This window comes from Manacus vitellinus, unplaced genomic scaffold (genome assembly GCF_001715985.3).
Source record: "Manacus vitellinus isolate BGI_N305 unplaced genomic scaffold, ASM171598v3 scaffold_10_pilon, whole genome shotgun sequence".
Classification (NCBI taxonomy): Eukaryota; Metazoa; Chordata; class Aves; order Passeriformes; family Pipridae; genus Manacus; species Manacus vitellinus.
Genome location: NW_021938838.1, coordinates 7,837,114 through 7,905,697, shown reverse-complemented (window position 1 = coordinate 7,905,697; position 68,584 = coordinate 7,837,114). Strand labels below are relative to the sequence as shown.

The 68,584-nt window shown below is 52.2% G+C and overlaps 2 protein-coding genes across 2 annotated transcripts in view; both read right to left on the bottom strand.

The window, feature by feature from the left end:
• ZFPM1 (zinc finger protein, FOG family member 1) overlaps positions 1–5,584 on the bottom strand; it is a 42,200-nt gene extending 36,616 nt beyond the window's left edge. The window contains exon 1 of the mRNA XM_029965524.1: positions 5,332–5,584. Coding sequence (XP_029821384.1) covers positions 5,332–5,584 — 253 coding nt within the window. The remainder of the gene's footprint in view (positions 1–5,331) is intronic.
• Positions 5,585–7,919: 2,335 nt separating this feature from the next.
• Positions 7,920–20,585, bottom strand: ZNF469 (zinc finger protein 469). The gene is made up of 2 exons (XM_018086765.2): positions 13,525–20,585; positions 7,920–13,245 (listed from the first exon to the last, which is right to left on the bottom strand). Exons 1-2 carry the CDS (start codon positions 20,583–20,585, stop codon positions 7,920–7,922), a joined length of 12,387 nt encoding a protein of 4,128 aa, XP_017942254.2.
• Positions 20,586–68,584: the final 47,999 nt, after the last annotated feature.

The window sequence follows — 68,584 nt, the reverse complement described above, 5'->3', positions numbered from 1 at the left end:
CGGGTCACTCCCGGCGTCCCTAAAGCCTCCCGCGTGTCCTAAGCCCCACTTTGGAGTGTCCACACCCCCCTGTGAAGCCACACCCTTCTGCTTTAGGGCTCTTGCCCCTCCCCTTTCTGTTCTACATCCCCCTCCTTGACGTCCCCAGCCCTTCCTGTGCATTCCCAGCCCTAATTTGGGGTCTCCGTGCCCTCCACATGAGGCCTCACCGGCCTGTTTTGGGGCTCTGGCCCCTCCCCTTTGAGTTTTACATACCCTTCCTTGGGGTCCCCAGCTCCCCCTCTGGGGTCCTCCGCCCTCCTCTGGGTTCCCCAATACTCCTTTGAGGTCTCTAACCCACTCTTTTGAGGCTCTAGACTGCCCTTGGTGTCTCCAAGCCTCTCCTTTCAGATCTTCAGCCCTCCTTTGGGGTCCTCTACCCACTTCTTTGAGACTCCAGACCCCCCCTTGGAGTCCCTAAGCCCCTCTTTTGGGATTCTTAACTCCACCTTTTGGGTCCCCAACCTATTCCTTTGAGACTTCAGTCCCTTCTTGGAGTCCTCACCCCCTCTTTAGGGTTCCTAAGCCCTTCCTTTTAGACCCTAACCCCTCCTTTGGTGTCCCCAAATCCCCCTTTGGGGTCCCAATCACCCTTTGCACCCTTTTGCCCCTCTGGAAGCTCCTAAACTCCCTCAGGGCCACCAATCCCCTTTTCTGGAACCTCAGTTCCCTGCATTGGGGTCCCAACTCACTCTTTAAGGATCCTCAAAGCCTCCTTTGGGGTCTTTGTATGGGGTTCCCAGGGCCTCTCTTTAGAATCCCAACCCCTTATAATCCCTCTCATTTCTAGATGAGTGGCCCAAAAACTCCTACTTGTGACTTCACTGTGACCCTGTCTTGGGGTGGGGGAACGCCCCAGGACACACTGGGGATGGTGTGGGGGTGCTGGGATCCCCCTTGGCATCATCCCAGCCATGTGGGCCATGAGGATAAAGCAATTTTGGGCTCAATGTGGGCTAAACAGGAGCTGGTTATATTTTGGATCTATGATGAGGATATTTTCTTGTGAAAAACAACCATATCTGCCAAACCCAGCCCTTGTCTGCGGCCAATTTTGGCTCGGGGGGGGGTGTGGGTGAGTGTAGTGTTTCCAGTGGTGAAGGCTGGTGGTCCCCAATTAATCCTGTAATTTTTGGATCAATGGAGGCAGAAGGGGCTGGTGGACTGTGGGGACAACGGCACAGCTTGGTTGTATCCCTTCTCCATCTCTCCCTGGACATGGGATGTGCTTTTCTTTTCCCTTTTCTTTTTCTTTTTTTGAAGGGTTTTTAATTAACTTCCTGTTTCAATGGTGGGATAATGAGTTTTAAGCAGCACATGATTCCAGTAAAGAGGTCAAACCGGCAATGGGGATGTCAAAAGAAATTAAGTTAGGAATTAAGAAGAGATCCAGGGGAGTAAAAAAAGCCCAGTGAGGGAGGGAGATGCTGCCGAGGACAAGGCTCTGCTCCCCCCGCTTTGGCTGACCACCCCCCAAAACGATCCTGACGGCGCCTTTCACCTCGTTTGGCCTCGAATCGCCGCCTTCCTGGAGACCATCACACCCCCAGGCAGGCAGCTCTGCTTCCAGAGCCTTTCCTTTCCCGCCACGGATTTGCCAGGTCCGGCCCGAGTGGGCTCTGCTTTGCATCAGCTGTGATGGGTCTGATTCCTGCAGGGGCTGGAGACGGGGGGCCAAATTCTGCTCCGATGCTCTTGGGGGTCTCCAAGCTCAGCCCAGTGCGGCTGTGGGTGTTTTGGGGCTGTGGGCACTGCAGATCCACCCGGTTCCTCCGGCACATCCATGGCACCGCTCCTGTGGTATTTACCTGCCATGTTTGCTTATGCCAAGATAATTAGACAACCATTTAATTAAACACAACATCGTTAATTGCATGGATTTGAGGGGCTGGGGGTGAGTGAACACCAATAAGGTGCCCGAATTTCCGCTCCCCGGGAGGGAGCAGGGGGATGGTGGCAATTCCTGGCTCTTTGTGCTGGGAGAAGCAGTGGCAGCATCCCTTGAGAAAATGAGGGGACACTGTCACCCCCATGGGGGGGCTGCATCCCACCCTAAAATGATGCCCAAAAAGCTTTGATGGAGCCAGTGGGTGCTGGAAACAGGGGTACGTCCCTTCCCTGGGGAGGAGAGCTCAGCTCCAGAGAGGAAACAGGTTGCAGTCCTTCCCCTGGAACATTCCTTGCCAGTGTCCTTTTAATTAGCTTTTTGGCACCATCCCAAAGCCTCTTAGATCCCCCCCAGGCCTGAGAATTTGCAGTTACATCAACCAACCTCCAAGGGCCGGATCCCCATTGTGGCGATATCCCTGAATCCCACATCCTCCTGCCCCATCACCTGGGGGGACCCATGGGTGCTCCTGCAGGGGAACAAGCGTCCTGGTGCCGGTGACAGTGGCATGGCTGGGTGTCTCCCTGCTCCCTTCCCGATCCCGTTGTGTTTGCAGAGAGATTGTTATAGGGGAACCGAATAAATAGCGTGTTTTCCCGAGGAGTGAATTACACGCCTGCAGAGCAGAGATAATGTGGGAGCAGCCGTTTCCCCCATTGTGAGCGAGGTGACATCTTTTTATGGAGCTGTGTACATTTGTATTAGTGCCAATTAATCTGGGCTGATATTATTAGAGACGCGGGGAGAGGAGGTGGCGGCACAGGAATGTAAATGGGAAGAGCCAAGGCGCTGCCTCAGCCGTATTTCAGGGGTGAGGGGTGGGTGGCAGTGATGTTGGGAGCTGTGCTGAACACCCTGAGGGGTCTGGGTGTCCCAGTTGTTGGCACTGCCCACTGGCACAGCTCTGCCTGGGTGCAGAAACAGCTTTTCCCAGGTCAAAATGTCCTATTTTATGTTTTTTTGTCCCAAGAGAGAGGGCTGGCACCACAGTGCCCCACCTGTGGAAGGGCCCTGCCACCTGCTGGCAGGAGAACCTGGCCCTGGGTGCCACTTGTCACCTGCCTGAGGCTCAGACCCAGGCAGTTGCCAACAGCTCAGGGTCCTCTGTGGCCTAGGCATGGCTTGGGCATGGCTTGGACATGGACATGACATGGCTTGCACATGGCATGGGCACGGCTTGGACATGGCTTGAGCAAAGCCTCAGCATGGCTCAGGCATGTCCCTCCATGACTTGGGCATGGCTTGGGCATGGCTTTGGCACTCCTTGGCACTCCTTGGGCGTGTCCCGTCACTGCTTGGGCATGGCTTGGGCATGCCCTGTGCAAAGATGCTGGTGCAGAGTTCAGGGCTCCCAGGAGCTGGGGTGGCAGTATGGAGGGTTTTGGGGTTAAAACAAATCAGAATCATGGAATTGATTAGGTTGGAAAAGTCCACTAAGATCATCGAGTCAACCATTAGCAACACTGCCAAGGCCACCACTACACCATGCACCCCAGTGCCACATCTGCGTGGCTTTTAAATCCTTCCGGGGATGGTGACTCCTGTGCCAGGGCTGGACAACTCTTTCCACGAAGAAATTTTCCCTAATAACCAGCCTAAACCTCCCCTGGCACAAACAATGGTGGATGCCACTGAAACCAGGTGGGAATGTGCGGATGAGCAGCCCCCACCCCCAAATTCAAAGCTGGAATGTGTCAGTACTTATTTCCCCTTCCCTCTTACTGACCTCCTGCTTTAGGGACAGTGCTCTAACTCCAAAAGGAGCGATCCCCCCACCCCTGGGGATTGGGCAGTGAAACTGGGCTTCAGGATGGCATCCCTATAGGGGGTGCATCACTGCTGTGCTCCTATTCCCACTCTTCACAGACCCCAGGGCTCTGGGTTTTCCTGCCTGAAGGCAATTCAGGGATTCAGGACCCCCTGGGTGAGTGTGGACCCATCACAGATGTATGGCCAGAGGGAGGTGGGAGCTGGGGTTTAAATTCCTGCTGTGCAAGGAACGGCCAGATTTGACTCAAAAGCCAGAAAAAAAATTCTAAGTCTTCAGCCCCTGCTTGCAGTGTGACAACCATGGTGGATCCCGTTATCCTCCAGGCTTTATGGAGAGGCTTAAAGCACCTCTGGCTCAGAAACTTGGATGTGGGGCTGAGAAGAAAGGCTGGCTGGATTTGGGGGGGCTTGAAGAGCAAACAGCTTGAGGAAAATCTAGCGTGGTGGCAAGAAGCCAAAAAATCCCTCTGTAAAATTCCAGGCACTGTCTGTGTGACCCACCCTGTAACCCCTCTGGGGCTGTCTGTGGAGTCATCCTCATCCATGAGGGTCTGGATTTGGGCTGAGGATGGTGCACCCCAGTGGGGTGCAGGGCTGGGATTCCCGGGTGTGCTGGGTCCCATGGGTGCCCCCCTGTGCCGCTGGCACCCGCTGAGCAGGGAGTTAATCTGCAGCCAGGAGAAGCTGCCTGGCTTTGCATCCTCGCTGGAATTACGTTGACAGGGGCCTGCAATCTTCCAAGTGACAAGCGCTGCCGGATAATGCAGAACTCAGCAAACCTGGGGGCTTTAGGGAGCTGAGAGGAGCTGATGGACTGGGGGGGTCACCTGCTCAGCGGGAGGGGGATGTAGGTGAGAGCAGAGGGAGATGATGGGGAAAGAAAAAACTACTCACATTTAGGGGGGAAAGGGATTAATTAATTATTTCATCCCCCGGAGCCGCGGGGACGATCCAAGCATCTCCCTGGGGAGTGGCATTCTGGAGGGAGTGGCACACAGGGCAAGCCTCACTCGTGTCCTAGGCTTCAGTAAGGTGGGTGCTGCTTTGGGATGATATCCCTGCATCCATCCCAAGGCCCTGAGGAAATGTTCCATCCCTGCAGCAATCCCATGGCTCCTAGGGGATTCATTTCCAGGTGGCCAGGTGATGAATCTGGAGGTGTGGGAGAGCTGTGGTAACAACCAGGCATGAAATACTCCTCCTCCATCCTGTAGGTTTGCTGCCCTGGTGAAATATTGTAGAGGGAAAACATAAAAGTCCCATTCCCAGCTCCATAATATTTCCTGCCAAAACAAAGTAAAATGTGCTGCCTTAAATTTTCCGCAAAATTCTTTTGAGGTTATTTTTTTCCCTAAATTAAGCCATACTAATTATTTTCAGCCACTTTATCTCCACTCTGCAACACACCAGGAGGGTGCAGGCGGCAAGCATTTTAAGCCTCCATAAACAAAAGAGTAGTTTGGAAAATAATTCTATCAATTAATCAAATTAATCCTGCAGTTTTAGTTACAAGCCCCGAGTGGCGAAGATCCCAGCCGGCGGTTCCGAGCTATCTCTCATTGACAGCGTCTCAATGTTGTGATTGCAACAGTAATTAAAGAATATAATACACCCGGCTTTGTGTCAGCTCCTACCCCCAGACCTCGGCGCTGCGCCGGCAGAGGTCAGCTTGAGGACAAAGTGGGGATGAACAAACTGGGCAGTCATCATCACCATCATTACCAACACCATCACCAGCACTGTTACCATCACCATCATCACCATCACCACCAGCATCATCATTATCACGATCATCAACACCATCACCATCATCACCATCACTGTCAGCATCATCACCATCATCAACACCATCACCAACATCATCATCACCAACACTGTCACTATCATCACATCACCATCACAAATGGGTGATGATCAAACTCAGTCATCACCATCCCATCACCATCATCATCACCATCACCATCACCATTATCATCACCACAAACTGGGGATGAGCAAACTGGGTTGTCATTATCACCATCATCACCATCACAAACATCACCACCATCACCACCACAAATTGGTGATGACCAAACTGGGCTGTTACCATCACATCACCAGCACCGTCACCATCACTAACACCAGAACCATCATCATCATCACCATCAATATCACCAACGCCATCACCATCACAAATGGGCGATGACCAAACTGTGCCATCACCATCACCAGCTGGTGATGACCAAACTGGACCATCACCATCGCCTTGGGCTTTCCCCCCCCCAGGACAAGACACTCATATCATGAGCAGGACTTGGGCAAGGTGTGGTGTGAAGAGGAGCATCTTCACCATAGAGAAGCTCCACTGCTTTGCAACAAATTCAGAAGTGATGGCAGTGGCAACAACATCCTCCCCAGCCACTTTACAGAGGATACTTTCCAGGGAGGAACATCCACCAAACATCACACAGACAGGGAATTTCTGTGAAAATATTGGAATATATTTGAAAAGATTAATCAGGTATGACTTTACAGTACCACCCCATATTTTCATCTCATACTTTATTTTAACAATATTAAAGAGGCACTTTAAAAGCACACAGACAACATCATAAAACAGGGTTTCCTGCTCTTTCTCTGCTTCTCTGGACAAAATATCAAAATAAAAACTTTTGACAGAACACATTGCACCCAAGGTAAATTACCTACAATAGTTTTTTATACAATACAAAGAATTGTAAAGATACATATTAACAGAATAAAGCCTCTTTTTTTTTCCTTTTAAATCTAAAACAAAACAAAAAAATCATTGCAGGACAGACGCAAAGTACTCTGACTGTTCATATCACATCAGTGCATTACTTCACCTCCTTGACTTGGGTGTATTTCAATAATATCTTTCCATGTCCTCGTTTGCACCTGAGATTTCTTTCCAGATTCAAAAGTTCGGTTGTAGAACGTGCTCATTTAGCGTAACGGAACCATTTCAACACTATGGAGTACCAGCATACAGGGATTCTTTTTTTCTCTAATATTTTTGCCTAAAGTAGAATTTTTGGTTCCCTAAAGCTGATTTTCTTCCCCTAAGTTGGATTTTTTTTCCCCTAAAGTTGAATTTCTTTTCCCTAAATTGATTTTTTTCCCCCTAAACTGAATTTTTTTTTTCCCTCGAGTTGGAATTTTTTTTTTAAAAAGTCTCTTTTCCTGCTTTGTTTTTTTGACAGGTAACGGCTATTTCCTAAAGTTTCCCTTTTATTTTTCAATCAAGGAAGTCTGTATTCACATTACAAATGAAGAATAGCACCAGTAACTGCATAGTAAAAGCGGATACCTATAGAGCCACTAACTCAATACAGTAAGATACTTTAGAAGTGATACCGTTGAGGGCACTCGGACAGTACCGGTTTGGTGCGGTAAATTGGCACAGTTTTCTCGTTGCACAAAAAACCCCCCACAAACAAAAAGAAAACACAAACACACACAACCCCCCCCCAAACCCCTAAAAAATCAGAGTTTGTCACAAGTGTCAAGGTGCAGTTTGCTCATGGTGACGGTTCTTCTCCGGTCACATCGTCTACAGTGGTCAAAGAGTGGCAGCATCCTCTGAAAGGCTCTGACAGCCCCGGAGCCCCAGAGCTGATTCGTTATTCTCTTGACGATGTAGAAACAAAATCCTTAGGGATGGCTGTCAAAATATAGGACACTTGGTTCTTAATTTAATTTTTTAATTGTATCATCTCTTAGGCCAGCTCCCAATTAAATGAATTGTACGGGATTATTTGTGCAAAATCTTCAAAAAAAAAAATATAAAATTTGCTTTCTACAGTGTACTGCACCTTCTGAATAAGACGTCTACGGAATGAAGTTCATCTCTTCAAGTACTTTGTACAAAGATAACACAGACATAGACTCAAAAGGGTCTGAGATTTGCAAGTATCCTTATAACCTCAGCACTTCTGCAATAAAGCAATTGCTCTCGACGATTCAGTCTGCCCAAAGCGATTACAATTTCAGTTCATGAAAATCATCAGCAACATCAAAGTTCTAGCATTTGCATGATAAATCAGGTGAATTAAAGTAGATTAGTAGACACAAAGCAAACTATTTCACAGAGGCTGCAGTGCAAGTTCATTTAAGCTAGACAGAGAAATCATGCTACACAAACGAATTTAATGCTTTGATAATTTTTCCCTTGCAAACCCCATGAAAGCAGCTGAGGATCACCATAAGTCACTTCCATAAATTATTCTGAAGTATCTCTTCTTAAAGGAATTTTGAAGCTAGTTAATTTTTGCCCAAAGAGTTGGCTGAGCAGGTTGTTCTGGGACTCGGCGGTGCGGTAGCTGGCGGCGCCGGCCGGCTTGGCCCCGCGGGCAGCGCGCGGGCTGTGCAAGGTGCCGCGTGGGGACGGCGTCGGCCCCTTGGCCAACACTTGGTGGAGGCTCTTGCCCAGAATGGCCTTCCTGCGTTTCACGTCCCCGTTGGCGTGACGGAGCTCCCCTTTCTTCTGGTTGTAAGTGTCCAGGACCATCTTCTTCAGCTGGGGGCCCGTTTTGGGTTTGGATACCAGTTTGTTGCAGTGCGTCTCCCTCCTCCCCGGGGAGAGGGTGGAGGCCTCAGCGTTGCTCCAGCTGGCGCGTTTGAGCTCGACGGTGCTCTCGCTCCTCACCGGGCACGGTGTCCGGGCTTTTTTCTTCTTCCCATCTCCCTCCATGTTCTCCCGGGAGCCAGAGCTGCTCCGGTGGCTCAAGGATTTGTGTTCTTTCCTCCTCTTGGGGTGAAGCTTGCCAGTGGCTTTGTTTGGCTCCACATGGCTGTGCTTTGTGGCGTTGGTGGCCATTTCACCTCTGGGCTGATGGCTGGTGGATTTACCTGGGTTACCACCTTGGTCTTTGGCGTTAGTGATACCATCCTTAGCCTCAGGCATGGATTTATCCCTTCCGGAGATGGGTTGCTGACCCTCCTCGGTGCTACCGTTGGGGCTGCCCACACCCAGAACAGCCTCATTGCCAGGCTGGCTACCTGTGGTCTTCTTTGGTGGGGCTGAATCTTTGGTGGACCTGTTGAGTGTGGGTGATGCTGACTTGTCCTTCAGGGGCAGGGGGTGGTGGGGAGCTTCTGGAGACATGGCCTCAGATGCACCTTCCCAAGCAGAGACATCGCTGGAACTGAGGTTGCTCCATCTGAGGGTCTCCTTGGCTGTTGGAGACTCTGCCTGAGGGGAAGGAAGCTCTGGGACCTTCTTGGAGAGCTGGAGAAATGGGATCTCATCCATGGCATTGGTGCCTGTACTGGGATTTTCCATGACATACGCTCTATATTCATCTTTGTTGCCTGTTCTTTTATGTGCATCAGCGCAGCCACGTTTCTCGGTCAGGTGTGGAGGAGAGAGTTTTTGGTCTGTGGCCTGGTTACAAGCCAGCCCAGCAAGGTCCATGGTAAACTCGGGTGAGTCCAAGAAAGGAAGTGGTTTCCCATCAAATGCTCCTTTCTCCAGCTCCTCGATAGCCAGGCCAGCAATGTGGCTGAGCTCCGGGCTGCCTGCGGCAGCTTGAGGCAGAGATGGGGAGAGGCAGGGGGGTGGTGGTAGGGTGTCAAATGGGGACTTCTCCATCTCTGCCAGGAGGTCGGAGAAGTCACCCACCAAGTCTTCTGTTTTCACGGAGGTTTGGGGTGCTCCTGGATCACCAGGTGCTGTTGGGAAGGAGTCAGTGGGATTCTGCAGACTGGGGCTTGCAGCTTCTACCAGCTGAAGGTCACTCGTGTGGTGCAGGTGGACCGGTGACCTGCATGGGAGTGAGCTGCTGTGGTGAGTAACCTTCCTCTTCTTGCTTGGAGGCATGGCCTCCTGGAGACATCCGTCCTCTTTCTCCTTCTCCCTGCCCTCCCTGGAGGCAGTGCCAGGCCTCATGACCCCTCTGAACTTGAAAGTCTTGTTGCTTCCTGCCAGGTGCTTCTCCATGTGCCGGTCGTACTGCTCCTTCTTGGAGAAGGTGTAGTTGCACATGCTGCAGATGAAGGACTTCTTGATAACGTGCATGACATCGGCACAGAGCTCACAGGTGTACAGGGTGGTGTGCTTGATCTCCTGTTCCTCCACTACACCATGCTCCTGGCTCAGGTGGTTTCGGAGCTCTTTGGTTTCCTGGTAGAACATGGGACACCTGTGGCACAAGTAAATCTTCTGCAAACTGTGCACAACCAAGTGCCGCTGGAGCTTGAAGGGCTTGGGAAACTGTTTGCCACAGTGATGGCAGTCCCTGGAAGGATCTTTGCAGTCTGGGTGCATGGGGACAGACTTTGGAGTGCCTTCGCTTTTTGCCATGTGCTCTGGAGAGGGGCTGGCAGATGCTTTAGAGGAGCTGGGAGCAGGTGGCTTCACCTTGACGTTGCTTTCCAAGGGGTCTTTCATCGCCTTGGCCTCCTGCTCGAGAGGCAGCTCCTTGGGGCTCTTGCTCTCTCTGGTGACTACGTGCCTGCTGCCGGGGTCGGCGTGCCGGGAGGACCTGTTGGGCTTCCGATACATGATGGTGTTGAGGAAGTGGGTGACGGCAGCATTGTCCTCACCAAAGCAGGCTGGCAGGCCCATCACTGACTTCTGCGCCTGCCCCTTGCGGGCAAACTGAGTGGCGTGTTCCCGGAGATGCTCGTTGTACATCCAGACGTCAGAGATCTCCTTCAGGCACATCCCGCACGCCCACAGCCCAGCTTTGTTCTTGGCATGCTTCTCCTTCAGGTGGTCCCTCAGCTGCTCCCGGGAGCTGAATTTGCGCTGGACACACATGTAGCAGGTAGGTGGAGGGGAAGGGTTGTGGGAGAGCTTGTGGAAGTCCAGCTCCCCTAATGTCAGGAACCACTGGAAGCAGACTTTGCATTTGTACTGCTTGTCTTTGGTCTTGATGGTTATCTCACCGCGGTTTTTCCCCAATTTCCCATCTTCCAGCTTGCTCCTGTGCTTGCCTGACTTTGGCTTCAAACTCACAGTGCTGTCCTCCCCATGGCCAGGAAGATCTTCACAAGGGCCAAAGAAGCACATGTCTCTCATTTTGAGCTTGGCATTCAGCATCTCGATGTCGATGGTATGAAATTCAGGAGAGTCCGAATCCTCGTTATCCTTACCATCATAGGGCTCCTCTGCCAGGTCAGGGGGCTCGGAGCTCGCTTCTCTGAGCGAGTGCTCATCCTCAAGGTCCATCAGAGGCTCAAACATGTCCTCAGCAGAGAGACTTTCTCCCTCCTTCTCTAGACTCCCCCAGATGTTCAAGCTGGGGACATTGTCCACTTGGCTGTTTTGGCACAAGAAGGTGAGCATGTTGTCTTCTAAGTCAATGTCCTCCTTCCCTTGGTCAGTCACCTCGTGGTCCAACCTCAGCTCAATGCTTTTAGATCCGTTTGGAGCAGCATCTCCGCTCTTCGCCTTGCTGCCATGACACATGTTTAGCATTAAGGCGTCGTCAACAGAGATGGTCTCGTATTCACAAGGGGACTCCCTGGTGACACAGAAAGAGCTGGTTTCGCTGAGGTCAGAAGCCAACTGGATGGTGAAGAGGTTGATGGCACCCGTTGCCTGAAGGTTGACTTCGGTGACGGGCTTGGGTTTCTTGCTACGCTTCCCATACACCCGCGTGCACTTCCTCCGGACAAACTGGTCATCCCGGGGGAACAACTGGGAGAATGTGGAGTCATCGTCGAAAAAGCTCTGGAGGTCTGAGGTGGCCACGCTCTCCATGCAGTGCTCTCTGCCTGGGGGCACCTCTGCCTTCGCCCATCGCTTTGGCTCTGCAGGAGGAGGGCTGGTCTGCAGAGTGCCTTGTCTGGGAACCTTTTGGGTCATTCCCAAATCATGTGTGTCCAGTGGCAGAGCCCCTTCAGCAGGAGCTGTGGGACCCTGTGGGGCACCACTCCAGTTCCCAGTGTCACTGCCTGCTGCAGGGCTGTGTCCTGTCCCAGCATGCATCTCCTCTGCCTCATCAGCACCACGATGCTGCTCTTTGCTTACTTTGCCCAACCCCTTTGTCACTTGCTTCACAAACCCACTAACCCAGTTTTTGCAAGTCTGTGTATCTTCCACTCCATTTGGATCTTCCACCTCCCCAGAGTAGGTGACTGTGTCCATTGCTGACTCCTTGCTGACCATCTCCTTTGAAGACACCACCCTGTTGCCCAGGTCTTCTGCAAGCTGGGCCTCACAAGGGGACTGTTTGGCTTTTTGGGAGTGCTGGGTCCCGTTCTGCTCCTCTGTGGAGATGCAACCACCTGGCTCATGCAAGCCCTCCCTGATCCTGGGCAGACTGCAGCTGGCAGGGGAAGGACCTATGCTCTTCTCCAGCTCACAAGGATCATTGGGTTCATTTCTGCTGGGAAACATCTTTGTTTTCCTTCGTCTCACTTTCCTGTTCAGCTGCTTCTCAGAACTGCCATTCTCCTCTTCAGGATCTTTGCTTTGGCTCCTTCTGCCCTTTTCTTCCTTCCTGACTTGCCATCCTGAGTCCAGCTTCCCAGATACCACCTCTCCCAATCCCCTCACCTCAGAGTGCAGTCCCTTTGCCTTCATTTCCCTCTGCAGAACATGTGTGCAGTGCAGTTCCTGGGACATCTCAAGGGAGATCACACTGAGGTCACTGAGCACTCTGCTGACCACCTCTTGCATCTGTGTGCTGGGCTCTTTCTCCAGGTCTGGCAGTATCTTCTTGGGGACGTGTTCGACACTCATTGGCACCTGTGAGCTGCAGGTTTTACCTTTGACCGAAGCCTTCACACTCCTTCTGGGTACCTTTTGGGCTGCTTTCAATATCTCGTCTGCAGGAATTGAAGGGGACCGGGGAGTCTTGCTGGGCTGTGGCACACCCCCATTCTTCACCTGGTGTTTGACAGCTTTGTGTCTGGTCAGGCCAGGCTTAGACCGGAAAGTGGCTGAACAAAGGTCACAGGTCACTGGGAGCCCACTTGGCTTTTTTCCTTTGTGAAGTTCATTTTTTAAAGGGTTTGGAGTACTGTTGGGTGTGTTGTTCTCTCCTTGGTCCACACTGTTTAACACACAACACCCATCTTCTCCAGCCCCATGCCTATTGGATTTCTCCCCTTTTAAACTCTTTCCTTCACTCCCTGTGGTTTTGGAAACACCAAGTCTCACTTCTGCTGCCTCTGAAAACTCATGGCCATTTAATTCAGCAGGACCAAGATCTTCAACCCTTGTGAAACTTCTGCTGACAGCAACTGTCACTTCCTGAACAGCAAAACCATTGGACAAAGTCTCTTGTTCGCTTTGATGCTTATTTCCCTCATCGGAGCAGCTTTCAAGCTTATTCTCTTGATTCAGGTTGACCTCTCTTTCTCTGATGGGCAGAAGATCTGCTGGGGGCTGGGTTGAGTGATCTTGGGTTTCTGAAGGAGTGGACTTAATGACCATGTCTGTGATGGTGCATGGTTGGTTTTCTTTAAAATTTGACAACACAGTACTGGCATTTTCAGGTACCTCTTTCCCAACATTCTTTTGGTTGAAAGGTGGCGAACAGGGAAGAGAACAGTCCCTTCCATGAGGTTCCTGGTGAGCATCCATCTCCAAGGCAGAGCCCATCAGGCCATCACCATGCATTAGAGCGCAGGGTCTCACCACCCCTTCTCTTTCGGATGGTCCATAGTTACCCAAAACACCATCAGGGAGGTGACGGTGATGTTCCTCATCTGCTTCCATCGGCACAGCCCCGCAGTGATGCAGCAAGGGAGGAAAGGTGGCTGGCCTTTTCCATGTCCCTTGCTCTACTGGACTCATAGTGTGGGGATGGATGTGATGGCTGTTGGCCTCAGGGGGACACCTCTTCATGACTAATGAACTTGATGAATTGTATTTCTTCTCATCTGAGACTCGAGTGATGAAGCTGGGGACCTCTCCTCCCTTGGCCCCACTGCTTTCCAAGCATTTGGGGTCAGAAAATTGGGTTGGCAAGAGCAGGCTGGTTGGAGATTCACCTGTGTGATAACAGCCATTGAGGGATGACTTGCCATCCCCTTCTCTGGGAGCCTTTGCATTCACTGTCCCAACTTTCATCTCGGTCACCACATGGTGATTCTGGTGGAGATCCTCCTCGGAGGGAGCAGGGGTGCTGATGGAACTCGTGGGAGCACTGTACAGGTGCTGTGGCCCCTTCCCCACCTGATTCCTTTCCAGCCTCTCTCCCACTGCGCTACCCAGTGTTTCTTCCTTGAGCGAACTATGGCTAAAATGGGATTGCTCATATTTCGTAAATGCCAAGGTCGTGTTGTTTTTATCTTCCTCCTGCTCTTCCATGAGCTGATCAGCTTTCCTTCCTTGCCCTGGCAGTGGGGTCACCGCCGTGTTTTTGAGTGGCGAGAGGTCATTATGCTCTTGGGAAACACCATCTGCAGGGATATTAATGTCACTCGGCTCCGCGGGTTCATTTGCTAAGTGCTGCAGCTCCGTTACATCATTTTGCAGCTCCGGCTTCGCAGATGTGGATTGTTTTGCATGGAAAGAGCCCACTGCACCCAATGACTCCAGCTGCTCACAACCACTGGAGAAAAGCACAGCCTCTGCCCCTGGGGCAGCAATATTTTCTGTGTTGCTTCCCATGGGGATTACCCCCTCCCCATGGGCAGGGCAGTATGTCCGATTTTCCCCTTCCAAGGCATCACTGCTCTCCTCCTTCTGGTCTGGCTGGATGCAGGCAGTGGCAGAGGGGTGGTTGGGAGCCAGCAGCATGGGGAAGCATGGCATCAGCAACTCCTCTTCATTGTTCTTCACCGTTCGGGCAACAAAGAGCTGGAGCTGCTGCAGAGGGTTGGCAGATGTATCCTGAGATGCCAACATCTCCCGGGAGTCACGGTCGCTTTCCTTGGGCAGACTCAGCATATCAAACAGCAGCACTTTTGGCTTGCTGGCTTTGTCATTGAGTCCAGGGGTTGGACTCTTCCTCTCCTCTGTTTCCTCTACCAACACAGACCCACTACCACCCTCTTTGAAGTCCACGGCACTTTGCACCATTTTGGGTGACTCAGTGGGGCTTAAGGCTCTTTCTTCTGTATCTGGGACCTCTTTGATGTGAGGTGAAAAGGCGAGATCCAAGGCTGGGGTGGGACCCTGATGGAAGCCAAATTCAGGTTTACGGTTTGGAAGATGGGCATCAAACTTCTCCAGCTCTGCAGCATCAGTGTCTGCTTTCCCTGGCACAGGTAAGCTCTCAGCACTGCGCTGGCATGGCAGGGATGGCACAGGATCTTTGGCTGCTTCTGCTGCCTCCACCGTCTTTGGGAACATGGAGTCGGTGACAATAGGAGAGCTTTTTGTCACGGGGTCTGAGTAGACAGGAACCTCTGTGTGGTCTGTTGTGCTTGAGCCTTGTAGACTTTTGGAAGATGACCCATTTTCCAGCTTTCCGGGATCTCTTTCCTCAGCAGATGCAGTTCCCTGGAGCTGCTCACTGCTGTCTTTGGAGCAGAAATGGTTTGTGGTGAGTGGGGCTGGAATACACATCTCGGCCTCCAGCGAGCCCAGCTCCACTGGGCAGGGCCAGGGCTCCCTGGGTCTCTCATAGTCCTCATGGGCAGTTGTGACGCCCAGCTTCTCACCTCCCAGCCTCTCCCCAGCACAGAGGCTTGATCTGCTCAGATCATCTGCCAAAAACAGTCCTTTCTCCTGGCCTGCCTCTTGCTCACCTGGCAGTGGTGGGAACCTCTCAGCCTCCTGTCCTTGCAGATGCTGCTCAGGTTTCTGGAGGCTGATGGATGCCTCGTTACCCAACTTGCTGGTTTGCAGTTGGCTTTCCAGCTCTGTGACTAATCGCTTGATCTCCAGCTCATCATCTGATATGTTGTTTATAAAAGTCACGTTATAATCCATTATCCTGTCCGGCAGTGGCAGGGAGAGCTGGCTGGTGGGGACAGGTCCTTCCTCGGGGAATTTCTTGGCTAGTGGCTTCTCCACTGAGAGGTTGTGGAACTGAGTCATGTCCTCTGGCAACATTGGAGCCACTTCCTCCATCAGGGACCAGTCTTTCTCTGGCATGAAGGGTGGATATGGTTGCTCAAAGGGCAGTGGCTTGCGGGGGGGATTCCCGGGAGAGATGAATGTTGTCACATATCCATCCTTGCTGGCAGAAACACTCTCGTATAGCGGCGGGTCGAACTCAGTGACAGGAAGCTCTCCAAATATTGAAGAGGAATCAAAGCTGAGAGGGGAGGACACCTTGCCCTGTGGAATTTCTGTGGCATAAGGGGAGATAGTGGAGTGCTTCTGCTCGAAGGAGCTGTTGTTGATGTCATCCTGGCACAAGTACATGTCGTCCATGTGTGAGGAGCCCAAGGCTGGGGGCTTTGGGAAGAGGCTGTCATTGTAGTGACCAGGAAGGCCTTTTGGATCAAAAAATGCATTGTCACTGCTGCTGAATGGATCAGGCGCCTTGGCACTGAGCATCATTCCCACTGCATCCCCCCCAAACGTGGGGGCCGGAGGGGGATAGTCCTTCTGGCTGTCACAGAGCCCATGTCCCTTCAAGTGCTTGATTCCCGCTTCTGAGCAGGTGGCACTCACATGGCCAGGACTTGCTTCGTTGCTGCTGTGGGATGGAGCAGTTATCTCTTCTGGGTGGTACTTCAGCCCTTCACTCGTGAAAGGGGTGAACGGATGCCTCTGGTTGACCATGGTCAGACTGGGTGAGTTCTGAGCCTCCAGGGTGGGTTCTTCTGCCTCGCCTGTGAGCTTTGCTGCTCCTTTGGGCTCTTCCTTACAGGAGATCCCAATGGGGCTCTTGCCTGAGGTGGCCATGATGGGCAGCTGCCTTTCCTGAGGCTGTGAAAATGGCTCCACCTTTGCACAGTCCGTCACAGCAACATCTGGTTCAGGACTCAGATGTGTCCTGGAGCCTGCCAGCAAAGGTTTGGCTGTGCCAAACCGCCTGCTCCACCTGGAAATGTCCTCTTTGCTCTTCTGGCTCACCTTTGGGTTCCTGTCCTTGGGAAGGCTGAGTGGAGTCCCTGGCACACATGCTGGGCTGCCTGAGCGCCTCCTCCTCTGGGTGCCACCCTTCTCACTGGTCCCTTCAGCACGGGGTGGGCTGGTGCCCATCTCTCTGGGCTCACCACCACTGTGGTTGCTGCCGGTAGATGACTGGCTGCTCCGTCTTCGGATTCGGGCAGCACAATCCTCTTTCTCAGCACCCTCCTGTCTTTGAACCCCCCCATCCCCCTGTGCTTCTCTTTTCTGACTGCCCCTTTTCTGGCTGTAGTTCCAGGCTGGGTCTTTCTCTTTGATTCTCTGACTTCTCCCCAGGCGTTTCTTGCTCAAGCTGTATTTGCTCCTCCTGATGAATCTTGTGCCACGCTTCCTCCTCCCCCGGGGCTTGCTGGACTCTGTTCCATCCTCATCCGAGTCGGACACGTAGTCATACTCCTGCAACCTGCCCTCCTTGGTGGCTGGCATTGGCCCCTCAGTGGCCTGAGGGAACTGGACCTGCTTGCTGCTCTTCACCTGCAGTTTGTGGAGCTTATTCTTCTGCTGCACGATCTTGTGAATGAGCTCCTTGCTCCATGTCCCACTTCGGGGCTTCCGCTTCTTCATGTCCTTCATGGAGAACTGTGGCTTGGAGCTCTTGGTGGCAATGACCGGCCCCACTTCGCTTTTTGCTGGAGGCTCCTGGCTGAGTTTCCTGGGATGTTTTTGGCTGGAGGTGGACTTGGAGGAGGTGGTGGCTGGTGGGATGCTGTTCTTCCTGTCTGCCCGCAGCCTTGCTGTCCTCTCCACTCCTTCTGCCCCAGGATCCGGCTCCTGGGCTGCCAACCTCCGTGCCGCCCTCCCCTTGTGAAGGTGCTGCTTTCCTGCCCCTCTCTTCCCCTGCTCCCCAACTGGGCATCCATCTTCATAAGAATAGCCAGCCTTGGGCTGTCCCGCTGCCTTCTCCTCTGCTGCCTGCTTTGATTTGCTCTCTGAGGCCAGGGCTTCCTTCGCTTTGTGGGACATCCCACTGCTGGTTGCCTTCACGCCCGTCAGCTCCTCGTCAGCAAACACATCTATGAAGCTGCTGTCGATCTCTGGGTTATCTGACTGGTACCCCAGGCCGTTGAGGGCTTCAGTGATCAGGCTGTCCAGCTTGGCGTCGTCAATGTCCAGGTCAGAGGCAGTGAGGGGCAGAGAGGTGGCAGTGAGGCCGTTGAAGAGGCTGCCCTTCAGAGCATCCTCCTTGCCCTCGCTTTTGCCTTCCCCGTCCAGCAAGAAGTCATCGCTCTTGTTTAATGTCAACAAATGCACCTGCGGGTCTGGAGAGAGCCCCAGGCTGGGGGGCTTGGGAGGCTCTTGGGGAAGTGCTTTCCGCCCCTCGGCTGCCCGGGGAGCATCCTTGCCCTCTCCCTGGGGGGTGGGATGGGAGGCGCAGAACTGGCGGTGCTGCAGGAAGGATGAGAGGTTGCTGTAGTTCTGGTCACACTGTTTGCAGGTCAGGAGCACGTCCAGCTGGTCCAGGCTGGCACTGCTGAGTGAACTGGCCAGCAAGTGATGGGAGGAGTACGGTGGTGGAGGCTGCTCCCCATCCAGTCCATCCGAGCATCCTTTGGCCACCTCCACGCCGGGTTTGTGGAATGGGCTTGCCGGGGTGCATTTCAGGAGGTTGTCATCTTTCAGGGCATCAGGAGGGAAGTGGAAGGACTTGATGGAGTCTGAGGGGGGGTAATGAAGTGAGTTGGGGCTCAGGACATCAGAGGGGTGGAAGGTTTTGTTGGAGTCCTTGGGGTGGCAGGGGTGCTGGAAGAAGGACGAGGGCGTCAGCGCTCCAGACATCTGGCTGTCTTCGAAGGCAGGGTTGAGTGGGCTGCTGGACATGGGGGAGAGCGATGAGCAGGTGCTGCCACAGGTGGGGTTGGGGACAGGGGATGGCAGTGGGGACTCGCAAGGGGAGGCAGCCACCAAGGCTGATGGCAGCAGGACCAGTGCTGAGCCCGACGAGCTTCTTGAGGGAGGAGGAGGACCTGCTTGACCCATGCTGTAGAAAATGGCTTTGTTTCTTGAGTCGCAGACAGGAGACCCCGGGTCCTTCCCACTCTCAAAAGAGAAAGTGCCCGTCACACTGGGGTCTACCCTCTGGACCCCGAGGCTCTCTCCTGATAAGAGCTTTTTGCCATGATACCCTGGAGAGTTACTTATGGGGGGCCCTTTCTGGGCTTTCCCACTCCCCTGCCATTCTGATGTGCCCAGGGGAAAGTGGAGCTTCTGGTTGGTGATCTGCCTCGACAGCTCCAGCCTGTTTGCACCGGGCATTGCAGAAGGGAGGTGTATTTGCTGCCAAGGCATCCTGGCATTTTTCTGCCTGTGCTGCCTCTGCTCGGGGCCAGACTGGCACTCGAATGAGAACTGGCTTCCAACAGGGTTTGAATAAGGTGCTGAATTCTGGTCCATGGGAGAAAACGCCTTAGTGGCACCTTCCCAAGCTTGCACAAGTCTGGGGTGGGTGGGTGCCGTAGTGGGAATGCTTGTCTCGAAAGGCACGGATCCTGCGCTGGTGCTGCCCACGGGGGAACTGCAATAGGCTTTGCTCTGAAAGTGCACTTGGGACAGAGAGTTTGGTGGCATGTTCCTTCTCAGAGGGCTGCTCTGGACCAGCAGCCGTGGGCCGGGGACACTGTCCTTGGCTGAGGCTTGCCTCTTACCGACTGGCTTTGGCATACTAGGCGAGTGTAAACTAGACGGAAAAACAGCTTGGTTTTCTTGGAAAGTGCTTGGGTTTTGGTCGATAGCACCAGATGACGAGAGAGCACCATTGGGGTCGGCGGGATGCTCGCTCCTGCCTTTGCAGCAGGGCAGCGGGCTGTGGTGCGGGGCCGGCGGTGGCGGCGGGTGCAGGAACGGCGACGGCGGCGCTGGGACGGGCAGGTACAGCCTCCCTTCAGGGGACACGCTCTCGTAGGAGCCACTGCTCAGTGTCTCCTCTTGCCACTCTCTGGAGGAGGAGTGGAAGGGGAAGGCACCGTGTGCCAGCTGGCTGCTGGTGAGCCCCACGTCCAGGTACTCCTGGCTCCCTGCATCGCCGTGGTACGGCTCCTTCCCCGAGTCGTGCAGCAGCTGGAAGGGGTACTGGCATGGCAAAGCCCCCAGACTGTGGACACTGGCTTTCCCACCCTCAGAAAAAGAGCTGGGCTTCTGCACCGTGATCCCGTAGCTAGCACCGGCAAAGCTCTTCTCTGGGGAAGGCCAGGACTTGGTCCTGTTTGCCTGAAACTCTAAGTAATGTAGCTGCCCATGGGTGCTGGGGCTCTTGAGGGGGATGCCGGCAGTGGGGGGCTGCCCTTTGGGGCCTAGGAGGGGGCCGGGCTGTGAGGTATAGTTGGCGGAGGTACGGCCGGCAGCGGCATCGGGGAAGCAGCGGCCAAAGCTGAGCTCTTCTTGCCGGAGCTCGGCCTCGCGCTGGGGAATGCTGGGCACATGGAAGCGGTAGCTGCCGGCCACGGGGGGAGTCACCTCCGGCTCCTTTTGGGGGGTCACCTTCTGCTGGGGGTATGCGATGCCGATGGTGGGGTTCGGCCGGGTGCCGGTGATGCTGAGCCGGTAGAGCTGGTGGTGGCCCCGCTCGCCCTTCCCCGAGCGCCGGCTGCGCTCACGGGCTCGGCCCTTCCCCAGTGGGGACTGGGGGCTGCCCTTGACCTCCCCCCAAGTGCTGTCATTGCCAAATTTGGGTTTGCACTGGAGGGATTTGAAGTCGATCTTCCCTGCTTGCTGGGGCCGGATCACGGCTTCCCGCTGGCTGTGGGGCTCCTTGTCCTTGGGGCCGAGGAAGGGGGACGTGCCCTCCCCGCCAAGCACCCTCCCATCCTTCTCCCCACAGCCTTCAAAGCCAAAGTCCTTGTCGGGGTCTTTGGGGGCAGCCTCAGTATCGCTGATGGTGTAAACATGCTGGGTCTCTCCAGTCATGATACCAAGGAGGGGGACAGCCTAGAAAGCCCTGTTGTCCTGTCCTGTGGCAAGCTGTTGTCCCTCTGTCATGGGCATGGTCCTCCACCAAGGGGCACCGGGGCGGTGAGAGGGGCAGCAGCTCCCCAGGGCCAGGGTGGTGGGGGGTCCCGAGCACTGGTGGGGCTCTGCTGCATCATTTCAGACCTGGAGAGGAGAGAAGAGAGGAGTGATGTCAGTCAGGAGGGGACCAGTGGAAGGACAGGAGAGATTTTAGTCACTTTTCTTGGCACTGCAGTGGGAAAGTGGATAGAGGAAGGGGCAGCACAATCCCCCCCCAACAGCTCCAGGGCAAAGCCCTCCAGCTTTGGGCTCTTCAAAGGATGCTTTGAGCAGTTCACCTCTGGCAAAAGCTGCTGAGGAAGCACTTTTTTCCTCCGGGGAAAGCTATTTCTGGGTTACTTCTTAGCAACATAAGCAGAAAAAGATGACAGAAGAGCTCCACCTACGGATTAGTGGGAAGGGCTGTCGGGATGGGCTGGGAGAGGCATCTGGGAAGGGCTCTGTCTCCATGTCCCCGTGTGCCCGTGTCCCTGTGTCCTCATGTTCCCATGTCCCCATGTCACCGTGGCTGGAGGGATGATGAGAGGAAAGGCTTTTGCTCCACCACTTTCCCCACCTGGTGCATCTCTTTGCTGCCCCTCCACCAAACCATCGTTTTGAAATTCCTGGTCTTTGAAATTCCTGCTGCCTCTGCCTTAACTTTACCACCCCCTACAAATTGCCCTGGAAATTTTAAACACTATTAAGGAGGCAAAAGCATAAAAGCTGAGTCCCAAATTTACCAGCTGATTTTACAACCCCAGACCTCAAGGCGTTAGACACAAAGCACAAGTCAAGCTCAGCCTTTTAAAAGGCACCACTAGAATTTTATATTAAAAAGGTTATATTAAAAAGAAGGGTAAAGCCCTGTTTCAAAAGACTTTTTTTAAAAAGTCTGTTGGAAACAGTGAGGGTTTATTTCTCCTCTCTCACTAGAAATCCTTCTTTACTGTCTGTCTCAGTGGGTCAAGGCACGATACTGCTGGGAGGGGGTGAGGACCAGGAAATTCATTTTATTAATCTCCTCCTGGGTACAATTCTCACCTCTCCCAGCCCTACTTGGTCCACCCATCCTGGCCATCCTGCCCAGCAGTGACCTAAGCAGAGGAGAATTTCTGCAGGAAAAGAAGAGCATCCTGCATCAACCCAGGGTCTCCACAGCGTGCTTGGCTTGTCTCTCCATTCCCACCTGATGCTCTGCTGTGAGCAGTCAGGATGAGCACCCAGCACCCCACAATGCTGCATTAGTAACAATATTTAGTACATACAGAGGTGGCAAAATTGTGGCTGCAGTCCCAGCACTCCTTCAAGGATGCTGTGAGACCTTGCCGGGAGGAGACAGCAACGCTCCCGGGGGTCTCCTCTCTCATTCCAATAACCAGGCTTGAATTCCTCCCCAATTTCACACCCTGCTAAGTGAAATGGATCCGGGGCTGATAGGGCCGGCTCCTATCGTGCCGGCTCCCCGGCCAAAGCTCACACGCGGCCCTTTGGCACGCAATGGCTCTGCTTGCAAAACAATGCCCCACTTATGCCGCGCCAGCCACAACTCTAAAGCCTGTTTGCTGCTGTTTAAATTTGCAAAGGCTCCTTGCCAAGATAAAATACCCAAGGCCAGTGCTTGCTACATTATCACAGTCAGGCTTTTCAGCCACATAAAGGAGCCTTTTTTTGTTTTTCAGTTGTGTTTTTTTTTTTTGGAGGAAAGGCTCGTTGGTGTGGCAGTAAAGCTGCAGGATTTGCATGGCAAGGGCTGGAGGGGCTGGAGCTGAGTGCCAGGAGACATAAACTTCCTGCTCCTGCACTGGCTGAGTCATGGAGATGGGGACAGCAGAGCTGGTGGCATGCAGGACTGCCCTACTGATGCAAAGGGTCCATGTCCTGGTGGTGGTGGCAAGAAATGGGCACGAAATTACCCCATGCAAATCACACATGGCACATAGATATAAGGGCAAGGTGTAAAGTTGGGATTTGTTCCTCAAAACCCTGATGTCAAAAATCTCATGCCAGGGTTTGAGGGTCCCCCACTCCTGCATGGTGGGTCCCTCCTGCTGGCTGTGGCCGTGGGGCATCACTCTGAGGTGGCACAGCAGCCCTGGGAGCAGCGTGGCACAGAAATCCAGGGCCTCTTGGTGCGGCTTCGATGGGGCCTTCGATAAGGAGGGCTGGGTGTGTTGATTTAAAGTGATATTCCCCAGGCAGCTCCTGCATCCACCACCCGAGGGTTTATGAATCCAGCCCAAGCACAGTTCACCCATTGTGGGATGGGAAACCCAGAAAAAAATGAAAATGGGGACTATTTCATCGATTTTTTTTTTACAGGCCTCAGTCAGCTCCCAGGACCAGGCTCCTCTCTGGATTACCACTGGTGTCACTTCTTGGATTTTTACATTTCAGCTCCTGGAAGAGGAGCTGGAAAGGGATGGAATGGGGGCAAAGCAAGTTTTGCTTTTAAAAACACATGTGATATTTATTGACAGGCTGCCTGCCCACAGGGAGAGCAATCTCCACCTGCATTTGTGTGCCCTGCCGGGGGCTCAGCCCTTTCACCTGTCCTTGGAGCATCCTCCCACACCAGGGCTGACATGGGGCCACCTCCAGCCTCCTGCAGCCTTTCTGTGGCTCAGGAACATGGGTACAAGCTGAGCAGTGATGGCAGGAGCCTGGCTGGCACTGCAGAGCCCTGCCTGCTGTTCCATGGGGCAGGTCCCATCCTGCCAGGAGCCCCAGCATGCCAGACAGGTTGTGATTCACCGCCCCGGCTCCCTGGCACCCGGAGCCAAGCGGCTCCGCTCCTCACTCCTCCAGAGCTGGTTGTGCCCAAGGGGCAGAGCTGAGGGTCCTCGGGGGCTGCCCGTGCTCCTTGAGCACCTTAGAGCTTCCCATTTCCTTGGCACTTATTCCTGCAGACACAAATCCTGGGAGGCCACATCATTGCCATAGATAGAAACTCCTTCCCATAAGAGCTGTGAATCCCACCAGCAGCTCATCTGGGACACCATACGGGGACCACACTATGAAGATGGGACCACCAGGTCCCCACAGGTGAGGCAGAAGCAGGGGAAGCATCTCCCCAGGGTGAACCTGGGGAAAACAGGCAAAATGTTTCGCTCTGGCAAAAACATTGGCAAGGGAAAAAAATGGTTGTGAGAACAGGAAAAAGCCAAACATGAAACAAGGAAACCCCACCAGCTGCTGAAGCAAAGGAGCGGCAGGTCCAGCCCCTGCCCTGGCAGAAGGAATAACTCCTTCCCATGGCAGGAAGAGGGGGGATGGCCTCGCTGGGGGACTCGGAGAGCCGGGTTCAGCGCTGGGCTCGGCCTCTCCCCTGCCTGACCTTGAGAAGTCGGTTACTCGTGGTGACTCAGCCTCCATCTGTAAATCAGCCGATAACGCTCCCCTCGACTATCGCTCCCTGTATCAGCTGCCCAGATTAGCCAGGCAGGGACTGTTCCTGCCTGTGCCCTGGACAGTGCCCAGTCCAGCCCTGATGGGGCTGGGAGATGTGCAGGGATGGGGGTGAGGGACTCCGGTTGGGTTTTGGCGTGGAGGAGCTCCCAGGCTGCTCCTGCAAGGTGAATAAACTATCCAGGATGGTTCTCTCTGTGACAGGACCCAAGGGTGGAGCTGTGTCAGGGGAAGTTTAGGCTGGACATTAGGAAAAGGTTCCTGGTCACCACTGGAACAGGCTCCCCAGAGTCATGGCCCCAAGGCTGCCAGAGCTCAAAGTGTGTTTGGACAATGCTCTCAGGGACAGGGTGGGATTGTTGGGGTGTCCAGTGCAAGGCCAGCAGTTGGACTGATGATCCCTGAGGGTCCCTTCCAACTCAGGATATTCTGTGATTCTATGGGGTTGCTGCTCTCCAGGTGGGTATCGCAGTCAGCAGCACTGCAGTTCAGCTCAGAGATCAGGGAGAGGCGTGGGAGTGGGTGGCTGGAAAAAAAATCAAGATGCCAACTGGGTGGCATCACCCAGGCAAATTACCTTCACTGCTGCTGGTGTGGGGGAGATGGGTGGGAGCAGCATTCCACTCCCTAAAGGAGCTCCAGGAGAGCTGGAAAGGGACTTCGGACAAGGGCCTGGAGTGACAGGACAAGAGGGAATGGCTTCCCAGTGCCAGAGGGCAGGCTCCAGGCTGGAGGTGACTGGGATGGGGGAGAGAAGGAGACATGGAATACAGCCCAGCCCCATCTGAAGGTCATCCCAATCCCATGTTGGCATGAAAAACAATAGATGGATCAGGGTGACCTGGGAAAGAAAATCCTGTAATTCCTTGCTGGGTAGTTGCAGAGCTGGGTGGCAGTACGGACACTTGCTCTGGTCCCACCCCCATCCAACAGCATCCAAGTGTTTTCCAAAGGAAATAAGATGGCTGGTGATAGGAGTAGAGAGGCTGTCCCAAGGGTTAGCTCAGCTTCTCACCCATTAAGGAGCAGGAAAGGCAGCTGGGATGTGCCAAGCAGGACCAGGAGCTGCCAGGTTGCAGCCACCCCAGGGAAATCTGGGTTGGATGCACACATCCTTGACTGGGCAGCGATGGCAGAGTCAGGACCTGCATCCTCCTGTTCCTGGAGCTGCTGCCAAGTCAGGGAGAGCTCCCAACCTCCACCCACATAAGGGGCTGACTGATTCTGGTGTGTTTTGGCACTGGGGAGCAAAGCCCTTCAAAGCATCCCTAAAAATCCAGAGGCATCGGACATCTGAGACCTCCTGAGCCCGAGACTGCAGCAGGAATAATCTCCCCAAGGAATCAGCAGAGGGGCTGGGGCTGACAGCACCATCTTTGTAGGGCTGTAATAAAGAATGACTTATTTTTGACATTTATTTAAGAAATATTAATCTTTCATTTTCCTTCTAAATGCTCCTGTTTGCTAAGGAACTATCTGTTACCTAAGTGGTCCGATAAATCTTCTAAGGTAAAATTACATGTTAGATGCTGCCAGAAGGGTACATTTAAGAATACTTCCTAAATTATCAACTGCATTAATCTTAATTACTTGGGTAAAAGTAGAGTCTGGCATTAGGGTGAACTAAATTGAACGGGTGTTTGTTTGTCTTTATCACATCACATATTTGAGATCATTTAACAGAAAGCAGATAAAAGGCATGTGGGGCAGTGAGGGGCAGAGCTGCTGCCTGATGGAAATGATGGCTCTGGATGACAAAGAGCAGGTGGGAGGGAACCCCTGGGGTGCCCAAGATGGCAGGATCTGTCTGGGGCAGGTGGTACCAGAGCAAAGCAGTACAAGAAAAATATCAAAAAAATCAAAATTAACTCCTTAGACAGCATTTTGAGGGATGAAAGAGGTTTTACAGAGCATGGAGTGACAGGACAAGGGAGAATGGCTTTAAACTGACAGAGAGTAGGTTTAGATTGGATATTATGGAGAAATTTTTCCCTATGAGGGTGTTGAGGCCCTGGCACAGGTTGTCCAGAGAAGCTGTGGCTGCCCCATCCCTGGAAGTGCCCAAGGCCAGGTCAGACAGCGCTTACAGCAACCTGGGATAGTGGAAGGTGTCCCTGCCCATGGCACGGGGAAGAACAAGACAAACTTTAAGGCCCTTTCCAACCCAAACTATTCTGGGATTCTATGTGGGGGTCCCACATAGAAGCTTTGAGCTTTGGGCTTTCACTGCCTCCACAGAAGGGTGACTCTGAACATGCTTTGGGTTTTTGTCCCCAGAAAGGGACTTTTAACTCCTGCCTCAAGGATTGAAATCCTATCACCATGGATCAATCTGACCCAGCTCAGCTTTGGCTGGAGTTGGGAACTGGTCCTTCTCAAAACCTTTTAAGCTTTCTGCCTCTTGCTGCTGCACTGCTACAGGGTCAGAAAAGCAGGCAGGGAGATCCCTGAGCATCCCTTCAGCTAGGAGCATCCCTGGAGCCTGTCTGGGATGAGGAAGAGAGTGTCTGGCTCCCAAAAATAGCATCCAAGCCCGTGCTGTCAGCTGGCCCGTACCTTGGCACTCTCCGCCGCTCAGCTACTGCCGGGACTCACTTTCACCTCCCATAAAATATGAATTTCTTGGCTGCAAAGGAAAGAGAAAAATATGTCAGGAATCTGTGCTTGGCTTGGTTGCAGCACTGCAGTGTGTGGAGAGCGTCAGGAGCCAAAAGGAGGGGTTTGCACCCCAAAATGCCCCATCAGGGCCACCCCAGCTGGGTCCCTGTGGGTGGGTGGCTTTGACTGTGTGCTGTGGGAGTAAGGAAACTGGATGGAGATGGGGTTCTATCTCCCTCTTTTCTGCATCCCAGCTCCATCCCTGCATCCTGGACACCACCTCCACCCACTGGAGTCCTGCAGACCAGACACTTCATTGTAATCATGGTCAGAATATGGCCCTAAAAGGCAGCAAATGGTGGAGGAGGAGGAAGAGGAGGAAGGGGGGACTGAGGACAGCCAAAGCCCTGGGCACGCTCAGGGCATGGGGCAGCTGCCAACCTGCTGCCACCAGGCCTGACCCTGCACTCCTCACCATGCCATTCCCAAGCTTCCATGCCCCTCAGATGGGAATTTATTCCCATGTTTGGATAAAGATGAGGATTCTAAAGGATTGCTGTTACCTCCCTACCAGACCCAGGCCCAGCCTGGTGTTCACTCATGTTCATTGCTCCTGAAGAGAACATGGATCATATCCAGACACATCAAACCCTCTTCTGACATTAACTCATTTCCTGGTGAAATAAAGAGAAAAGAGGGATGAGGGATCTGGTTCCTGTCTGGACATGATGCAGCAGAGGGAGCATCACATCCAGAGAGAAGTGATACCCACCTCCCCTGCCAGCCCCGGTCCCTGCTTGTTCCTGAAGCTGGGACAGGGACAAGGGACTGTGGCTGCTCAGGACCAGAGGCTGGAGCACCCCTTGGACAGAAACCACAGTGGGAAGGAGCTGAGTCTTGGTGCTGAGAGCTTGAAAAGGACCTTGGAAGAGGGGCTGTGAAATATTGTGGGGATGCACATACACAGGGACACATGGACATGGTCCTGGATGTCCTGGTCTGGCTGTGTTGGGGCAGAGAGGCTGCTCCACCACCACTGGTTCTGGTGTGTTTTGGCACTGGGGAGCAAAGCCCTTCAAAGCATCCCTAAAAATCCAGAGGCATCGGACATCTGAGACCTCCTGAGCCCGAGACTGCGGCAGGAATAATCTCCCCAAGGGATCAGCAGAGGGGATGGGGCTGACAGCACCATCTTTGTAGAGCTGTGACAAAGAATGACTTATTTTGACATTTATTTAAGAAATATTAATCTTTCATTTTCCTTCTAAATTTTTGTTATAGGTTTGAAAAGAGCTGTTGTAATTTTTTCCCAATATCAATTACTGGACAGTGTGCACCTACAATGAAAGGCTCCCCCCCCTTTTCCCCTCTCCCCATCCAGTTTTTCTGGGGTGGGGGGAGGTGGGAAAGGGGAATGAGCGGAGTTGGGCAAAGAGTGGCAGAGGAACGGGGGAGGCTTCTCTATAAAACCAGCCAGTGCCACGTTTCAGCCCGCTTTTTTGTCTGTAGGACTTGCTGTCCACCGACTGACAGAGTGACAGCCACCCTCGGTTTTGGCAGACAACCTCTTTTCCCTGAGGAGTTTTTTTTCCCTCCCTTCCTGGCACTGTGGAAGAAGGACTGGGACAGCCCCCGACCCTGTTGGAGGGAAGTATTCTGCCTGGGGCTGAGGGACTGCATTATCAGAGCATCTTGATGAGGTTCAACAAGGCCAAGTGCTGAGTCCTACACTTTGGCCACAAAAAGCACTAGAGGCTGGGCACAGAGTGGCTGGAGAGCAGCCAGGCAGGAAGGGACCTGGGACTTTGGATTGACAGGAAGCTGAACATGAGCCAGAGTGTGCCCAGATGGTCAATAGGGCCAATGGATCCTGGCCTGCATCAGGAACAGTGTGGCCAGCAGGTCCAGGGAAGTGATTCTTCCCCTGTACTCAGTGCTGGTGAGGCCACCCCTGGAGTGCTGTGTCCAGTTCTGGGCCCCTCAGTTCAGCAAGGATATTGAGGGGCTGGAGCAGGTCCAGAGAAGAGCAATGAGGCTGGGGAAGGGACTCGAGCATAAGCCCTATGAGGGAGCTGGGGCTGTTCAGCCTGGAGAAGAGGGGGCTCAGGGGAGACCTTCTCACTCTCTACAACTCCTTGACAGGAGGTTGTAGCCAGGTGGGGCTTGGTCTCTTCTCCCAGGCAGCTATCAGCAAGACAAGAGGGCATGGTCTTAAGCTCTGCCAGAGGAGGTTTAGGTTGGATATTAGGAAGAAATTCTTTACAGAGAGGGTAATCAGGCATTGGAATGGGTTGCCCAGGAAAGTGGTGGATTCTCCATCCCTGGAGGTTTTTAAGATGAGACTGGATATGGCATCAGTGCCATGGTCTGGTAACCACGGTGGTAGTGGATCTAGGGTTGGACTTGATGATCTCAGAGGTCCTTTCCAACCTGGCTGATTCTATGATTCCCACAGCAGCTGCCTGGCCTGAGGACTGCACCATAGCCCTGGGACTGGCAGGGACAAAAAACCCTTTCATTGTTGGCCGTGGAGCCCCCATCACTCACGGGGCTGTGAGCACTTGTTGAGGTGCCGGGGACAGCCCGCCCTCAGCCCCCCTGATTTGCCACCTGAGGAATTAGGACTTTGTTTTTTGAAAGTTTTGGTTGCACCGTTGTTGTTTATTCAGGTTTGTCAGTAAAGAGCTGTTATTTTCCTTTTCCATGCCTTTCACCTGAAGCCTTTTAATTTCAAAGTTGTAATAACATAGAGGGAGGAGGTTGGCTCTTCTTTTCTGGCCCAACCTCCTTAACGGACCTTTGTGTCTTGCTAAACTAAGACAATGCTCCTGTTTGCTAAGGAACTATCTGTTACCTAAGTGGTCCGATAAATCTTCTAAGGTAAAATTACGTGTTAGATGCTGCCAGAAGGGTACATTTAAGAATACTTCCTAAATTATCAACTGCATTAATCTTAATTACTTGGGTAAAAGTAAAGTCTGGCATTAGGGTGAACTAAATTGAACAGGTGTTTGTTTGTCTTTATCATATCATATATCTGAGATCATTTAACAGAAAGCAGATAAAAGGCATGTGGGGCAGTGAGGGGCAGAGCTGCTGCCTGATGGAAATGATGGCTCTGGATGACAAAGAGCAGGTGGGAGGGAACCCCTGGGGTGCCCAAGATGGCAGGACCTGCCTGGGGCAGAGCAAAGCAGTACAAGAAAAATATCAAAAAAATCAAAATTAACTCCTTAGACAGCATTTTGAGGGATGAAAGAGGTTTTACAGAGCATGGAGTGACAGGACAAGGGAGAATGGCTTTAAACTGACAGAGAGTAGGTTTAGATTGGATATCATTGAGAAATTCTTCCCTATGAGGGTGGTGAGGCCCTGGCACAGGTTGTCCAGAGAAGCTGTGGCTGCCCCATCCCTGGAAGTGCTCAAGGCCAGGTCAGACAGCAACCTGGGATAGTGGAAGGTGTCCCTGCCCATGGCCGGGGGAGGAACAAGATGAGCTTTAAGGTCCCTTCCAACTCAAATCATTCCATGATTCTGTGATAAGACTGGAAGGGTGGGTGTCCCACAGGGTGCTGGAGAAGGAAAAGGGCTCTGGACACCAGCACATCCCATATCACCCTGTGTGTGACCAGCCCAGATTCCACGGTACACAGACAGAGCAGGATGCACCACATCCTCTGCTCAAGTTTTTTCCCAAAATTTGGCTGCTGTCCTGCTTGTTTGGAGAAGGGCATCGTGCCTGAGTGTGCCCGGGCCCTCTCTCTGAGATGAGCACATTGTGTGGTATTTTAAGGCACAGAACTGAAATGAAGTGGGGGATTAAGTGCTCCCTTTCACTGGGCCTTGGAGAGGGATCAAATACTGCTGCGGTGAAATCTCCCTGTCACCCAGGTCTGTGTGACCTGGGCACACTTGTTATCACAGAGGGAATTTGCATAAGCCAAAAGGAAGGATTTTTCTCACTCTTCCTTGCTTTTGTTTTAAATTTAAGGAAAATTTGTCCACTGACATCCCTGTGCATGGAAAGCTGAAGGGGAACTGGTGGATAAAGGGGAGAAATTATTCTGTGCTGCTGGAGATGTGGATAAAGGATAGATTTCGAGGAAGGGGAGCTCAGAGGCAACACCATAACCATCCACATCCCTGGCTGAACCCCCAGGCATCACCAGGGCACGGCACACCGGTGTCCTGTGACACCATATCCCTCTTACCCCACTCTCCTGGGATAGGGCCCCGCTCCGCATTTCCCTCCTGGCCTTCCATGACCCCCCAAAAAAGGAAGAAAAAAGCAAAACAGCCAAGGCAATGACACCATTCCCAGGCCAATATCACATTTCCTTCCTCCCGGCAGAGCCTGGGTTTGCTCCAAGCTGCCTTCCCCCCACTCCTGCTCCCAGCCCTGGTCAAACAGGGACAGGAAACCCAAGAGCAATGAGCACATCGAGCACATCTCCAGCACCTTCACCCGAGCCTTATTCAGCTCCTTGTCCTTTTGGCATCTTCCTCCTCTCCCTTTGGAGTGGCTGCTCAGGAATGGGGGGCAGTTCTGCCTTGGGGTGCACGCACACACACACCACTGAGTGAATTAATTGGCTTGAAGCAATTAAACAGTCACAGACTTCAACTGGGGGCAAACCCAGCCCTCATCCCTCGGGTAGCTGGGAGCCCCTGGCCTAGGAGAGGGACCAAGGAAGGTCACTTCCCTGGGGTCTCATCCTGCTGATGACTGATCTCTGGGGATACTGGTCTTGCTGAGCCCCAGCAGACAGACAGACAGACAGACAGATCTCCAGCTCCCTGATGGAGGCTGATCTCTGCAAGAGCAGTGAAATCCTGGTATTCCTTCACAAACTGCTCCAGCTGAAAGGAGGCACTAGCCCAGAGACCCTCACACAGCCAGGATTTGACGGATGGAGAGAGGAGCATCTCACCTGGGGCTCAGATGGACCACATGTGGCACAAGGACCATGGAAAGGACAAGGACCATGGGCGGCACCAGGAGCACGGGAAGCAAAAGGACCACAGGTGGCACAAGGATCAGAGGAAGCACAAGGACCACAGGTGGCACCGACCAGCAGCCCCAGCACTGCTGCTCTGAGCACACCCACCAACCTGGTTCAGATGATTGTGTCGCCCCAAAATCTCGGGATGACTCACATCCAGAGTCCATTCCTGCTGACCCAGATCCCTCTCCCACTATAACCCACCCATCCCTGGTGGTACCCGATGCTGCACCAGCTGCCTCAGCCCAGAAAGCAGGGATGCTCCTGTCCAGCCTGAACTAGTTCTCACAGGATCTGATAGGAGGAGACTGCTGCTAGATTTGGGGGCTTTTAAGCTGTCAACTTTCCTATAATTATTAGCAATGTTTTAAATCAGTTCTCTTCTGAAATTTGCTTCTGAAAGACAAGATTAATGAGCATTTCCTTTGGGGATTTATTGCACTGTTAATTATTCTCTTCCAGAAATTTGGTTCAGAATATTATCAGCTTTTTTTTTCAATTAAAAGTGATTATAATTTGCTCTATATAAAAGAAAAGTGGATTTAAAATAAAAATATAATATCCCCCTTTCCTGATTAACTATAATAGTCAAGTGATGGAGATAAAAGTAGCCGGTGGCTCTGGCAGACCACGTTGTGCAGACACGAACTTGGTGCCCCCCCCGGCAGCAGTTCCAGCCCTGATGGGGTCCAGTTTTTGGGATAACGGGATTCATAGAGGCCAACTTGTAATTTATGGAGATTTCCTGCAGAGGGAAGCAAAGGTGTCTGCAAGGAGCCACCCGACGCGGTGCCAGCTTTGGACAAGGGGTTCAGGGAGGAGGAGGAGGATGGGGATGGGGAGAACCCGGGGATGCTGCTCCCAAATAATATTTGGATGCAATTTCAGAGGTTAGGAGATGTTCAGTGAGATTCCAATCCCTATGGGAAGGGGCTGGAAGAAGCAGTGGTTGCTCTTTTAACCAGAAATGCCTTTTGCACCAGGTTTGACGCAGGGACAGCCCTGGAGAAGGGGCTCCGGTGCCCTTTCTGGTTCCCAGGCTTTTTGCCCTCCCCAGCAGACATTCCTCGTGTGCCTCCCAAATACAAAACATTCTGAAAATGCTCTGAGTAAAAATGTTCACTTGGTGGGGGACAGATCCGATTACACCCTGAGCACAGTGGGGAGCAGCCCCACGCAGGGCTTTGCTGGAAAACCCCACAGACTGCACAGCACCCAGCCTACATCCCCTGCCAGGCTGGATTTAACCCAGACTGCCCCTAGAAAGCCCCACTGCTCCCCTTGGCTCGTGGGAAGCAAAGGAAACGTTGAGAAAAATGCAAATTTCGGCTGGGAGATGCCCTGTTCTGGCACTGGGGACAGGCAGGTTTGGGGGGTCCCTGTGGGGGTCATGGCTGAGGTGACCCAGGGGTGCAGTCTGTGTCCCTCTGTAAGCGATGGGATGCTCCTGCTCCAGGTGCCATCTGCCCTGAGGAGCCAAGGCACTTCTGTAGATGCCTTAGGGTGCTTCTCGTAGCAAGTTGGACCCACGCTCAGATGCCTGAGTGGAGGGCACATCACAGGTTAAGTGGGATCAGAGGGCTGTGCAGTTCAGATGTGAGCACGGTGTGCACTGTCCTTCTCCCTGACCTTCCCAACATGCCAGACCTCCAACTGCAATGCTGTGGGTATCCCCTCTCATCCAGCTCCGCCATGAACTGACAATATCCCTGCTAAATCCCTGCTAGTTTCTGGAGTGATGCCAGAGCCATCCTTGGCTGCATGTGACCTGCAGCTACGGCGCAGACACTGCTGCAAAATCCCAACAGCCACATCCCATTGCTGCCAGAGAGCAGGGATCCCACCACCCCCCAACAAGAGAGGATTTTAATACCATTCCCTTAATTACTCCTTTCCACAAGTGATATCCTCTGGCCAAAGAAAATCCAATGGGAGCAGATCCCTGCTTATTTCTACTCCTGAGCATTTCCCCGTTGCTTGGCCTGTGCTGTTCCCACTCCAAAGGGGATGCATGTGGCTCATTCATGGAGCCCCTGCAAGGAGAGAATCACACTCCAGAGAGCAGGAAAGACAGCCTGGGAATTTTGGGTTTCCCCTCCTTTAGGCTCCCTCTCCCACCCATGGAGCTAGGATGCACCCATGGGTACCACATCACCATGGGGAGCTGCACCCATGGGAGACAGGGGTGGGGCTGTTGTGATTTTGATGGTGAACCACCCAGTTTGGCTTCCTCCAGCTGGAGCTGCTGCCTGAAGCCAAGCTTGCCATCATCTCCAACACCTTGCAGAGTGTTCCCCCAGAATTCCTGGCTCTTGGAAGGCAGAAGGGATGTGCCACACAGGAAAACACAGCATAGGATGAGGGGATCAGGAAAGGGATGGACGCTCAGGGTCAGCAACACCAGGACAGTTCATGAGCTCTGTCATGTCTGGGCTACAAAACCCACCAGCTGCCCCAGTGCCAGAGCACAGGCACAGGGGGGAACACTGAGTTTTGGGAAGCAGGATTCTGAAAAGTGAGCTGTCCTGGTGCAGCCCCCTCCGGCCCTGCTGGCTGCAGACGCTGGCGCTGAGAGATGCTCTCTGTTCTCAACGGGAGCAGAAACGCTCGGGGCCAAGAAAAACGCATGGAGCTATAAAAAGTCCAGGGAACAGAGAGACATTCATGGACAACTTCAATCAGCCGCTGCCTGAAGATGCTGGTCACAGCCAGGCGGGATTCATGGATCAGCCCCAGCCAGGAGCAGTGGGGTGGCTGCCAGCCCCGGGCAGTGCCAGGGCGGTGACCAGCCTGGCTCCCTCTGCCTGCCAACGTCATCTGGATGGGCCAAAGCATCAGTCATATAAAAACAGGGTGGATTTGCACACCCTGCTGGTGCATCCCTGGTTTGTGGAGTGAGGAGGAGCTCCACTAAAATCCATCCGTGTTTTCCATCGTCTCTCCCGTGTGCCTGTTTCCCTCCAGCTGTCCTCCACCATCAAAGCTGGGCAGTGCCGGGTCAGGTTTGTTTGCAGGTGCCAAACACGAGTCCGGCACATGCCTGAAACTTCAAAGGGCCAGTAATGAAAAGCATTTTGCCAGTGGATTTCCAGCCCTTCCCGCCGGTCCAGCTGCTGGGTGGCAGATGTGGGGACATGGACACATCCCTGTGCCTCAGCCACAGCAGGAGAGGGCACGAGCCAGGCCATACTAAGCTGGAGAAAACGCTCTGTGCTATTTCTTCTACTTTTTTCCCTTCTTTGCTGTTTCCCCAGGCACCATCCGTGCACGAGCAAGGCCGAATAATGCCAATATTCATTGCCCAGACAAGTGCAGGCTCTGTTTGCTCCGAGGAATGTTTTCTCCAGAGACACTCCAAGCGACAAAATCCCCTTCCTCAGCTGGTGTATTTTTCTTTCATCAGGCAAAAGAAATCAGCAGAGGGCTGAAGAATGGCATCCTGTAAATATTTTCCTTTTGCTGATGCTGAATGAGGTGGAAAAGCATTCGGGGTCCAAGCCCATTCCTGCCGTGCTGGTCCAGGTACTGCTCCAGGACAACATCTCTCTTTAGGGTGTGCTTGAAGGATGCAAAGCAAAGATTGGGGACTTCCCTTCTCCTTCAGGATATGGTTTTCAGGCAGACCAGAGAGATTTTTAGATGTTGTCTCAGAGACACCAGGTGTGAGGAAACAAGGCAGCTGCTCTTCCCAGGGCTGAATCCCAGAAGTCAGGGATGCTGCAAGGGAAAAGGGGCTGGAAAGCATGGAAATGGGGGGATCTGACCACTTCCCCCAGCCTGGGGCAGGCAGTATCACCAGGGAGTGGGACCCAGGCTTCCCTGTATGCCTCATCCCTTTCCTCATCTTCAGCCACTGAAGGAGAAATGAAAAAGAACAACCTTCTGGGAGTCTGGAAAAAATGGGTATTTTTATGTCCTGGCTAGAAAAGTGAATTCTTCCAAATGGTGATAATTAAAAAAAAAAAAAAAAAAAAAAAAAAAAAAAAGGGTGAAACCAACTTGTTAATGATTTCTCTCCAGACTCCAGTGCAGGTAGCAGAGGGAAGGATGTTGGGACATTCCTCCCTCTCTGACGGGCCACACTCATCCTGGGATTATTTTTCCTGCCCGCAGAAGGCAACCCAGACAATACCTAATCCCATGGACACCGGAAACGATTTATTTCCCTCAGCTATTTAGCAATGACCAGTGCTAATGCAACACTGCTAAACCCCACATACTTTCACAGTGAATTCACAGACCAAAAGGCCTTTTTTTCCTTCACCTGGAGATTTAAAGCTCTGGGAGCCGGCAGGAGATATTTGTAGGGAAAGCCATGTGGGATATTCATGCCGGCGCTGGGATAAGGCTGTGGAGTGAATAACTTTGTGCATCTCTCATCTGCCCTTCTCCTTTTCCTTGGTTTTCCAGCAAAATGTTGCAACTAATAATTTTCACACATGGCGCAAGAGCTGCCGTAAAGTGGCTGCTTATTCCATTAAAGCTGTCGGTTGCTATCGGGTTTAGGGAAAGGGGGTGTTGGAGAACCCCGTGGGGTATCGCTTTACCCCATCACTTCCTGCCCAGGTGATCCCACACAAACTCGTCTGTGATGAAAAACATTCAGGACCTGAGACACATTTCCAACCGAAAACACAGGCTGTGATTCAGCTTCTCCCCTGCCTTCCAACACATCCTCCTTTTACCACAGAAAGTGGTATTTATCTCGGGATTCCTCAAAGCCGCGGTGTAAAAAAATAGGGAAGACATTAAATATAGGTCTGGGTGGCTGCCTGCCATGGCTGTGCCCACGCTACCCATCTTCTCTGGGCACACACTTGCCCCCCAGAGTGGCTGGAGCCCCTCCTCTGTGTTGGGATGCTGGAAGATGATCCCAAATAAACTACCCTGTGCAAGCAACCCTACAAAAACAAGCTGGGATATGCCAGAGGGAAATGGATTTGTCATACTAGGTTGTCCCAAAAAAGAGCTGAGCCAAGGACATGGAGACACAGCAAGAGGACAACTCCCTCATGCCTGTGTCTGGTCCCAGCACATCCCAGCATTCTGACACCCAGCCTGCCTTCCCTAAGCCACCCTTTAATCTTCCTGTTTCTAAACTGAGAGTTGTGATGACTGACCAGAGCAAGACCTCGCTGTTTGTTTTTTTTTAAAGGTGCTTTGCAAAAACACATGATAAAGAGGAACAAACGCTGCCCCGGGCCCAGGTCAGCGAACACGGCGGGGGCTGCAGGGGCTGTGAGGGCTCTGCCCATCGTGCCTCTGCTGGGGCCGAGCCCAGGCAGAGCTTGGGGGTTGCTTTTCCCTTTCATCCCATGCCAGGTTTCAGCCCAGGATTTATACGGTCAAATCCAAAAATCCCTGGAAGGCAGGGCTTGGCACGGCGGGAACGCAGATGCTGCCTTTGCCCTGCTGCTGTAATTATGCCCCCAAACTTAGAAAGCAGCGGAAGAGCAGCGTGTAGCGCTGCAATTAGGAGGCTGTTTAATTGCAGGGCAACTGTGTATTGTTTTCCTCTCCCTGCCTCCAACTGCCAACAACCAGCTGAGCATCAGGAGCCACATTGCAAACCCAGGAATTACAGCTCCATGGCACTCTCCGTTCCTGCATCCTTGGAGCATCACCACATGTGCCTGGAGAGCTCTGAGCACAACAGGATTGTCACCACAAAGGTGACTCATCACACCTTTGGGTCAAGAGCAGTGGGAAGAGCATCCAGAGCATCCAGTTGGGGAAGGAGCCACCAAAATACAGAACCACAGAATATCCTGAGTTGGGAGGGACCCACAAGGATAATTGAGTCCAACTCCTGGCCCTGCCAGGACACCCCAGCAATTCTGCCCTGTGCCTGAGGGTGTTGTCCAAATTCTCCTTGAGCTCTGGTGTCATGACCACTGCCCTGGGGAGCCTGTTCCAACACCTGACCACCTTCTGGGAAAAGAACCTTTTCCTAAAAATATTCCTGGAATATCAGGATGTTCTTTTCAATACTATCTATTAGTTGCAATGTAGAAACCAAATTTAAATACACGCAAGAAATTTATCTGCCACTTGGTCTGAAATCTCACATAAAGGAAAAATTTCCCCTAAATTTACAGGGAAATTTGAATCAAGACCAAATTTTGCCCTTTGACACCTCCCTGCACCAGTAACTGTTTTAGGCTTTTGAACAAGTGAGAGAAATTGAATTGTAGAACCATAGAATAGAATCATAGAATAGTTTGGGTTGGAAGAGACTTTTAAAGGTCATCTAGTCCAATCCCTGCAAAGAGCAGGGACATTTTCAACTAGATCAGGTTGCCCAGAGCCCTGTCCAACCTGACCTTGAATGCTTCCAGGAATGGGGCATCCACACCCTCTACATCACTGCTCAGTGCAAGACACTTTCTCTGAGCAACAGAAATTGTTCCTCTCTCTCTGGGACTCCCCTTCTCCTGCCCAAGGGCCTCCCAAGCAGCCAGGAATGATTCCCCCTGTCAGCCTGGAGATTAAAATGGATATATGCGTGGGAAACAGCAGCAGCAACGGAGAGGACACAGGAGAGCCACTGATTTCCATTGTGTTGCCCCCGTGAACGCTGCACATAAATCTGCTGCTTCCCAAGATGAGGCGTGAATCGGAACAGCTTTATCTCCTCACTTTCTGACTCATCCTCAGAGTGTTGGACATCCCATGGAAAAGTGACGGATGTACATGGCCAGTGAACTGGCGTTGCATCAGGGATTTCACAGCACCAGCAGGAACGGTGCCACCACCTAACTCATTGCTGTCTATGAAGAAAATGAGGGTCCAAGAGGGAAAATCCCAGTTGTTCCCAGTCGAACACAGGCAGGTGCACACTGGTGTGGGCAGAGCCAACTTGACTCCCCTTCTCTTGCCCACAGATGTTGCCACATCCCCGGGTTTAAGCTGAAGCAAAGTCCTCCTCGAGATACTCACCAGCCCCTGAGGCTGCAAGAACCTTCCATGGATTTATCCAGCCATGGCACCAGGAGAAGGAACGTGTGGGGACACCTGGAGCACATCCCCAGTGTTGTCTGTCTGACTGGTGGAAATCACAAACAGGGTCTGGGATCACCTGCAGGATGGCTCCAGGATTGCAGCAGTACCAAAAGGAGGGATGAAAATACTCAGATTTGGGGTTTTTTCTGAAAATGGGAGCAGATTTGGGGAAAAAGATGGGAGAAGCTTTGTGTTCCCACCAGGACTAGGGTGTCCTTCAAGCCTCTCCTTTAAAATGAACAGACACAGGGATTTAACTCTCACATTTCATCACCTCAATCCCAGAAGCCAATATGATATTTAGCAGTTGGCAAGCAGGGCTGGGCATCCTCCTGTGGCCAAGGCTGAGCCTCCCAGTGCTCCCAGTGCCGGGACTCCTCTACTCCCTGTGCTGTGCCGGTGGCAGGAGCTTCACCGGAGGAGCCGGACACATCCCTGCACCACGTGGGAAGTAGCTCCTCTTGTTTTCACAGTTGACATCAGGTCTGGAGAGGCTTCCACGGAGCTCCGGCGCGGAGGAAGCGCGGCTGAGGGGCGGCTGCAGCTGTGGCCAATATTCTTGCACCCGGGATTGGCTCGGAGGCTCCTGGGTCTGCAGCATGGGGAGGGCAGAGGAGGCTTTCCAGGGATGAGCTGCTGCTCCGAAGCCTTGTTGGGCTCTGCTCGGGAGGAACAGCAGCATCGCTGGGTGATGCTCTAGCAAGGAGCATTTCTCTTCATGGACAGCTGCTAATGTCTTGTGAAGTTCTTCAGAAGCTTCCTGCAGGATCCCTGGCTGGAAGAGGACCAGCAAGAGCCTTGTCTTGTCCCCATGGTGTCCTCCATCCGCCTGCCCTGGGCTGTGTCACAGAGTCTGCAGGGAAGGCTGTTTAGAGGTGGGGATGGAGAGGACACGGTGGGGAGCGGGGATGCAGCCAGGAACATGGACACAGTGAGAGCTGTGTGGACAGGCATGGAGGGAGAGATGTCCCAGCAGATGTGCAACCACCCCAGGCCCTGGTGACAGCAAGGATGTTGCTTGGGAAAAATTCCTGGCTCCAGAGACAGGCCAGAGATCACCTTCCCTTCCTTTCTTCCTGCAATGATCTGCTCTCAAAACCACATGAAAAAGGAAATATATATGTATTTCATAGAATCATGGAATGGTTTGCATTGGAAGGGACCTTAAAGCTTATCTCATTCCATGGGCAGGGACACCTTCCACTAGACCAGGTTGCTCCAAGCCCTATTCAACTTGGCCTTGAACACTTGCAGGGATGCGGTAACTTAATTCTCATACACATATAAATAAAAATTACATATAAAACTCACATACATATGTATTGTAAACAGACCCTCTGGATCCCTTCCCTGCACCCCACTGTTGCATCTTTCCCAGAAGGCTGTGGAGAGCTCAGCTGAGCCCCACACACGCTTGTCCCCAGCAGTGTCACAGTGCGACTGCCATCGGCTTGTCCCCCTCTGCAAAAACAACAGGCGAAGAAAGAGCACTTTTGTTTCTTCCTCCTCTATTGACACAGCTGGGAGGGCTGGAGCCGGGGGAGGTTCCTCCTCCGGAGGGCCAAGAGCCTCCACACACTCACTTTGTAGCTCAGGCGGCGCTGGACTAGGCAAAGCTCCTTTACCCACCTCAACGGGCACAGCCACAGCATCCCTTCGTCCATCCCGGGCCCTGGGTGAGGTGTCAATAGGGAAAGATGTCACCCAGCTGCTCCTGGTGGGCCCCCTCTGAGCTGGCAGCCCTGGGAAGGATCGTTCTGGGGATGAGGGTGATGTGCAACCCCAAAGCTGGGGCTGCTGGTGCAAACCGAGTCCAGCTGAGCCTTTAACAGCTCCTCCTGCATCCATCCACATCCATCCACATCCAACCAGGGATGCTTCTATAATCTTGGAGGATTTTTGCACCAGTAGTCATGCTGTGCTGAGCTCCCCACTGGCTGTCACCTTCCCCTGTCCCACAGCTTTTTCCTGGCTCAGTTGGACACGGTACAGATGGATCCAGTGGCTGAGCTGGCGCATGTCCACAAGCAAACCTGGCTCCTCCTTACTTCAAACATGAAGGCACCAATCCCTCCTCCCCGCCCCAATCCTATCCGCTTCCACAGATATCCAGCGACACTATTTTATTGCCATTTATTCTAAGCTCCCCAGTCAGTGCCATGGGGAAAAGATTAATTAATAAATCCAAGAGAGGGGCTATATTTCCCCATAAATAAACCCTCAGGTGTTGCTGTGTCTGTGTTCCCAGCCAACATTTAAGAGCAGGAAGCATCCTGAGAATCACCTCCAAGTATCCCTTCCCAGAATTTTGCCACTGACTTGCACAGGGGTCGAATCCATCTGCCTGGCTATTCTGTGATCCATGGGTTTGCTCCTCTTTGCCTCCAGCCTCCGAGGCAAGAGACAAATGCAAAGCATTCCTTTATCTCCCTGTCTCTACTGAGGGACAGGCAAAGCAATAAAATGCATTTTTTTATAGAGCTGTAAATTTAATTTCCTTTTAAACCATTTGCTTCCACTTAGAACTCAATGGAAATGCTGCACTGCTGGCAAAGCTGCAGTGTCCTGGTCCTGCCTCAATGTATAGAAGCATGGGGCTGGAGTTTTTGGATGAGTTTAAAAGTTGATGGAAGGGAAGATGGGGGAAGAGAAGAAAATTCTTAGGGCATTAAGGGCCTATTTCCCATCTTCCTTGTGAACTTTCCTCGAGGGAAGAGCTTTGCTTCTTTATGGGGCACAATTAAAGTCGTCTCTGTCTGCAGGACAAAAGTTCAGCCTCAGAAATTGCTGCAAAGCTGAGGATGCTGGTGGTGAGAGGAAAAATAACGATTTCTGGCCTGAAAAACCACCTGGAGCTTTAGATTTGGGATTAAGAAGCAAGAAGAAGCACTGTGAGTACATGTTCAGCATCCGTATACCATTAGGAAACCAAGAGGGAATTTTCCTAGCGAGTGAGGCAGCGGTGCCAGGATCACCCACCCTTGGCACAGGAGATCAACCTCAGCAGGTGTTTGGGGTGATCCTCCAGAGTGGACCCTTCCTTCTACAGGACATCAATCCCACTGCTTGGCCATCCCTCCTGGAAGCTGCTCATTACAATGTCCTTTGATAGAGCTGGTGGGAAGCAAATGAGGAGCTGCTTGTGGTGTGACAGCCCATGGCAAGGGATGCACTGGAAGTCTGGGGCACCCATCACTCACTCAGCTGTGGGTCTACCATGCTAGAGACTGGATCCAGACCATTTATCTCCTCCAAACCTCTTCCAGTTTAAAGTGTTGCATGAATCAACCTTGATTTATCTTCATGTCTGGAGAGGTGACTGTGTGACCCACGGCTCATGGGTGCTACTAATTGATGATGTGGGACTTGTTTGTAAACCAAACTTATTCACATCCCACTTAATACAGTACAGGATCCCAGCACTGCCTGCTTGGGGCTGGTCCCATCACAGAGTCATTTGCTGCTGCTGCTACTTCCAGCTGGATCCACAGCTCCAAAAGAAGAGGGTGCCTTTTTGAGGTGAAATTCAGGATAAGCAGCCACAGAACCAAAGCAGAAAGGAGTTTTACAATGACCCAGACAGACACAATCCTGCAAACATCATCCCAATGTCAGGCAGCTCCTCTGGAATCAGGACATGACCCGTTTCCACTGCCCCAGGTCACAGCAGCAAGGCCAGATGTTCCAAACAGCAGCAGGACACCCAAATCTTACTCAGGCCACAGTCTGGGCTCCTTGAGGCATTAAATCTCCCTGAGAAGGCTCTGAACTGTCATCTTGTGTCTTCTGCTCCCAACTCAGGGTGTGAGGGATCCTTGGACATCCCTTGGTGGCCACAATCCTTGGATATGGAGTCGGGGTGATCCATCCCCGGTGCCAAAGGTTTAAAACCCCCCCAAGGTTTTAAGCACGACATGAAGCCCACTTCAAAGAGCTGCAGTTTCCTACTTGATAACATCAGGAGTCTGGATCAAAGGCTGCATCCTAGGAAATCCAGCAAGGGAAGGGAAAATAAAATCGCTTCCTCTAGAGCATTCCTTGCTGCTGAAAATCAGTTGCTGGTTTGGGAAAATTAGACCATTGTGTTAAAATTATAGATGATGCTCAAGTGTCCTTCTCTGGTGGTTTTTATAGGATTTGGAAGTGTTTCTTAGCAGGGGGAAGGGGTGGAAACAGGTTCCTGGTGCTGTTTGGACCCTGTTTGGTACATCCAGCCTTGCCCTATACAAAGCTTTCCAGGCTTTTCTGAAAAAAGGGACAGGAGTGAAGGGGAAGCAGGGGATGGAGCAGGGGACAGAGGGACACTGAGCCACCCACAGGGACCTGACTTCACATGGGATGTCCCTGGCAGGTCCCAGGGTTGGAAGCATCCCTTGAACCCAGTGCCCTTTGGCAGCTGGAGGTAGATATTCCTCTTTTTAAGGCTGCTTCCCAGCTTCTGTGCCAGCTACAACCCTCCTGCTCTTAAGTGTTCCCAGTAGGCCAGTCCATGCTGGGTTTGATAGCAGTGCTCTGGTATGCTGGTGTTGGGATCTGGATTTTGCTAGAAGCCACCCTGGAGAACAACCTCCTCTCATCCTCCAGCTCTGATAATAAGGTGACAGTGAGCAAACCTCATCTGGATTTCCCAGGGAGTTCCTCATCTGGGACACCTCTCAAGGCTGGAATCTCTGGGCTGGGGGATTCCCCAAAACCACTGCCATGTGAAGATAGAGAACAAACTGACACCCTGGGACATTCTTGCCCCTGCTTGCCCAGCACTAGCCCATGGCTCATGCAAGGGCAGGGGACATGGTGCTCCCTCCTCTGAGGCTCTTGCATGTCCAGATTGGCATTACCTGATTCATTTTTATAGAATCCCAGAATGGTTTGGGTTGGAAGGGACCTTAAAGCTCATATTGTTCCAAAACCTCTGCCATGGGCAGGGACACCTTCCACTATCCCAGGTTGCTCCAAGCCCCATCCAACCTGGCCTTGGACACTTCCAGGATGGGTGCCCAGTTTTCTGGGCACCTGTGGCCAGGGCCTCACCACCCTCACAGGGAAGAATTTCTTCCCAATATCCCACCTAACTCTGCCTTCAGTCAGTTGGAAGCCATTCCCCCTTGTCCTGTCACTCCATGTCCTCCAAGTCCCTCTCCAGCTCTCTCAGATCCCCTTTAGGCACTGGAAGGCCACATTCTGTGTTGCATTTTCCAGATCCTTCTCCCATGCACAGGCAGGGGCTGCAGTAGAACCCAGACTCAGGTGGGCTCCAGCCCCTCCTCACCCTCCTGCCCCTCAGTTCGCATCCCATCCTGCGGGGACAGCGGATCCTTTCCCTCCCTCCACCCCCGCAGTGATTAGTGCCTTTCAGGAACGGTTTTTTCAGCGAGCCGGCCCAGCTGAATAGCTCTGGGCAGCAGGACCAGACAGATCCCTGTATTCCACCCCTCATATGAAAACCAGATGCCATGAGTCCCGTTACAAATCACAGCTGACAGGGGGATGAGAGTTTTACTTGGGAGCTCAGAGAGGGCACAAAACCTTTCCAAGGAGGCTACTGTGCAGCCCCCCAAATTGTGCCCCACATCCCTTTCCACATTATTCATGCTTTCCATTGGTTTTCTATAAATGATAACAGGATTATGGAATCCCAGAATGGTTTGGCATGGAAGGGACCTTAAAGCTCATCCAGTTCCACCCCCTGCCATGGGCAGGGAAACCTTCCACTATCCCAGGCTGCTCCAAGCCCTGTCCAACCTGGTCTTGAACACTTCCAGGGGTGGGGTAGCCACAGCTTCTCTGAGCTACCTGTGCCAGGGCCTCCCCACCCCCACAGGGAAGAATGTCTTCCCAGCATCCCATCTAACCCTGCCCTCTGGCAGTGGGAAGCCATTCCCTCTTTTCCTATCACTTCATGCCCTTGGAAAAGGAGGGTGGAGGGGGTGGTGGCAGCATCCTGACGGGGTTCTGTGCTCTAATGAACTGTCAGTTGTGGAGGGAGAGCTGATGGAACAGCCCAGCTAATGTTCAGTGACAGCTACGATTTACTAATCCATCCGAGAAATAAATAGGAGCCGTGGGGAATAAAAGCAGAGTTCAAGGCCGGCCCTTGCCGGGGCACTCGCAGTGAAACAAAACGTCAGGTTTTATAAATGACCTTTTCATGTAATTCCCTGGTGAGGCCCAGGAGGAAACGGGGGGCGGCTGCCAGGGAAGTGCTGTGAAAGCTGCAAAGTCAGGAGGCTGGTGTTGGCTGTGGAGGGGTGGGATCCAGGCTGGGAGGAGCGGCAGGGAGATGAGCTATGGACATTGGCATAACATTGGGTTGTGCATCCCCCACATCCAGCTCCCACTGGGGTGTGCAGCTCCCATTTAACCCCAGAGCTGCAGACTGCAAGTCTCAGCTTAAAACCTTGATTTCAAACTCTGAGTAACACTCAGTCATTCCTCCCTCAAGGGTTTATCCAGCCTTACCTGAAAGCCAACCCACCAGGATGCAGGGCTGCATGAAGACATTCTCCACAAGCCAAGGCATTGGCATTGCTGGTGTCCCCATCTCGGGGTTTCTCATGCTCAAGGAAGATCGTGGTGGCTTTTGATGCTGCAAAATTTCCTGGATTGCTCCAGGGCTGCCAGTGGTGACACCCTGACAGCCAGGGGAGGGATGTTATACTGAAAAAGCCATCGGGATACAGACCAGATCCACACTGTGAGAGCCCTGTAACCATCCCAAGAACCTCAGTGTGAACTCAGAGTTGTGAAACTTTCCCTGGCCAACATTCCCATCCGGGGAGCTCTGTCTGCCCAGCTTGTGCATCTCCCAGCAAGGATTTCTCTCTGCTGGAAAAGGAGATTTTCCAGAGTAACCTGCCTCTGCCTCCCGCCAGCCCTTGCTGCCGTCACAGCCCAGGAATCATTTCAGCCCGGGTAGGGAAAGGATTGCTGCAACCAGCTGGCAGCAGGGATCACTCGGACTGGGGAAGTGCTTTGGGATGAAAAGTATGTGATAAATTAAGATTACTACTCTTCCCTCCGATCAGCCAGTCACTGGTTTCCAGCGCGGCGCTGGCCAGAACAGCCTCACCGAGGGATTCTGGCCTCATCCCGGGAACCTGCGGTTGAATGAAAGCAGAGATTTTACACCAGCGTCCAGAGGCTGCTCTGGGCTCTCAAAGTGACAGGGATTTCACCACAGCTTTCGTAATCTCTTCCAAGATTAATTATCCCTGCTTCTCAAAGCCTCCCCGCCTGCTCAGCCGGCAGCTCTGGCGGCAGAGCCGGCAATGCTGCAGCAGGAGCGATGGGAGAGACTCTGTCTCCAGGAAGCTTCCCTCCAGGCAGAGACGTTGAACTGGAGTCTCCGAGGTTTTGCACTATAACTAAGTTTAAAGCTCTAGCCAGGATCATACCCCACTCCCCTTGGAGCACTGGGACAAGCTCTGGGCTCACTGCTCTGGTTCCGGAGCCACCCGGGTGCTTTGCCCTTGGGGATTTGCCATGGGATACTGCTGGGATGCAGAGCACCTGCAGGGATCCCAAGCACTGCCTTGTGTTGCTTCCAAATCACAAAAAGCAAGGAGTTGAAGGAACGGATCCCTCCAAGATTCTCTGGGAAAAACCCACCTTGCTCACAATTCCTTGCTTGCAACTCCTTACTCAAAATCCCTTGCTCACAACTACTTGCTTGCAACTCCACACTCACAATTCCTTTCTCACAGTTGCCTTGCTCGCAATTCCTTGCTTGCAATTCCTTGCTTACAATTCCTTCCTTACAATTCCCTTCCGCTGTGGCACAATAAATGGCCATGAAATGTTTCTCCATCCTGAAGGGAGAAGAAACCACTGACACTTGTTCAGAATGACTTTATATGTAATAAACCACTGGTGTTACTAGGAATACTTTTGGGAAGCACACCACTTGCTGCCCTGCTACAGTTGGGGGGAGAATATTATGGAAAAAGGGCTTATTACCCCCAAATGCTGGAGCTACTCAGTGATTAGTGCCAGAGCAGAAGATGAATTAAAAAGCCCATATTTTCCACTTCAGGAGCAATGTTCCACCACTAAATTCAGGGTTTTTTGTAATTCCCAAGAGGATGCCAACAGGATGGATGAAGCAGAAACTTGTCATATACACAGACCTCACTTCCCATTTCGCCCCTTCTGATGAGAACCAGCACCAAATTACAGCACCAAGGAAGGGCTCAGCAGCACAGCCACGGAGTTGGGCACTTTCACCAGGAAGACGTGGGAATCCTCCCTGTCACCATCTCCCTCCCGCGCCTCTGAACAGCAGCCAAGGAAAACACCATTGTGTCGGGAGCAGACGAGGAGCCGGTGCCAGCGGGGTCGGAACAGCCGGCTCATTGTGTCCCTCCGGCTGCCGGCTCAGCGTCAGGGCAGCCCAAGAGCGCTCCGAGCCTTCCTCGGGATACAGAGGAAATGAGAAACATTACACGGCAGGGCCGGGCTGCGTGGAAGGGAAATGTGGAGAAGGAAAATAATCCTCCTTCCCAACCGCTCTAGCAGTGAACGGTGGCCCAAAACGGGAGCAGGGCTGCTGTGAGGGGGGGGATCAGCGGGATGGGAGCGATGCCATGGGTGCCGGACTCACCTGCAGCCCATCCGGCCCATCCCCTTCATCCAGCATGCCATCCCGCAGGTCACTAGGATGCATAGGCAGGTTTAGGGATGCTCCCACATCTGAAACCACTCCAGCTCCTTCCAGCCCACCCCTTCCATCGAGTATCCCATCCTCATGGTTGTTGGGATGCACAGGAAGGGTTTAGGGAAGCTCCCCCACCTGCAGTCATTCCAGCTGCTTCCAGCCCATCCCCTCCATCCAGCATCTCATCCCTCAGGTCACTAGAATGTTCAGGCAGGTTTAGGGATGCTCCCATGCCTGCAGCCAGTCCAGCTCCTTCCAACCCATCCCCTTCATCCAGCATCCAATCCCCTGGGTCGTTGGGATACATAGGCAGGGTTTGAGGGTGCTCCCACCCCAGTGTGCTCCTTCCCTTCTCCTTCATTAATCATTTTGCCACAGTCATGCCACAGCGAGCAACTAACCCAGCCCAAGTTAGTCCAGGGAATCTCCTGCAGGTTTTAAAAGCTCTTCTAGAGACTTGATTATCCTTGTGGGTCCCTTCCAACTCAGGGTATCCTATGATACTGCATGACTGTATCCTTGGCATCCTCACGTCTCTCTCCTGTCAGGTTAGCCAGCAGATTTTAGTGAAACCCTAGAAGTTTGAAGCATCCACCTCTCCCTGCTTCCACTCTTGGAGCAGTGTGGACTCTCTGCCTGAATTCCTACTCGGGTGGGAGCAGCTTGTCGTTGCACCCATTCAGCCTCATCGAGGCAAACACCTTCCAGCTCTGCTCCCTCCAGCATCCTTTCCCCGTGTTTCCCAGTGGCAGCCCCAGCTTCTCCACTTGGTGCTTGGTTCTCCCATTCCCCCCATTCCCATTCCTCTGGCAGGGTTAGGTGTGGACGCCGGGATCCCGGTGTTCTCACACCACCGGCAGGCTGTCAACACACAGCGTTGCTCTCTCCATCCCAGAACTTCCCAGATCCCCGTTTTGGTTTCAGTAGAGATAAAATGTCAACATTTTGAGGCACGGAGGGACGGCCGAATAGCCTGACCTGTCAACATCCAGAATGGAAAACACGCTCGTCAAGTGCTTGGGATGAGGTTCTAATTACTCCCCACATACCAGCCGGCATAAATACATGGAGTGATCCAAGAAAAGCACAATTCCGAGCCGAGAAGCTTTTGCTGGAGTTACACGCCGTCTCCTTTGCCCTGGGAGCCGGGTTTCACCTCCAGTACGCAGCAATTTGCTTCTGCTGGGTTTGTAGGGATCTATGGATAAGCCCCAGCTCAGGAGGCATTTCTCCAGGCAGGAAAAGAGAAGCACCTCTGTGGTGACAGGAATGGTGGTGCTGTGGGATACAACCCAGAGTGGAAGCAGAGGTGTGATCCTACGGATCCTATGGACCTCGGGGACATTCCAAAGCACCGGAGGATGCTGACACCTCATCCTTCCTGCCTTTGCTTCTGGGAGAGCTGAATGGGGAAGAGCTCTGCTACCTTGTTTCATAGAATCATGGAATCACTGAGGTTGGAAAAGCTCTTCAGGATCATCTAGTCCAACCTGTGACTGACCCCCAGCCCAGAGCACCAAGTGCCATGTCCCATCCTTTCTTGGACACCTCCAGGGATGGGGACTCTACCACCTCCCTGGGCAGCCCCTTCCAATGTCTGACCACCCTTTCCAGGAAGAAATTCCTCCTGATTTCCAACCTGAACCTCCCCTGGCACAGCTGGAGGCCATTTCCTCTTGTCCTGTTACTTGTTTGCTGGGAACAGAGCCAGACCCCCACCTGGCTCCCCCCTCCTGTCAGAGAGTTGCAGAGAGAGAGAAGGTCCCCCCTGAGCCTCCTTTTCTCCAGGCTGAGCCCCCCCAGCTCCCTCAGCCGCTCCTCGTGCTTCAGACCCTTCCCCAGCTCCATTCCTTTCCTGGGACACACTCCAGCCCCTCCAATGTCTCTCTTGGAGAGGCTCAGAACTGGACACAGCACTTGAGGGGCCTCAGCAGTGCCCAGCGCAGAGGGACAATCAATTCCCTAATTCATGGCACAGAACAAATGTCCTCATCTTAATCAACAGCTTCCAGGCTCCCCCACACCCATCAGGCATCACAGGTGGAGAGATGCTACCCCAAAAATATCAGAGAACTTTGCTTGAAGGAAATCCTCACCTCCCAGCCCCAGGTCCCAGCTCCTCAGAGATGTGGAGCTTCCTCACAATAAGAACCCTCACCTCTATAAAATCCCTGCCTGACTTTGGACAACCTGCCCTCTCTGGCCTGGCTCCAGGCTCCAGAGAGGGAGACTCTGCCTAAATCCCTGGTCCTTGGGGAGTGCTGAGCATGCTCTGAGCCAGGGCACGTCAGTGCTGCTGGGTGGGTTTGTGTTTATCTCTGTTAATCACTGTGAGAACTGGGCTCTCCCTGCCTCTTTCCCACTCTGTGTATTATCATTTGATGCATCACTAATGGGTGAGGGAGGAAATAAACTAAGTCAAAGCCTAAAAAAACATTCAGGGAAGCAAAACTCCTCATTTTAGAGTAACAAACACCCTTAAGCACAGCTGGCCCAGCCATCAGCTCTGAGGACACTTGACCATGAGCAAGACCAAGGTTGGGCTGAAGGATCAGGAAGCCAAAAGAGTCCCAGCAGAGACTGAAATGGAAAGGGAAGACACCTGGATCTGAATCAGCGCTGCCTCAGTTTCCTCTCCAGCCTTTTCCCTGCTGTGGATATTCCCATTATAACTTCCCAGCTGATAAACTGCTGCCTCACGAGTGGCACTTCGGGCTCAGGTCGGCACTTCCACACCATTCCCAAACACACTCCAAGGGCTTTGCTTGGTAGGTTCAATCTTGCTGTCTCCCACTTTGCCACATCCATGAAGAAAAGGCCAAGAGAAGGAAAACAGCTTCATGCAACACATGGATCCTCTTCAGGAGAGTCTTGGGGAGCAGCAGCAGCAGCTGCCGGCAGTGCTGGGCAGGCAGAGGCTCTGGAAGCCCACGTGGGGGGACCTGCCCTCTGCAATCCATTTAGCACTTGGCACAGCTCTGAGGGCTATTTTTAAAAGGTATGCAACTGTCCCAGAAACCCAACTTTGAAGTGTGGTTCAAGGCTTTGTTGTTGTGCAGAGAAAGGGCTTTTATAAAAAAGTTTTGTAATTAAATGCAAACACAAGTGGGTTGTTGGCCCGGGGCCAGGTGAGGCAGGTCAGCTCCGCTCTATCCACCAGGGCTGGATCTGTCCCTCTCTGCTTTCAACCTGAGACACCATGGGCCTCCTCCCTGCTCTCCAAAACGTTGTGGTTTGCTGGCGATTAGAAAAATTTGTTTTGTGGCCACTGATAAGTGCAGGGAGAGCAGAGGGTTCCTGTCCCTGCTCTGCAGCCTGGCACTGGCATGTAGAGATCAGTGCTCTGGGTAGGTGGGAAGAGGACTCGGTGAGAGGTGCCAGTGGGATCCCTCTGGGCGACCACAGGTGGGAGGAGAGGTTGGTCTGAACACCCCCTGCATCCTCTTCATGTGCATCCCTGCTCCCAGCCTGCATCCTCCTCTTCCTCTGAGGAACCCAGACTTTTCAGTGCCATGTTCTCAGCCACATTTCTGCATCTGCTGGGGGTAGGTGGTGCCCCATCCAGGCTGATCCTAGAACTTCCAGGAGAAGCAATGCCAGCCAGTAGTGCCAAATGAATCCATCAGGATTGCCCAAACCCCTCCAGGCTGGCAGGAGACGCCTGTAGAAGCAGTTTGCATCTCCTGGCTGTGTGGTTTTGGATGTGACAGAGCCACAAACTGCTTTAATTTATCATCTCCCATGTCCATCCAGGCTTGGGAAAAGCCTTCATCCTTCCAGGGCTCCTGAGTGTCTCCAAGTCTGAGCCTGTGGTGAATCCTTCATCCAGGGAATCCTGATTGCAACAATCCAGCTAAGAAATGACATTCAGGCTGGACATATCTTGGGGCAACCTGGTCTGGTGGACAGTGTCCCTGCCCATGGCAGGAGGTGCAATGAGATGAGCTTTAAGGTCCCTTCCCACCATCCTTTGATTCCGTGATTCTATGAAACGCCAGGAGGAAGGTGGGATCCCCTTAAGGTCCTTCCCAGGGAGGTATTTTGGAGGTGTTGCTGAGTGGGAAGCCTCGGGCAGCACCGGGTGTTGCTGCAGCCTGGTTTTAACCTGGGCTGGGGTGGGAAGGTGCTAATTAAACATGACAGCTTGTCAGGAAGGGGCGTTAAATCATTCCTGCCACCCCATTTTTCTGGGCAGCTCCGGGCAGCCATGGGGAAGAGGGGGGGACAGGCTTAATTAAAAAGTAGCAGATTCATCCCAAAAATAGATCAGGCTTTTTTTTGAAGGGGACACTGGTGGTCACTGGCAGCTGCATTTTTCACATGCCTCTGGAGGAGATCTCTATCCACGAGCTGGTCTGGATCCTGCTGTTGGCTGGGGACACATTCATGCCCAGCTCCTTCCCATGGGGCCACACCTTGGGCACCAGGACAGTCACACAGGGATGGAGAAGATCATGAGAAGGGAAGGAATCGGTGCCAGCCTGGAAGACAGGTGGGCAGGCAGCAAGGGTTGGCACAACACTGAGCTTGTGAGGAGGCCAAAACACAGAGCAAATACCTGCTTGTCGCTGTGCCAGCACCAGCAGTCGTGTGCCGCGTTCCCAGTCCCTGCCAGGTCAGCAACAGGTGACCATGGAACATGTTTCAAACCAAATATAAGAAAACAGACTTAAAACCCAAAAGAAAACACAGGCGACAGCGCCAGTGCTGGTCTGTCCCTGCTGGGTTTCGTTTCTACAGAGCAGGACCCTGCAGGAAGGGGGATGTGTGTCCTTGCAGAGCAAAATTCATCCTGCATCCCACTGTGTGGGGGATAGGGATGGTGCCAGTGATCCTAGGAATGGTGGGAAAGAGTCAGACCTCAGGCTGGTTTGCCTGTCATGTCTCTGAGAACATCCCATAGGGAAGGACATGGGGACAGCCCCCCAGGCAGAACCCTACCCACGGGAATGTCACTAACTGCATCCTAAAGCTCCAGGTTGACTATTCCCTTCAGAACTGGAATTGTGGTAAATCTGGATGTATTTCTTAGATAAAAGTGACCTGTCCTTTTCTGAGATACTTCAAGCTTTGGGTTTCATCCTCTTCCACCAGTGACTTCATCCACAGACTCTTTGCTCCAAAGTCTATGGGACACTGGATCCCATAGACTTTGCTCCAAAGGGAGCTCCATGGCCTGATGATGCTATCCTGGAAAATTCATGCTGGCAGTCCACACAGGACCCAAACCTTCCCTCCCAACCATCCCACCATCCCACACAGCGCAGTTTTCCCTGAGTTCTGCCTCTGGTTCACCAAACCTGAGGCTGGACATTGCTTCTTCCAGCTGTTATAGGATGGGGGGAGGGTGACACGTGGATTCCTGGCGTCACGGGGGATGCTGCTAAATCCCTCGGCCAGGGACTCTGGCCAGCCAGCAGCTGGGATTTGTAGGGAACCAGGCAAACCCCAAACAACCCCGGGGTGTCTCCCATGATTGGGATGTGGTTTCCTCTGCACAGCACATCCATCCTCGCTGTGCTTGTGATAACAGACAGCCCAGGGCCGGCTCAGACTTCCCAGGAAGCCACATCCACACGAGTGGGTGTTAAGTGACAAGGAGCACCATCGGCCATCCCCTCTGTGAGTCATCCAGCTTCCATTTCCCGGTCATCTGCCCTTCATCAGGAGGGAGAGGAGAGGCCCTTCCAATGCCCAAGAGGGAATTTAAACTGGGAAATCCTTTCGCTTGACCCCAAGTGGACAACAGAGAAATCGAGGCTGATTCAAACGTGTTGGCAAGGCAAGACCACGCTACCTGCAAGTTATTCCTTGGAAGTGCAACTCTGGTATCACTGAGGTGTGTGTAAATGAGAGCAAACCCCATCAGAGCCGATGCTGTTGCTCCCTGTACATTCCCATATCTGGACTGAGAAATTAAAAGCTGCATTGCAGCCTGAGGTGAGCTGCAAAATGAATGTCCAGAGTCAGGCACAGATACCTTCAGGGGTCGATTCCCAGCTACATTAGGGCCCCTTTGTGCTCCTCTAGCCATGTAAAGAGGTCTCTAAGTGAGTGCAAATTAAATTTAAGTTACTTTTGCTTCCTTTTTAAGGCCCCTTTATACTTCCAAGGAGGGGTAACGGAGCCTCAGAGTGACTGGGAGGTGGGAAGGTTTCCCTGCCAGGCACAGGCAGGTGAGAGCCCCTCCTGTGCTCCCATAAAGCGGCTTTACGGGGTGCTGGCTCCAGCCATGCCGGCGCGGTGCCACCGTCCCGGGGACAGCAGGTCAGCAGGAACCACATCAAGACATCCCACATCCATGCACAGCCAAGGCCTCTCTTCCAAGAACAGAACAGACTGCGTTGTGAATATTAAACTCCCAGACTTTTCCCTCATACAGGTGAAGGTATTTCCCTGTATACCCTGGAGTCTCCACACAGTTAACTGGTCTGCTGGGGAGCATTTCTCCTGTACCATCCCAGTTAAGGATGTCTCTCTCTGAAGCTGTTGGCTGATGCGCAGCCAGTTTTTGCATTTATCCCCAAATCTGACTGTATGCCCAAAGCAATTCCTCCCATGACTGCTCATACAAAGTGGGTGCTCGGCAGAAGTGGGTGGTGGGGTTGGGATGTGATGTGTGTGACGGCGCAAGCAAAACACATCCTCAGCTTCTCCTCCCAGGCACAAGGACCATGGATACACCCTGACCTTCTGCACAATCCCCAAAATCCCTCTTTGATCACAGTCCCACATGCCACTCATTTATGAATATGACAAACAAGCTCAACCCATCCCAAGGTCCGTCTGCCCGCACGGCATCTCTCCATTAGTGCACCTTGCACAGGTGAACACCCAGCCTGTCAACATCCTAGCTGGAGGAATTGCCTCTCCCAAGAGCTCAGGTGCCAAAAACCTCCCTTCCTTATGGAGCCACTGATCGGTTTTGCTCTGCCAGCCCTGGGTTCCCAAAGCCACTCAGCTCTGAAGGAGTTAACGGAGCCGAGTGACTCGGATTCCTCCACCTAACCCTCCAAAGTCCCGCAGAACCAGACTTGGCACTTTGAGAAAGCTCCACAAATCCAGAGGCTAAAACACACTGCTGCCTTCCGTTCGTCAGGAGAAGGCAAGTCCCAGCTAATTGAGGAACCAGAGCCTTCCCCAACCCCTTCCAGGCAGCTTATTTATTTAGGGGCTTTTTTCCCCCCCGTCTTCTTTATCCTCTATTATTTTTTTTTTTTTTACTCTTCCCAGGGCAAACATTAGGAAAGGAAAGCGCAAATTAATTTGGTGAGGAACGGCTGCAATTTATGATGCTCCCCAGCTGGTGAGGGCTGTTAACCCCATCTGTACCTCGGGTGCTGCATCCTCCTGCCCCCCCCGAGTCCCCCACGATCCCATTTCTCTGCTCCCCATGTAGGGATTTGGGAACAGCATCAGGAAGGCAAAGGGAAACGGTAGCAGACGCCTTTTTAATTTCCTAAATCTTTTTCTTCCCCAAAAAAATCTCTTCCTCCCCCTGCCAAATGTCAGTTTTACCCTAAACCTCATTTTCCTCCCTAAATCTCATTTGCCCCCATTTTTTCCCTGCCTTGCTGTTGCTGAAGGTTCCTCGAGCGTACGGTAGGTTATTTTCTATTTTTCATTTTTTTTTTAACTCACTCTGACTCCTGCACACAATTCAAAGGAAATCTGGGAAACCAAATTCTCAGCTCTCCAAAGCAGCAAATGGAAAGTCACTTAAAGGGACAGTTCTGCCTTAAAGCGGCAGTAGCGCTTTTCTCCAGCGGTGGGAAAAAAGGGGTTAAAATCCCCCTACCCACCCCCCAAGGAGAAAACCCTCCCCAACAACAAGCAACACGACCAGGCTCAGCCCTTTGAGGCCACCCCATGTGACACCTCGCTCGCGACCCCCCTCCGCTGTCCCCGTCCCCCCCCAGCCCTGGAGCGCTCCCGGCGGGATGCACATCCCGGGAGTGGGGTGGTGGTGGGGAGCAAATAGGGGGGGAAATTCCAGCACCTCCCATGTCCCCGCATGTCCCTCCGCGAACCCTGCCGCACACACGATATTCCCGGGGCGGGGGGGTGTCCGTAATTTCAGCCAGACACCGGCAGAAGGGTTAAGGGGGGGGAAGGAGGAAAGGAAGGACCGACATCAGGACCGACATCAAAGGCAACTTCTCTGCTCAGCAGATGAGCAGATCCATCCTCACTTCATATTTTTTTTGCAGCTCAAGTGGAGGGGAGGGGGGGGGGGAGAAGGGTTGTGGGCTGCATTAACTCCTTCTCTCCCGGGGGGTGGCTCCGCCGGGGCAGAGGCGACACTTTCCCGGGAGAGGTGGGACCATCGCAGCCGGTGACAGGAGCGAAGAGGAGCTCGGGACGCCGAGGGGTTACAGGGAGCAGCCCCTGGCCCGGAGGGGGGGTCCCGGGGACAGCTTTAGCCTTGGGAAGGAGGAAAGGGAATGGCAGTGATTTTTCTTTTAAAGTTCTGGGATGACACAAATATCCCAAATAGTTTAAGCAAAGCAGCATCATTTTTTAACTCTGACAAACCTCGTTGAGTCATTGAATGAGAGAGAGGGGGGAAAAGGGGGGAGAAAAGTTGTGTTTGCAGAGCAAAAAGGCAGGAGCCTCCAGAGAGGGGAACAAACCCAGGGAAAGCACTGGAGTGAACCCCTAGCACTGACATGGGGCAAACAGCACATTCTCCTTCCCCCCAAGAAAAAAAAGATTTATGTGACACCAGGCAGCAAAGCCGCGATGCAAAAAGATGTTTACTCACCTCATCATAAGCCAGCCGCAGGGGAAGGCTGCATTCTCCTGGAAAAGGGCTGAAAAATGAAAAAGTTGGGAATTAGGAGCTGCCGTCTGGCCCTGTGCAGTTGCTCCGTACTGTGGGTATAAAAAGAGAAGAAAGTCTTCATCACTGACCACAGGCACGGAGCTGCTCACGCCCCTCGCGCCGCACCAGCCAGTAGCGCACAGAAGTTGGGTTACGGGAGAAGGAGAGGAGCTGAGAGCAGGATATCGGGATTTATCTGCTCCTCTGGCACGGGAGAGGGGGGGAAAACGGGACAGGAGTGGGGAGGGAAGGGGAGAAAAAAAGGGACATAAAGGGGAAAAGGAAAAAGAGGGGTGGAAAGGGGAAAAATGTGATAGAAAGGGAAAAAAGGATAGAAAGGAGGAAAAGGATAGAGAAAAAGGGATAGAGAGGGGAAAGGAAAAGAAAGAAGGGGGAAAGGGATAGAAATGGGGGAAAGGGGATAGAAAGGGAAAAAAGGGAAAGGAGAAGAGGGAACAGAAGGGAAATGGAAAAAAGGGGATAGAAAGGGGGGAAAGGGATAGAGAGGGGAAAGAATGGAAAGGGAAATAAAGGTGATAGAAGGGGTGGAAGGAGCATACAAAGGGGGGGAGGGAAATGAAAGAAAAAGGACAGAAAAGGAGAAAAAAAAGGGATAGAAAGGGGGGAAAATGGTATAGAAAGATGGGAAAAAAAGAGGAGGATAAAAAGGGGGGAAAGAAGTGGATAAAAAGGGGGAAAAAAGGCTTCATTCCGAATATGCCACAGGAGGAAAAGTGAGTCTTGTAGTTCAGCAGGGTGACAGACGCTGGGATGTGCCAAGTCCCTACGGACAAAAACCCCACACACCTCTTTAATCAGCCCTTTGGCCAAAGCCTTAATTAAAAAAGCTGCTACAAAATATCAGATAATGGATTGCATTTTCAGGCCTCTCTGGAAAAGCAGCTCATATGGCAATGTTTCTAAACTGCTGCCAGAGCAGGGAAAGCTGCCAGTTTTAGGTTACAATATCAAAGGCACACATCCTGCACACCAGCAACCCGCTCCCAGTTCCACCGGAGTCAATCCAGAGCCACCTCACGGCTCTGGAAGCAGCTGGGGCTGATTTGGAGCGGGGCAGGATCAGCCCCTGCCCTGCCAAAGTGCTGGGCAGGAGGATTTGGCCTGGTTTTCCGTCCAGCTCTGCTCAGGTCATGTCTCATGGTAAAAATTAAATAATTATAAATTAATGTAATATTTGACTCTGAGGTCAAAGCGACTTCCCCCAGCATGAGACCGACTGACAACTTCCACATCACGACGATGATTCCTGGAGCTCCCTGAGCATGGAGAGTGAGTTGTCATCTAATCTCAGCAATCAAGTGGAATTGCAATAAAACCCCTGGACTGGATGCCATCCAAGTGGCTCCAAACAGAGCAGCCCCTGGAAAAGCAGATGCTTATTTACAGCAACGGCTGCAAAAATCCTTGGAAAAGGGAATTTTGGACCGCGATAACAGATGCACCAATTTTTGACATTGTTTGGTCTAGAATTGCTCGTGTTTAACAATTTGGAATTGCTCAGATTTAATTATTTGGAGTTACTCGCATTTAACAACTTTTTCTTTGTCTTTTTTTTTGTGGTTATTTTCAGCCCCAGAAGGAAGCAAAGATTTCTTGGCATCACTGGGACATGGACAACCTCCCATCCATGGTTTTGCTCTCACGACATCCAATATCCCACAGAAATATGGGGTGTATATAGATAGATATATTAAAAATATGATATATATAATATATGATGTGTTTAAATATATATATTAAAATATGGTATATATAATATATGATGTGTGTATATATTAAAATATGGTATACATATTAAAATATGGAATATATAATATATGGTGTATATATGTGTGTATGTATGTGGTATATATAAAACATGATGTGTGTATCTATATCTGTATTTATATTTATATAAAATAAGACCCACTATTGGGATCAAAAGCTCTCCAAAGGCCTGTGCAATTTCAGCAAAGGCCTATTTTGATCAAAACCAGAACTAAGGGGCTGGAAAGGCTGGGTTTTTGCCCAACTGTCCTCCAGTTTATCCCAGCAACCCTGAGTCTAGCTCTCCATGGGGCATCCGCTCCAGGATGATGCTGGTTCTATCCCCCATCACCCTCCCAGTGCTGCCAAGGCTTTGGCACTGGTTTAGCTTTTGCTTTTCCAAGGTGTGGCTCTTTGCCTTATTTTTTCCCTGAGGAAAACACCCCAAAGCACTGAACAGCCATCCATCATCCCTTCCATGCATCCATCACATTCCAGGGAGAAGGGTACCAGTGCGCCAGCCTTTAGCATCCATTGGAAAAATATCCCTGGAATAGAACATGGACATCCAGAAGGAGGGATGAAAGAGGGAAAAAAGCTCATTTTAGCTAACGAGGTAAGTCCAGAGGAACTTTGAGATGCCAGGGGAGCTGCCCCAGGCTGAGCTGGGTCTAACAGTGACTTGGCTCCCAGGCAGGGCCGTTTTTAGAAGCCTCATTCCGAGGGCAAAACAATGAAATTTAAAATACACGCTGTATTCATGGATTTGTTTTGATCCCACTAACATGAAACCACTTATATAATTGTCACAGAGCAAACATCTCATTATGCACAAGAAAAGCAACCCTTTGCTTCAGTCCCCCCTCCCCAGTTCTGTTCCTTTTGCCTCGGCCAAGACGTTTCCCGTGTAACATAAATCAAAGCCAGGTGCATCTTTCTGCAAGAATCACCTCACTAACAAACATTGCTTAAATTACTGCATTAAAAAAACACCCCAGACCATCATTCTGAGGCCTCAGAATTCCCTTTTTACCAAGGAATAGTGATTTTTTTCCCCCAAGTGGTGATGACCCCATCAGCTTTTCATGCATTAAACATCAGAATCCAAGTGCCCTGTTCTTCTTCACACTGAATTTCTTCCATGATAATCTAACTCACATGCAAATTTGCTAGAAATCAGGTGGGCTCAGAACCATTTTCATCTTATACATTAAAAAGACGTTTCCCAAGTACAGCTGATGAATTATTTTTAATGGGACCAGATTATAAATACATATTATTTTACATTATTAATACACTGTAGTGCTGGTTCATATAGAAGATTTCCCCCCTGATTTGATCCCTTTTAACCAAAGGCTTTCAGCATCTTGCTGTGGCAGGACAGGGAATTTGGAGGACCGTGAATTTGGAATTTGCAGCCATGACCTGCTGCAATGAGCCAGATCATGATTTGGCTTTGTAGCTCCTCTTCTCCATCAGGGCATTCCCTACCACTTGTGTGAGATGGTTCCAAGGAAGGTGCTGAGGATCCAGTCTCAGAGACAAGCCGGGAGCTGATTTATAGAATCCCAGAATGATTTGGGTTGGAAGAGACCTTAAAACCTCTCTTGTTCCAACTCCCTGCCATGTGCAAGGACACCTTCCAGTGGACCAGGTTGCTCCAAGCCCCATCCATTCATGGCCAGGAATTTTGCAGGCAGCACCACTCATCTTTCCTATTTTCTTTTTCTTTCTTTCAGGCTCCTCAAAACCACAGTCCAAGTGACCACAGGCTGGAAATCAGAGACCAAGGCATGGGACATTGTCCCTATGCCAGGAACATCGGGAGTGGCAGCACAAAACCCCCTGTAGACCTGGCTGAGGGGAACGGTGGCTCCAGGCTGGGCATTCCAGCCAGGTGAGAGCAAAGTTCAGGATCTGCTCAAAGTCCAAGGGAGGTTGAGTAGCCAGGGATGGTTTTGATTTCAAGTCCCACGGGGTCTGCAAGGCAGATTTCAAACCCACAGAAGTTGTTAAAAGCGTATTTGTGGGGACAAAACAACTATGGGACAAATGGAGCCAACACCATTGCCACCACGTCTGGGTTTGCAGGGATAAGCCAAGCCAAGTGGAACATCCACAGGGTCCTGGATAGCAGAAGGGGTCACCACCACAAGCAAAGGGGTGGCACGCCCCCAGTCTCCTTTCCTACCTGGGTGCTCATCACCTGGAGTCCCCACCCAAGCCCCCAGTGTGTCCCATTCCATGGGGAGAGAACAACCACGGGATCAGAGAGAGGGAAAGAGTCACAGCACTGTGAGACACAGGGATGATACACCCAAAGAGCCTGGCTGATCTCAAAGGGCTTCCATCAAACACCATGGGTCACCCAGGACTCTGAGCTACTTGTGACCCCTCCAAGAATGGCAACTAAATCAGGGAAACTTAAAGTCACCACTCCCAGAATGATTGCAAAGGGCCAAAACCCAAACAGGTCCAACATGGCTGTGGGCAACGAGTGGTCACAAAGCAAACCCTTTGCTAAAAATTTGTGTTAAAAATCCCATCCCTTTCCCACTGAAAAACTCACGGAAAGTTAATTTGCTTCACCAGCTCATACACAAAAGCAGCAGATGGTGAGAGAGCTGGGGTAGGGCTGGAGGCTGATCTCATCTGCAGGGTGGCAGAGAGGGCAGCAAAAGCCACGGTTGCTCTGTGGTGCCTTGTTCTTCCTTCCCAAAGCAAATTCCCTCCTCATAACCCATCTGTGACCCTCTGCATCCCAGTACAGATTTCCTAGAAATTAATTTTCTTGCTCTCCTCTAATCTTGCTCTGGTCTAGGCTGGCTGAACAGCAAAAGAAAAGCTGACTCCAACAAAACCACTTTCTACCTCAGACCTGTTCCCACCTTTTCCACTTCTCCAATAGGGTTTTCCTCTGCATCTCCCTTTTATCCTGGAATCACAGTTTGGATTGGAAGGGAACCCACTCATTCCACCCCCTGCCATTGGCAGGGACACTTTCCACTACACCAGGTTGCTCCAAGTCCCATCAAACTTGGCCTTCAACCAGCTGCTATAACATTCCTGCTCATCCCATGCTCCCATGGGCACAGAGGAGAGACAATCAACCCCACATGGCGTTGTCTGTGGTACTTAGGACACATGCACACCACGCTGCAGTCACCACCCTCAGAGCACTGCCATGGCTTGGACACAGCCAAACAAGCCCCAGAAGATCCCAAAGCATCTTCCAAAAGTTCCCAGGTTGGGCAGAGCCTTCCCTGCCAGCATTGCAGATTCATGGCTGTGGTGGGTGGGAAGGGGATCTGCTCAGGGAAACTGAGGCACGAGGGGTTGGGGCAGCACTTTGAGATGCTTTTCTAGCAGCACTTTGGAAAACAACCCCAAAATTCCAAAGACTTTGGCCTTCTGGCTGTGCAGGGGCAGGTATTTGCACAACCCTTATGCCAATAGAGCTGGAGCATCCCTTCCCAGCCCTTCCCAGCCTTCAATCTGGGAATCCTGCTAATGAAAGGAAAACAGAGGAGCTGCGGAGCAGAGGCCCAGGGTGTGGTAACTCTAGAAGGCAGCAGAGGAGGGATGAATGAAACCTTTCACTGTGGTCCAGAGGAGCCCGTGGCACAGAGGCTTGAGGAATTCACGAGCTCTGCACACCAGAGTGAGCAGGGAACACGTTCCGTGGGACGTGGAGACACGACTTGCCTTTAATGAGTGGGAATGGAGGATGATGGAAGAGCTGCCAGAGGGGGGGGACACCCCACGGAGGGAAAATAATCCCTGCATCAGCAGTTGGGGGCCGAGTTCCCAACACTGAAAGCTGTCCTTATTTTTTCCTGTAATTCTGTCTCCAAGGGATCACTAACATTTACATTTTTCCCCAGGCTGTAGAGTTTATTCACAGCCCTGCTCAGCAAAAGGCTGTGCTAATAAATAGAAGTATTGATGCTCACACTTCTATACATTATGCTACATCCACACTCAGACAACCAGCCTATTTTGCCCTGCTCTATATTGTGAAGGAATTATTCTCCTCTCCCACCCAGCCACGCGCCCCACACACCCCCAGCCAAGCCATGAATGGCCACAGTGTCCTCAGCCTGCTCCCAAAAATGCCATTTCCCCACTCGCAGAGGTGAAAAAAAACAGCCAAAAAAGAAAAAGGACGGGGTATAATGATTCCTTCACACTCTCTACCTGGGATTATTTCACCTCCCTACCCTCCTCCAGCTCCTTTTCTCACTTGAAAAATAAATATATAAGGGAAAAAAGCAGAGGAAATGATTCCTTACTGCTGCTGCACAAAAATCCCGTGGCCTTGCTCCCTGTTGTCTTCCTCCTGCAGCCAGAACAAACTCTTTTCTCCTGCCCCTCATCGGGGGAGATTACTACAGGGAAATGCTTTCCCTCCCACACTCTCAGATGGTTTGGAATTATTTATATGAGACTTATCTGGAAGCTTCTCCCCATTCCCAGAAGTGCTGGGTACCTACAGGCCATGGGCAGAGCCTGGATGAGGTTGGAAAGAGCCAAAACCTGCTTTCATGCATGAAACGAGTTGGGCAGGTCTCAGTTTTCTCCTCTGTGACCTGTGTCCATGTGATGGATGTGTGGTGGATTTGAGGAGCAGGGCCATCCCTTGGCTTGTCCCCACGCCGCACCCAGTCCACCAGCTGGGAATGCAGGACTTATCCCAGTCCACTCAATCAACATCTTTTCCTGACCATTTTTCCCTCCTGCCCTGCACATCCCTGCCCGGGCACAGGGAATCACACCACACTGCAACAAAGCAACAAAGAGCCTTCCTTGCCCCAAACCCCTCTTCAAGGGGGAGAAAAGCATTCCTGGCAGACATCAGTGTCAGGATCACTCCCAGCATCCCAAGGTTGCTCCGGAGGCAAATAGTACCTGCTCTGTGCCTCCGGAACGCCGCGCCACGGACACATAGGTGGCATTATATTTAGCTGGCCCCAAATCTCGGGCATAATATTTTTTTTAGCACTGGACTAAATATTTTTAACATATGCAAACATGCATGACTGAGGCAGCTACAGAGCCGGGATGTTGGGATGCTGACGGCCTTCCAGGATGGAACAATGTCACCTTTCTACTCCCCGGCGCTGCCTGTCCCCGAGATGATGACGGTGCAGCTCGAGAGGGATGGGGAGAAGGGGGCAAAGCAAAACGTGGCAGCTTTTCAGGGGGAATTTTGCAGGGAAAAGGGGTCTGGGTTCCTCCAGGGATGCACAGAGCAGCAGGCTGTCTCTCGAGCAAACATACCTGAGCGTGTGCCCGGCTTCCCGAGAGGAAACGCTCCCGGCTCTGAGCAAACAGAAAGGTGCCGGGTCAAATAAGTGGAGCAGAAAGTTCTGCTGTGGGTAAGTAGGTCACTGTCAGCCCTGGATGGAGCAGCAGGGCCAGGGATGTGCCAGCCAGGCTAGGAGTGTACCCAGAATACCTGCTTTGTGGATGAGGAAACTGAGGCACGAGTATCCCAGGAGGCTGCAGGAGGGAGCAGGGATGCAGTGCTGGGACCCAAGCCAGTACTTATGCCCTGGATTCATGGGTCAGCTCTGGATAAATGGATTTAGGTGAATGGCCTGTGGTTGTGCTGCAGCTTTGTGGCATCTGTGGCCATCCAGGCAGGTTCCCTCACTGGCATGGCTTTGGGAGGCTCTGTGGAAGTCCATCCTTGAGCTTCAGCAGCTTTTGAATAGCAAAAGAAGATTATGAAGAACATGAGAGGGTTGGTTAAGGGGGAAGAGGGGCTCTGGGATGGAGTTTTGCCCCATGGAAGCTCCCCTGCCCTGCTGGGCACCTCCCATTCCATGAATTTCTGGCTCCTTCTCTCAAAGCATCTCAGACATTTCTCCCTGTTAAACATCTGCAGTTCCCATGTACAAGGTGCTTCCAGGGGGCCAGACGTGGGCTCCTCCTTTTGCCCTGCAAACATTCGCATGGAAAAAAGTGCTAGATTGTTGAAAGATGGATCCATAACACCTCTGTGGACCAACAGCAGCCACCAAACCTCCCCCTGAACCTGGATGGGGCTGGTGTCACCCTGCCTGGGCACAGGGTTGGGGTACCAGATTAAACAGGAGCATATTCCTGCTGCTCCTTCCAAGTCATTGGATATTTGGAGCAGCTGACACTAACCCAGGATAGTCCCAGGACCAGATGGATGATGTCCCCCCAAGAGCAAAGGGGGAACCCTAAGGTCAGATCTACCTTGGTGCCTTCAGCTGGACTGGAGAGGCAGGTCCGGTGCTCCCAAATCCCCACCGGCTTCAGCACGGGCCTGGGATCTGCTTGCTGGATGACATGGGCTCTCCACAGCTGGAGCTGCTCCACTGACGTGAAGATTTTGCTGCTTGGCTGTGCCGGCCCGGCGGGGATGTGGGGACTGGGCTCGGGGTGTGGAGCAACGTCTGCTTTAAAGCTTCCCTTTAACTCTAATAAAAACAACCAAAGCTCGCCTTGCTCTGCTCCTGCTGAGCCAAAACACTCCAATCTTGTGCCCGGGGGCGAGAAACAGAGCGAAACCTGGCACTGGACAGCAGTGAAATGTTGCTCTGAAGAATTGGTGGCTCTGGTTGAACTGGAGGGGACCACTGAGGGGTGGCATCAGGCTGGTGGGGGTCCCACAGCTCTGCACTACATTCCCCCAAGGCCAAGCCATGGACCAGCTGCTGTTTGGTTTGGAAAAATGTGAGATGCCTGCTGGAAACATGCTGTTCCAATGCAATCCAGGAAGCAAGTGCCAGCACGGTGCCAGGGGAGTGAGTGAGGTGGCTGCTCTGTTCCCCATTCTCAGCTCCCAGGCTGCCATTCCCTCCATAAACCCACCACTTATCCAGGGCTCCAGCACTGATTTGACCTTGCACATGTGAAACTCCATGGCTCCATTTTCTGGCTATTTAGACGCAGAAAGATTGGGATTATGCCAAAATAGGCATCATCAAGGTGGCTGCACGTTGCTAAGCCCTTTCCTGTGCTTTCTGGGTTGAACAGATGCTGTGGAGCATCCAGCTGGGATGGAGCTCAGCCAGACCCAGGCTCCACACTCCTGTCCCCATGTCATCAGCATCACCCTCGTGCACATCACGAGCGGCTGTTGGGATGCAGGATCCTGTGCCGGAGGTGGCTGCTGGCACTGGCAGGAGAAGGATCCATGTATCCCATGGGTTTAATGGCAGAGCTGTTGCTGCTGCAGAATTGCCATCTGTGCACTGGGATTACTGAGGGGGGGGGTCTCTGTTTCAGAGTGTCCTTGGAAAAGAAGAGCTGGGAACAGCCCAAGAGTGAGGCAGCACCTTCCACAGGGCACAGCTGCAGGTAGTCCCGGAGCCTGGCACCCAGCTTCGGCCACCACGGTGGGTCACCTGCCTGCAGGTGCCACCACTTCTTCTCCCAGTTCTTCTTGCTTTCATGGACTGTGCAATCACTCAGTCTGCAACACGACTGAGTGATTATCCTTTTCCATTTGCAATTGACCAAATTATTCTTGGATTTTTTCCAGCTTCATCATTTCAAAATTAAACTCCTGTCACCTGCAGGGGCAGGAGAAGCCCTGAGCACATTCCTGCCTCCGCTGGCTGGAGTTTAATCCTTTTTCTTTTCTTTTCTGCATTTTGAATTGAACAGGAACAACAAAGGAGGGAATACCACTTTCCTCTTCCACCTATCCTTGACCCAGACATCTCCCAGTGCTGCAGGGATCATCCCAGAGCTACTGTGGATGATGGACATGTGCCTGCTTGAGCCTGGCATGGTTGGTCCAGCACTGGAGCAACGATACTCTGGGGACCTGAGGCACTGCATTCAGTCCTGCTGCACCCTCCAATGCCACCGCAACCACAAGCTTTCCCAAATTTCTCTTAATGCCCGTGCTACCCTTTCCATCCCGGCTCCTTCACACCAAGAAGTCCAGACACTCTTTAAAGTCTTATTGTAGATGCAGTGGCTCAGCCTGAATTTTGCTCGAGTGCATGAATAAAAAGAAGCTTTTCAGAGAATTTCAGGCTGCAGGAGTGTTAAAAAAATAAGAAGAGGAGGAGGAGGAGGAGGAGATTGCTGCCCTGGTCTGCAGCCACTGCTCCCAGTGCTGGATCCTCTGCTCCACACAGAGGCTGCAGCCTCACCCCGAGGTGCTCCAGCAGCTCCCCTGTGTGTTGGATTGAAAGGACACCTCATAATTGCTGCTGAACTCTGGATAAGTGTTTTTCCTCCAAATTATGGCAGAGGAAATTCAATATTTTGTTAGGACTTGGCTTTGCATAATAACAACCGGCATGGGGAGAACAATTCACTATTCAGGCTCAACACAAACAGACACCTTCCAATAACCTCACACCTCCAGCTCCAGCCCAGCCACGGTTCAGGCACCAGTCTGTCCCCAGTTGTCACCTGCAGTGCCAGCACACAGTTCCAAGGCCACCTGCCTTCTGTGGGAGGCAGAAAGGTGACAAGGTTTTGACAGGACAAGAGAAAACAGGCCTCAAGACGCACCAGGGGAGGTTCAGGTTGGAAATCAGGAGGAATTTCTTCAGGGAAAGAGTGGTCAGGCTTTGGAAGGGGCTGCCCAGGGAGGTGGTGGAGTCCCCATCCCTGGAGGCGTTCAAGGAACAACGGGACATGGCACTCAGTGCTCTGGGCTGGGTGGCAACGTGGGGATCGGTCCAAGGTTGGACTTGATGTTCTGGGAGGGCTTTTCTGACCAAAATGATCCTGTGATTCTGTGATAAGGTTGTGCTGTGTCCACCTACAGCTGCAGAAGCACCCCGAGATGCTTCACAAGGCTGGGAGATGCCAGGGGAATGGCTTCCCACTGCCAGAGGGCAGGGTTAGATGGGATATTGGGAAGAAATTCTTCCCTGTCAGGGTGGTGAGGTCCTGGTATGGGCTGCCCAGAGAAGCTGTGGCTGCCCCGTCCCTGGAGTGTCCAAGGGACGGGACTTGGAGCAACCTGGGATAGTGGAAGGTGTCTCTGCCTGTGGCAGGGGATGGGATGAAATGAGCTTTAAGGTCCCTTCCTACGCAAACCATTCCATGACTCCATGATTTTAATGCAGCATGGGGCTTGGGGAAAGAAAGAAGATATCCTGAGGGATGAGAAGAAAGGTCTCTCACCCGGGTGGTGGGAAGAGGAAGGGATATGACGGGAGTGCAGCTGCTTTGCCCAGAAATGCTGGGTTTCTGCCCAAACCTGAGACCCTTTTAACACATTTCTGAAGAGAGCAGAACAATCCAACATATTCCCTCCTCTCAGAGGACAGAGACTTCCATCCCTCCACAGCTGGACCCACAGCAATGTCAGAGCTGAGGGCAGCCAAGGCACGGGGTGTTATTTACGTTTTGATAAACACCAACACATCTTTTGGAGCAGAAAACAGCAATGGGGAAAAGGAGCAGCAAGTTCACCAACCAAAACTTACAGGGAGAAAACCCACTCAGCAGCTCAGGTGAGGCACTGGAGTCCATGTCCCCAGTCTCATTTCTTCTTCCTTCCCCAAATCCTAGTTCTTCTTGTCTCCATCCTTTGCCATTTATTCCCTTTTTGAGCATCTGTCCTTTGCTGGTGAGCAGCCCAGAGCCCCAGGGCCAGTTTTCCAGCACTAAAAGCCCACTTACTGCTGTTTGTCCTGACAAAACAGTAGCAGATTTGTCCTATAAATCCCAATTAATGGAACAATCTCAGTTGGCTCATTCCCATTAGCACTGTGTGTGCGTGCACATGAGTGTGAGGGGGGCACACATCTCCCTCCTGAGGCAGCAGCCAGGCCTTTCCATTCAAGGGCTGCCCATTAAATGTCCAGATTCATAAGCAGAATGTAAATATTTCAAATCCCGACAAATTTAAACACACAAATGTCTCCTCAAGTAATTTCCTTGAAGGCTTCTTTCAAACAAAAGCCTGACACTTAATCCATGTGCACACTGTCCGTGGAAAGGGGGAGGAGTGCAGGGCATTTATCCCAAATATATGAATATCCTGCATGTGTTGTGTAGGCACGAAACAGCTTTTAGCATTGAGGGAAAGGAGGATTCATCCTGATTTGGGGCTGCCCCATGGGGTGCATCCTGGTGGGCTGTATCCTAATGGGTGCAGTCTGATGGAGGGCTGCCCGACGGGATATATCCTGATGGAGTTGCATCCTGATGGGATATATCCCAACGGAGATGCATCTTCATGGGATCCATTCTGCTGGGGTGCATCCTGGTGGGATTTATCCCGCTGTATGTTCGCATGTGGCAAACAGGTGGCGATGTTGTACTCCAGGACCTCAGCTTCCAGCCCCAAAAAGCCAGCTGCTGTCCGAAATCCTCTCTGGAGCCTCCGTGGAATCTCCCTGGCCCATGTGCCCCACAGGAATCCTTTGAGAACCAAGGAGAGTAGTGCCACGGTGATCCCAAGTTTTCTCCTTCACTCTAATTAAGATAAACACAAGCCAAAGCCCCTCTTTCCACTCCCTTTTAATCAAGACAAGGGATAAAAACTCCATTCTTTGCAAGTGCATTTTTCCCTTGGGAGAAGAGGAAAGCCAGGATGCTTTAGGGAAGGTGCATCAGCCCATGGATTCAGACACAGGAGGAGCAGCGAAGATTCAAAGACGTGGGACATCACAAGAGTCTCAAGCAGAGGGAAAATAATGTTATCCACAAC

Coding starts and splice junctions, on each gene's coding strand:
- ZNF469 (XM_018086765.2), bottom strand. CDS start 20,585: ATGACTGGAGAGACCCAGCATGTTTACACCATCAGCGATACTGAGGCT. Junction 13,246..13,524: donor CGAGTCTCAGATGAGAAGAA/ATACAATTCATC, acceptor CCTGATGGGCTC/TGCCTTGGAGATGGATGCTC.